Here is a 62,740-nt window from a genome sequence, read left to right on the forward strand (position 1 = left end):
CGGGGTTTTAAAGAATCAGTGAAATTGCTGCTGTTCTGCTTAATTACCCACTTCATTAGCAACTGGGGAAAGAAACGCTGAAACCTCCAGCGATTTCCAAATTTCCCAGTTGCTTGGGGGTGGAAAAGGGAAGAGCTTGATGGGGGCTGGTTCGCCAGGTTTGGGACGGACTCTGCGCTAAGACCCTGTAACAACTCAGCTGCATATATTTATACATTTTTATATATATAAATTCCCATATATCGCATCCTACTGGTTACAGCCCACGTGCAGAGTCCCAGGGCCCTTTCTCAGCGGGGAGCAATCCCAAGCCTGTCTCTCCTTAAACAACTGAGCAACAACCAGAAGAAAATGCTGCCGCAAAGAACAAACACCAAAAAAAAAAAAAATCAACCTATTTCCAGCTTGTAAGAGTCAGCACATTATTTCATTTCAAAACCGTATTAAGATCAGGGTGATTTCCCAGAGGGAAAAAACACATTTAAATGACTCGGGCTTGCTGTGGTTATTGGAAGGCAGGGAGGCGGCTCTGCCCCAGACACCCACCACACCCAAAAGCAACGAGAGGAGGAATATTTTTCATGCTAATTCCCTGCTGAGTCTCCTAAGGAGGCTGCATAGGCTGAGAATTTACAGCCTATTTACTTGGACACATTTAAATGAGGAACCTTTGCACCCCCGTGTATGTTTTGGGGGGGGGTTTCAAAAGCCTTCTGACTTCTAGGGTATTACTGAGCATTGCTAAAGAACTAGAAAATGATCAATTTAATTTGGATTTAAGCTCATCTGGAGGCATCATCTAGAAGAGCAGGTTTGTTTTTCCCTCCCCGCCCCGTTTTCCTTCCAAGACACAGGGTAGATGGCACCATCACGAATTACAGATTCATTTGAAGGCAAACCGCCTTTATCCACAGCGGGTGTCACCAGAAGATGCGGATTTGGGGCAAATTATCAAAAGCTCACATGGCAGCAGCAGGGAACGAAGGGTCCCAATTAGTATTTTAATTTATTTGCCTCCTTTTTTTGCACCAGGGCGCAGAATCAGGCCGTCAGACCTTCAATCCAGGCTGCCAAGAGCGACACAACCACGCTCTTTCCAGATGGAAGCAGACAAAAGGCGAGCGCTAAACTGCTCTTCATTAAACATTTGTCTCGCAATTACATACTTCTGAGTAATTATCGCCAGCAAGACAAACACCAACTGGATTACACAAGGAAGAGACAGACGGTAAAAGGTTAACGGGTCTTTTTCCTCCCTTTGCGGTTATTCCTGAGATCTTGCGGAGGGAAGGGCAGGACAAATGCAGAGCCGGAGCTGCTGCAAGGGAGGAACGAGCCCATTATTCATGGAAAAATTAGCCTGAACGAACAGACTTAGAAATTACAGGATTAAGAGGATGGGTGATGATTTCTTTGAGGTCTTGGCGCAATCCAGACCACAGCCAAAAGCCTCTTTCCACATTAAGTAACCCAAATTCCTCCCTTTTTCCTTTGCGTCAAACCTTTTTAGCCGTTCTCACGTCAGTCTTGTGCCTTCTCTTTAATTTCTCCTAAAATGCAACCAGAGAAAGCGGCCGAGCCGAGTCCTCACCTGTAGTTGGTAAAAATGGAAAGCAGTCGGTCAACCTAACACATGTTCCCACTTGATAAACCTAACTATGTATATTTTGGTTTATTTTTTTTAATTGGCTTGTTTTGCAATAGTCAGACCAATTGATTCCTACTTTAATCTGATCATCAGGTTTCTCCCAGCCCAGCCTGTCCCGATTTCTCCTTCCCATGGATATCTCTGTCTGTCATCGTCCCAAGGAGAGGGCGAGGCAGCGAGACGCGTGTTCGGGAAGCTGGATCGTCCGCAAATCAGATTTGACCCAAAACCCACCGCCTCAGCGCCTTGAACTTTGGGATCATTCACCCCATAAATAAGAAAAGCCTATTCCCTGCTAGGAACTAATCGTTTTTTTAAATTTGAAAATAAAGGCTGCACAGAAAAAAAAAAAAAAACACCACACAACCTCGGTGCGTTCCCAAAGGTTAATCTGATTTGCTGAGCCACAGCTGAATTATTAATGATTAGTACCGCTGTTTCTATTAAGGAACGAGCAGACAGGTAAGCAACAATTACGCCAGCGAATCCTTTAAACCAGTGCAGCTCACGTCTATGGAGAAGCTCATCTGACTCCCGGCCTGCTCAGGCCGTGGGGAAATTTAATTATTTAGGTTTCTCAGCTGCTGCATAAATATCAAACAGAAAACATGAGTTCATAATTGAAACGCTGCTGCATCAGCAGGGATGGGCGAGATGAGGCTGGTCAGTGCAAAACCAGACGTGGGAATAGAGGTTGAGCTTCTCCTACGAACAAATTCCCTCTGAAACTTGGGGAAAAACATTTAAAAAAAGGGAAAAAAAAAGCAAACTTCAGAATGGATCAGACTCCCAGGCTTCTACTGAGCATGAAACAACCGCAAAATATCGCCAGGAGAGTCCAAACAGCTCCAGTTCACAAAGTGATGTAAAGGCCTGGACTTATCATCACTTATTAATCTCACATCAATTAAAGGAGCAGCACTACCAAACTAGAATAATTAAAAAAAAAAAAAAAAAAAAAAGCCATTGTGTTGCACTAATTCCATTACTTTATTTGCATTCGGTAAATCCACTAAGAATTGAGGAAATAGAAAAAACGATTTTCCTAGTGCAATTTTCAATACGTGGAAGCAGAAGCTACAACCTAATGCGTCAAAGTACAAATACACTTAATTGGTTTCGATCGTGGCTTTCCAAAATACTCTTTTTTTTTTTTATTTAACAACACGTGTAGGAATAAACTCATTCCACGTTTCTGTCTGTACGTATAAAATGTGTAAGTACCTCTGCCTATAGATAAGCTCCAGCGTGTTTAAAGTGACTACATTTAAACAAGTTTTTCTACATTTTAATTGCATCTCAAATCCCAGGAAGTTCCCTGCGACACAAGTTAGATTTAAAAAAAAAAAAAAAAAAGAAAAATAATAAAGCATTTAATAAGCAAGCACCATTTAGTTTTTGTAGTTTACTGTGGAAAATGGTAAGCCGAATTACGAGGGATATTCAACTTCATCTTTAAATTGTTAATTTTCTTTAAATTAAGAGAATAATTCAAAGGGTCACCTGTACACGGGAGAGACACCTTTCTCAGAGACTTCTGTCAAAGTCCTCGATATCAATTATTAATGTCTTCTTTATTTTACAGGGTTCTGGACCAGCTTTGCTCAGGATTAACTCCCTGTAAGCGAAGATCCAGCATGAACGAGATGAAACGCGTGTTTCCGGCGCTCCTCGCGGACTCTCACAGACTGAAATCGCCGCCTCCCCAAATAACACCCGAATTAAATCCTCACGGGTACGAGCGCTTTGAGCATCAGTTTCAGATTATTTCCATCAGCACCTCTTCAAAATAGAAGTTAAAGAGAACAAAAAGTGCATTTTTTTAACCAACAAAACAAAGTGATAGGAACGAAGAGCATTAAATTCCATGTTTTGTCTAGACCAGCCCGAGGAGGGAACTTTGCTCACCAAATACAGAATCATCGACCGCTTCTCCTGTTCGTTACAGCTCCCAGGACATTTCCATTTTCCAGCTCGCAAGTCAGCGTGAACTTTTGGAAGAAAAAAGGTAAAAGTGACTACAATCCGCGGCTAAACTTCCTCGGGAGAAATAAAAGCAAAAAAACCCGCAATATTAGGATAGGGGATTAATCGGTGAAAATCCGCCCAAGGGAAAATAATTTAGAAAATTAAAAACTCTCCAGTAAAAGACTAAAAGCTGTTAACCAACATCTAATTAATCACAAACTGCAATCCCCACGACGAAACGTTAAAAGGAATTACAGGCAGGAGAAAGAAAATCCAATTCATGCAGCAACTGAGCTTGCCCAGACCAAAATAAGTACTAAGGAAAAAAAAAAACCCACAATTTTAATGAAAGAGCCTTTCATTTTTCCCCGGATTATAATAATAATTGAAACATTAGACCCCTCTCAGTCTGGTTTGCCCATCAATAAGGTATTTTTAAGCCTGTCCTAACTGTCCCGCATACTTAAACCACTTGGACACGGTCTTCTAGGTCCACCTGGGGCTCTTTTTGCTTCTTCCCCACACTTTTAAAATTAAAACCACGTAATTACAAAGTAAAGTGCAGAGGAAGGAAAGTCAACGTGCTATAAATACTGGAAAAAGAAAAGACCCAGTGATCCATGGGCCCAAACCTCTACAATTATTTAACATCAAATAAGCTTTACAATAAACAGAAGGACTCAAGTGACGCCTATGAAAACTGATTTTGCACATTCTCATATGCTGTGTGTTTATCTGAAAGCGAAAAATTATATATTCCAATACGATGCAGAGTAGAAACCTCAGCTTGGATCTCAACATCCCAGAGCAAAATACAAAAACACCCAAAAAAAAACCACAAAAAAGGGAATTTAGGTTTACACAGCACTCACCAAGATCTCTTTATTAAGAAAGTTCAATGTTCATTGAGGGTCTTTTGCTCATTATATTGTCATTTTAACACCGACAGGGTACAAGAGAAGGTATTTTAGATTAGTAGTTAGGATAACAGATACAGACTTACGGAAGAAAAAGTCACTTCTCTTATCAAAACAGGTTTAATTACTTGCAGAGTTGATATTTAGCACAATAATTCTACTCTGGAACTTAGTACACCAGTAGATCATTTGAAAGCAATCTTCTGTAATAAAAACCGTGACAAGTTAAACCAGTATTTTCAATGTGAAATTCAACATTTTCACTTAAAAAAACCCCACTGCTCTGTTTTAGTCTAATGAGTTGGTCTGAGGGAAAGAAATCTGGCTGCACGATGAAGAATGAAAACCACATGGGTAATAGAACTACCGATCATCAGTCTGGAAATGTTTAAACCACCTCAGATCTTCCTGTTCGAGCCACGCAGGAAACTCCAACACATACAATTAGGAGAAGAAGAAAAAGATTAAGGACATCTGGAAATTGGTTTGAGGGATTAAAAAATAATAATAATTAAATGCTTCCTTCGAGTAGCTTAAACACAGTCTCCAACTCAAACACAAAAGGATCATTATTAACATGCAGAGAATTTAAACCTCCAAGTGTTGACCTGAAAATGGGATTAAAACTGCCTGTGACCACAGGTGCACCGATTGCCTGTCTGGCTTGTGTGTCTAATCCACCAAAAAGACAGTAAATTCTCTCAAGTTCTCAAAACAAAACTCAAGATACTTCAAGGCCATCTGGTATTAATTTAGGAGAGAGGCCTGAAAACCACTTCTTGGTCCTCAGTTTTAGAAAAGATGAGACCTGCATAGGAACGTCTGCACAGAATCTCTGCTCGGACAATAAAACCTCCCTGCATCTCAAAATACTTCAGCCTCCCATATCTTGGGTAAAGCAGAACACGGAAAGCTCGTTAGCAGATGACGTAGCGGACAAGCCTGGAGCCACGAACTTCTCGCACTCGCTGGCAGTGGCGCAGGATGTTGAGGATGCTATGGAAGCGTTTATCCACTTTGAGTTGAGTGAACTCTTTGATATCGGCTTCCACGATAAAGAATTCACCTGGAAAACAAATAACGATGCTTAACACTTCATAAATCACAATTCTTAACAATTCCCCAAGCCGACGAAAATATAAAAATCGGCAGTAGGATGATCTCAAACTATCTGCAGTTCTGGAGTTGAGCCTTTGCGAATAAAAAGAAAGAAGCCTGCATACGTCAGAGTTACGCAGGCCACCGCTCCCTTGATTTCCGTCAGGTTTGGAACAGAATAATCGTTTGTTAATTAAAAAAAAAATGGAAGACGACTAACCACTTGGAGCAGCATCCTCCCCGTGTCTCTAAGAAAATGGCACCAGAGCTGCCAGCCCATCCCTTCCTGTCGTTGATTAACTGCTCCTAATAGGAAATGCTCGTTATCAAGCACTTGTAAGAACCCAAGGCCTCGACTGAAGTTAAAGCAATTAAAATACCTGCAACAGAACCCCCAAAATCCTCACAAACAGGCAGACACAAGGAGGGAGGGAGTTATTCTAAGCACTCCATAGCGATATTCACTTCTTGCGATTTAATATTCAGGCTTTATACACTGCTCAGATAGGAGATAATTACAGATCTAGTAAAACAACTATATATTTAATACTTCCTGTAACATACGGTTTTCACCGCGCATCTTCACAAAAGCGTAAGAAAAGCAGTCTGAAACAAGGAATGTGCTAATTAAGGTATAAGAAAGAAACGCCCAATTATCTTTAACGAGAATAAGGAGGAAATAACATTCTTCTGTAATATCACACTGATGAGGGAGAAATCCCTAGAGTAGGGATGTTTTAGCTTGGAAAAAAAAAAAAAAGGAGAGCGCTCTCCCTCTTCATTTTACCCTTAAATAAGGCAGAGGCAGCAGCATCTCAGATAAAAATGCAGCATCTTGTATTTCTATTCAGTTATTGAAGAGTCCTTCCAGTTTCACCGCAGAGAAAGTAGCTGCTGCCAGCTGGAAAGCCGAAGCTGCCAGGAAAGCTTTGATTTATTTATTAAGCAAACGCAATGTAGCTTTACACCGGCAAATCTGTGTTTTTCTGTAAACGTTTCATTTTTCAATTCTATCTTACGAGCGATTTAACTATACTGGGAACTATACTGGAACCTCAGAGCTTGCAGCACTGACAAATTCACGTACAGATGAGAAATGGAAAGTTTGTTTACTAGGAAAAGAAAAAAACTGCTTAAAATATACATACAGTTGGATAAAGCCCATTTGCAATTTCCAGTAACAGGGCAATACCCCAAAATGGTGTTAGGAACCCGGGGATAATCCACATTCCGATTTCAGTTACATCTCAGGGAGCGTCTGAATGTCCTGAATCTGTGTAGAATCTGAGGTTCTTTTCTTATATTTGCCCAGAATTCAGGACAGCGACATTCAGCGTCGCAGGATGTTGTTGCCGAAGAAACCAGAGCTGGCTACGGGGTGGTGGTTTAGCTGCAAAAAATAGGTCCATGCACTAACTAACTATCTAAACCAGCTGAACCACCTTATTGATAAGCCTTACCCTGATTAACCAGGCAGCATCTTTTCTCATCTTGAAATCAGAGCAAGAGTTCAGCTGGCAAACAGCCCGGGCTGAGAAACTGGGGGAATCCTAAGCCAAGAGACCTTCCCCACAGAAATTTCAGCGACCGAATCAATGAATGCACCACCTCATCCCGAAAAACACGATGGATAAAGACATTGAATCACTTCGGGCTGGCCAGATAAGAAGCGTCTGACAGCCTGGCAGGGCTTTTCTCTAGATTTTCTAGATGATTAGTCACGGTGAACAAAAACAAAATAAAATCTACCCCATACACACACGCTCTCAGATGCTGAACATCCTAGTTTATTTAAGTCCTTTACAACACTGACTTTCATATGACGTGTTTATCCTACAGGTCTCAAAAGAAAACGTCCAATGTCTCAGAATTCCTTCTCTACACAAAATCTGCATTGAGAATCTAGAAGTTCGTGATGTTATCACCACACTATAAATATTGAGAGGCTTGTTGTCAGGAAAAGAACTCTCTGTGAGACAGAAGAGCCTTTGCTCCATGTTTTATGTCTGAACTTGGAAACCTGAGGGCATTTTAAAGACATCGCCAAGCTTGATACATGCAGCACGTCCCTCCAGGAATAATTACATACTTGTTTTCCAAAGGAAAGGAATGTCAAAAAGGAGATTTTAATAGTAGAGATTTACTGTGCCACGTATCTTTGGGACAACTAGCCCAGAAGTCCAACTTGCTTTTAAATTAAGAGAAAGACATTTTGGTGCATTTTTGCTCTCTCTGTGCTTTTAAGAAGAGAAAACTTCTTAAGATTATGAGACAGCCCTGTCTCTTCCACAAACCCGCTGTGGCATGACTGATTACCCCGATTTCCCAACTTCAGAACACATTTTTAATAGCTCATGCCCATTCTAGCTTAAAAACTGAAACCACAGTTTGTACAGTTTGGTTATCAAACTGGGAGCTTCCAGAACTTGTAGCGATGCCAAATTCAATCTTTGTGCAAAGTTTTTTGCTACGACGCACCATGAAGTGACACATTTTCAGTGAAAACATTTAAAAAGTAACAAAATCAATTACGGGAAAAACTCTTCAGTCAAAACAATAATTGCTACAATACAAGACTTTATGCAGAAGAGGTGACTGGATGGACTATTTTGTGAGAATAAGATGCTCTAAGTTACATTCTAACACAAAAAGCATGTGCTGTCATTAGAAATTCAACGTTTTGCGCAGTATTTTTAGACTCGCGCTGCAATATCCAAGTGTTCCGAGCTTGGTACTAACAAAGGCAAAAGAAAAATACCTTTTGTATCCTTCGTTTCATCTTCCAGGAACCTGTGGTAGAGATTTCTGGCTGCTGCATTCATCGATTTCAAAGGTTGATGCACGATCTTGTACTTGCCCACCACGGCCTTGTTCACGTCTTGAACAACCGCATTAATCTGATCATATGTCAAACGACCTTTCATATACCTAAAAATAAAAATTATAATTCAGTAACCGGTAAGTAAAAAGCCAAGTACCACTTAAACTACAGATGCAGAAAAATGAAGCGACTTTGCACAAAACATAGCATGAGCCAAACCTGAAATTAAATGTTTCTGCCCAAGAATGCAATTTAGTTCATAACATAATAATAAGTAACCTATGCTTGATCTTACGGCCATTCCTTTGGGGTTTTCTTTGAAGAAAAAAGAGTTTTGTGTTGTTTTCTATATATTTTAGTATAGCTCAGCAGGCTGCACAATGAGTTCTGCACTAGCAACGGCCGCTTCTGAACTTTCCGAGCATTTCATAAAGCCAGGACTAAAATAATAAGATTAATAAGATAATAAGGGTTTTTTAGGTCAGCACATCAGGCAGCTAAAAGCTGGAGGCCAATAAGAGTGAAAAGATCAATGAACAGGAAATTCTTCTCTCGTTTTCATCTGAAGGGAAAAAACTCGGTTTTTGGCCAGCACACAAAGAATTTAAAGCACAAGTAGCTCATCCATTACAAATTCAATATTCCAAACCAGAACGTAGGCAGGCGTTCTACAATTGTCAACTAAAATTAAGTGCTTACTGTAAATTTTAAGAATAGCCAGTTGCTGCCGCGGAAACAGGTCTGCACGGGCTGTGTAAAAACTCCCAAATCCAAAGCAATTGTTCTAGTTTCAGACTGAGTTGCCATTATTTACAGCCAGTTTTCAACTTTATTGATATTGTTGATCAATCCAGATTCAAAGCTGGAGGCGCAGCCGTTTTTATATTAATAAAAAACGCTCTACTTGGCACACATAACCTCTCTTAAAATAAAAGCGGTGCTACCACCCCTGAGACACAGTTTTTGAGAGGCCCCTGGGCATCCAAGATGCCAAGTTGAGAAGTTCCAAATTAATCCATTTAATTCAGATTGAAAATAACCTTAAAACCTGCTTCACTACTCTAAAACTAAAAAACATTCATTTTTTTTTTTTTAAATTTTAAACTAATGACCTGGTTTCTTTTTGTAATCCATAGAAGCCTCTTTCAAAACACAACATGATTTTTTTTTTTCCTGCAGGTTTGAAAACCAAAGCACAGCACTGTGTTCTTCAAAGAAGAGAAGAACATCAATATATCACATATATACCACTGGGAATAAAAATAGAATAGATAAAGCTCCTAGTGGCCAGGCTCTGCTCGCTCAAAAATGCTTCGGGTAAAAGAAACGTATATTCCCTCAAGTTACCGTCTTCTGAGACTTCAGAGAGTTCTAATGAATGTACAGATTCTAAAAAGATCTTAAGCAAGAGGATTTTAGACATAGAATAAAGCACTTTCCTTTGCCTTGAATTCAATGTTAACCAAAACATCTACCGTGCAATTTCTTTTCTGTTCCTCCAAAAAATGCGCCTTTCTGCCACAGATTTGAAGGCGAAGAGAATTTCCACGTTTCTTACTGTGCGAGCGTATTTTGTTTGATCGAGGCGCTCCAAATCTGCGCCCTAACTCAGCATGTACCTTTGTGAAATACCTGCTGCAGGGTTCTGAAAATACGAAGCCGCTGTATATCCCTTTTAATTACATTAGGGAGAGATTTTCCTTCACGTTCAGCACAAAGGGGTTGAAAACCTCTTAGATTTTTCCTTTAGAGTAGGAAGAGAGGGGAATGATACTTTTGGCAGATGCAAAACCCATGATACTCAGCTGGTACAGGATTTAGACACATAAGCTGGGCTTTATTAAGTCCCCAGTCAGGCTTAGCATAGGCACAGTCCTGTGTTAGCACAGCAGCTGCATAAAAACACAGTATTAACCTGTATTTCCATTGCCAGCAGGAATAAACACATCCTAAAGCAGAACCAGTGCTGACCTGGAGAACTGGGATATGGACCTAATTCTCATTTTGCCAAGAGAGTATGTTAGATGTAAGGAAATTCGGCTCACAAACATTTGCTGCTTAGATTTGATTAAATAGTCTGTGAAATTACAAGTTTAGCGGACTCTCTCAATCTTGGATTCCAACATTGCCAGGCAACAGAAAAAAAAAAGGTAGATTAAGAGATCTATTTAAATTCCTGTAAATCTTCCTCCAAAGAACAAACGCGCCTTTCCCATCTCAATAAAAATCCTTCTATAGCTCCACAAGCACAAACTAAGACATGACCTTCCTATAAACCAGCGATAAACGGAAGAGGATCCGGCTGGTCTCTGTCCCTGTTCTCCCCCTACACCAACAGCAGTGAAAAACCTTCCATTTCCGAGGAAAATGAAACGCTTTGAGAGGTTATCCCGGAAGATCGCGGCTTGAACTGGAGGTTAACCCAACATTTAGCTGGAACGGTCTGTCTACTTCTCTTAAAGACCAAAAATTCCCATGCTACAGCTTTTACATTTCCAAAATGTTATCAGGAGAGAAGTACCCGAGGGAGTAAATCCATCCAAGACGATCTGCAGAAGAAAAATACCAGGTGTGCGCACTTTTAATAAGTAACCAAAAGAGTCCTTGATTATTCGGGTAACATTCAGGCTCTTTCATTTTTTTTTAGATTGAGCAATTTGGTGGAAGAAAACGGACATTGCTCACTTGAAAATGTTGAAAGCTGTAGGCAAAGATGATTCAAAAGCCTTGAGTAAAACAGGCTCAAAAAAAAAAATCATATGGAAATAAATGTTGTCAGGGAACACACTGCATCTAGAGTCTAGACAACAATTTAGCCCTTGGCATCAAGAGAATTGTCTCCTTTTTGCAGAAATATTGGTCATTGTCCCCAAAATGCCATTTAAGAAAAGTTATTCCTACATGACAGACTTCAGACAAAGATTTCCATCTATTAATCGGGGAAAAAAACCCACTGCTTTCTGTTCCAGATATTTGTTATATTTCAGTGGGAGGTGGTTTTGCTTATGACAAATCTCATTTCTTTTCCTGTCTCTGATAAGTCAAGTCTTGAAGTTTCCAGAAACCAACAGTGAGGTCAAATAAAAATAGTATTTATCATCATTCCTCCTTTTAAGCGTACCATACTTATGAGGTAATGAACTTTTTATTCTTAATGTCAGTTCTCAAAACAAGAAGAGAACCCAACTATTACCTAATGTATTTCTGTTCATACAAATTAAAGCGATTTTTGAGATAAGAGGTCTGGGGTTTAACTGATTAGTTCTGATCTTCCCAAAATATACACCAAAAAAACCGAACCTAGTTAGCTCTATTCATTTAATTTTCGGGTTTGCCAGCATTGCATTTAAACTATTTGGAGCTAATATTTCATCCTGTGGATCATGTAAAGTCTTAAAACATCTCTGCGAGTCTCAGTTCTGCAAGAGCTCACTTTCACAAACCTACATTTGCCACCCAAATTGGCATGATAAGGTTTAAGAAAAGCCAGGCTTACGTACGCAGGAACACTTTCAAATTCTTCTGCAGTTATTAAGGGCACTTCTTTAATAGGTCTTGGCTCTTTTGTAGGTTTCTTTGCACGTTCAGGTTCTACAACTTTCGTCTGCTCTTCACGTTTCACAGCCAGCCCAGTGACGCTGTAAAATGAATGAATATTAGGTGTATAAATAATAGAGAAGTAGTAAAAATACCATTAGTACGTCTGCTTAATCACAGACCGAAGTTCCAGCCCATCTGGTAGGCTGGATGAACACAATTCACCACCTTTGCGAGAAAAAGAAATAAAATCCAGCAAGCCTACTCCATTTCAGGTTGCATATTTTCACTGACTTTAAATTAGAGACGTTCCTTGCTCTGCTGGAGAGGCTGCGAGCAGGTGAATTGGAAGGAGCCCAAACGCAGCAGCAAGCGGTTAAGAATTCAACATACCATTACATTCCACAGAACATGAGGCCTTGTTTTCTATTTTTTTTTTTTTTTTTTTAATCAGATGAACCAGAGCACAGAGCTGCAGCCTAACGGGCAGATTTTGAAACACTTCACAGCTCTTTGAAAAGAGTTCAACTCTCGGGAAGCCTGACTCATCCATTGAGCTTTTGAAGCAGAGAACAAAAAAATCCCAGCCTGCTGGATGGTGTTGAATTTTATTTTTTTAAGATATATATATATACACATATATATATATATATTTAGGCAAGATCCCAAAAGCCAAGGAATTTCCTGTTTTGAGTGATTATTGGAGCATTATTTTTATAATAACCCTCAATTTAGAGCCTCAAACAGATGAAGGTTTGGGGGTGCTGCCCAATTTTGGTCTGGCAGAACAGTTGTAAGCTGACAGAGCATAATCTGTAGAAAAGTCTTCGAAAAACTTGCTTAGTTTTACATGTGTGGGTCTATCTAGAAAGGGAAGGACCAGCTAAACTTACATCACAATTATCTTGACCAAAAGCAGGACGAGATTGGAGGGAAACCAACATCCCAAAGAATCTTCTTGATATCAGAGGTGATACAATTGCTTAAGAAGCTTCATTTGCATCTAAACAATTCCCAGGAGTTGGGCAAAGAAGGCAGAACCCCAGTGATAAGTTCTGAAGAGCTTCTGTTCTTTCACACACAAAAAATAAATTCTACATCTAAATTGAAAAGGAACAACATCTCTAGAAGCATTTTTGGAGGTCATTTTCTATAACTGAGGGTTCACGTCTGAAGAGCAGCACTCAGAAAAAAAAGCTTCTGCACAAGTTCTCTCTTTACCAGCTAAGACCAGTCCAAGCTCCCACACAAGCAGTACCTCCACAAATGAAAATATTGCTACACATTATCAAAAATTACAGTTCATTTTTCTCTCCTGCGACCTTGTTTCCACATCCTTAACCTTTTACTTAGCTAGAATACGCCTGTAATGTTTTCAGCCTGAGGCTTGTCTGGCATCAGGAGCAAGAGCAGGTAAAGCTGAGAGATTCAGGGCACATGTTGGAAGCATTAAATTCAAATACTGATAAATTGCCTTCTGATGAGCTACAGGGGTGGAAACAAGGGCTGGGATCTCCAGATCTCAGAATCAAGACAAGACCCGGCCACCCAATCTGGCATAGACTAACATCACTCAAAAAATAAAAAGCAATTCCAACAGGCCAGCGAAAAAGCTGATCGCTCTGAGAAATTCAGTCTGGGTTCTGATGTCTTCGAAGCCTTTTAAATAATAATAGCTGTTGCTTCACAGATTCATGTCTCATTCTGAACAGCTGCTTCGTCCAGCCCTCTCAAGGCAGGTGGATGCCATTGCTAGATAAAATAAATGCCAAGCTGCTGCAGGGAAAGGAGAATAAAACTACCACAACCATAATTCAAATCGCCACAGAAAGATGATTGAATTATATGTTCGGGTTCTTTTTTAATATGATATTTGGAAGGGTGGTGTTGCATATCCGTTCTAGTGACCCACCCTTCAATCTTTAGGCACTGCAGCTATTAAATCAGCGCGTTTGCAATTCTACAGCAAGGAACGCTCAGGTTTATCAAAGAACTAGTTTTCTACTGTAACGTCGCACCTGCTACTAGAAGCTTCCGTCTGAACAACCTGGTATTTCACAGGTTCTACCCGAGGGATTTGTTCAGGTGCAAGCCTGGTAGTGGTTACTCGAGAGCAAACTCCAGAATCAACACATATAATGACACTAGCTCCCAAAATATAGAAGAAAAGGGGTATAACTGCACAGATGCTGCCACGAACAGCCCGATCTCTTCATGTTCCACGTACCAGCTCTGGGTCGGTTTGGGCAGATGGGGCGGAATGTTTTCACGGAGGTGCTGTGCTTCATTTTGATCTCTCTCAGCAGACTTCTGCAGCTCCTGAAATTAACATTAGACTTCATCAGAAATCTGAAACTTAATGCCAAGCAAGTAAAATTAGTTTGCTATTAGGGGGATGCTAAAATTTTTTTGAAGTTGAGAGGTGTTCTTTGCTCTCTCCACATCATCTTACCCCCAATTTCCCCAAGAGCAACTACCAGAGCTCAGAGCAAGAAAACATAAGCTTGTCTGTCAGAGAAATTTAAGTGGGTAATAAGTAAATATTTAACAAATACCCTGGAAGGTCTGGGTGGTGGTGATAAACAGAAACTACAGGCAACTCATCTACATTCCCCAAAAATACACCTTCACAAAAAGACTTAACACATGAAGGCACTGCAACCACACACTAAAACAGGTAAATATTCTAATTAAATCGTTGTCATAGCTGTTGCAAAGATGTCAAAATACAACTGCTCTTTAGATCGCAGTATCTATTCCTGAGCCCTTGTCACACGTAAGCACATGCATCGCAGAATCACAGAATGTTAGGGATTGGAAGGGACCTCGAAAGATCATCTAGTCCAATCCCCCTGCCGGAGCAGGAACACCCAGGTGAGGTTACACAGGAAGGCGTCCAGGCGGGTTTGGAATGTCTCCAGAGAAGGAGAATCCACAACCTCCCTGGGCAGCCTGTTCCAGTGTTCCGTCACCCTCACTGAGAAGAAGTTTCTTCTCAAATTTAAGTGGAACCTCTTGTGTTCCAGCTTGAACCCATTACCCCTTGTCTTACTGTTGGTTGTCACCGAGAAGAGCCTGGCTCCATCAAAACATACAACTTCGAAAAGAACTACTACACGCTTATCAATTCCTTGGAATTTTTCAGCATTTTATGAACAGGGAAAAAAAAAAAAGATTACTTTTAGCAAATTATTCAGTTTTTCTTGCTGTTGAACTTCGGCTTCCATTTTGTTCAGGAGATCGTGCAAAAGAGCCATCTCATTTCCTATTTTACAGAGCATAGATTTGAGGGATGGTTCTTGACCTACCAAAGAGAGAAAATGAAGCCAAAAACCTGAAACATTCAGAACAATTTCAGCAGCTCCGTTTAAATAAGTTTGCTCCCTGCCGTGTGGGTACATCACAACCAGGTACTCCTGGAATGCCAGGACAAGACATCTGTATAAACCTCCATTTGTGCCTTTGCACATTTCTGTAATTAGGTTTAACATACTTGCCAAGATTTTTTTTTTCTTCTCCCATCTTGAGCTTTCCTCACCAAGTATATAAAACATAGGGTGCATTAACCACCAGTTTCCAAGTTTCTCAAAGGAACGTACTTTTACTAAGCTCACGTTCTCTGCTCGGCACCTGGTTATCTGAAAATGCTCCTATTTTGCCATCCTTGCTCACTTTTTTTTAATAAATTGTTCTCTATATTTTACTTCATTCCCACTTCATGTTACATTCCTCGTCTAATGAGCGCATTCCCATTTTCTGTAAAGAAATAATCCACTTTTAATTTTTTTTACCTATGTTCCTTAGCTGAAGAGTCTTTTTAATAGCTGAAATCTTCGTGTTGATGTGAAAGCACAAATCTTCCAGGTCCGAGGATGCCATATTCCTCTATTATCATACCGAAGGGAAATTAAAAAAAAAAAAGAATATAATCATTTAAGAAAGGCCCAAGTCGCAAACACTAAGCACACAAGCAGAATTTTGAAACAGGCCCTGATGTGTCAAAGCAGCAAAGGGAATTTAAATGAAGCAGTAAATGTCATAACCACCTTTTATCCTCCTAAATTGGAAACAGGAGAGAAAGCACAAAGTGACTGACATTAGACAAGACAAAGCAATTCCCCCGAACTCTGGAGAGCAGCACGGTATAATATCAGTACAATTCCTCATGAAACTGGATAAGTATTATATTAAGCTCTTTGTTACTAAAGAAGATGGCAATTTACTGCAATAAAGAAGATACATCCCGTCTATATAAAGTGGTGCTATGAGACGCTCTCAGGGAGACTGCATCACATAATATTTAAAGAGGCTGGTTTGTGGTTTTCTTTAAGACCAATAATTAAACAAAAGAAAACGTGCACTTGCTTGCCAGCAGAGTAGAGGCACAAAAAGTGGCGCTATATATCGCTTGCTCTTGTGTGAGTAAGCTTATTAACTCTATCATGGCAAATAATTGATAAAAAACCGCTGCTGAAATGCATCTTCCCCAGTCTCAGTGTAACAAACCAGCCTTTAATCCTATTTCCTGGCGCCCCTTGTGTTTCCAGCGCTCACGCAGCTCCCTCTGGCGGTTACCTCACCCCCGAAAACGAAGCTGTCATTTCCCCTTCAGTTTTTAAAATATGACGAACCGGCGCGCTCGCTAAATTCGAGATTTACCGCTTTCCGCACCTTCTGTGGAAACAGACCCGGAGAAACCGTCACAAAGAACCGGAGAAACCGTTACAACCCCCGCCTCGTTTTACCTCATGTCCTGACCCGAGTCTTTCCCGCCCCTCAGCTCCCCCGCTCTCACCGAAGCCGGCTCGGTCGGGGCTGTGAGGGGTGGAAGAAGCCGTGAGGGGGGTGAAGAAGCCGGGAAGGGGGTTGAAGAAGCCGGGAAGGGGGTCGAAGAAGCTCCCCCAGGAGAGTCCCGGCCGCTCCCGCCGTTTCAAACCCGCCGCGCCCGGAGCGACCGTTGGGAAGGCGGGAAGCGCTGAGGGGACCCGCCCCGGGACCGCCCCACACGGCTCCTCCCCACACAAAACACCCCACCGCTTTTATTAATTACCCATATAAATGCAGTTTATTTCGGCATTCAAACAGAAGACAGAGCCCTCGATAAACATTAAGTCGCTTTTCGACATATACATACTCATAATGGTGCATCTCCTATAGAACGTCATCATCACCCATTGCTTTTTACTCTGGGGGGGGGAATATAAATAAACAGCCTAACTTACCCTAAACTCCTTTTTTTTCCCTAACTAACTACAAATATGAATGTCTATTGCTAAAGATTGACTGCTTATCTCTCCAAATAAAAAAAATAAGCAAAACTCTGCTGCTTTTCCACAATTCCCTAACAAGGAATAGCTCGTAGTTCTCTCCTTCCCCAACCCTAAAAACAAGCCCAAAACCCCTGAAGAACTGAGAAACAGATTAACACACAAATGTGTTAAAGAAAGACTATCTCTAAAGCAGTGATGCCAAGAAGTGACCTTCAGCAGAACTTCAAGGAGAAATTAAAAGAGCAAACAAGTAGGCGTGTGACTCCGCCAGACAGCAAGTTATTGCAATTCCTCGGTACAAAAATGCATCATCTTTACATTTTTGGGGGCGAAAAGCGGTGAAACCTTTGGCGAGGCAGGGACGGCAGCACTGAGCCCTCCAGCCATCCCGTCTACGCAACCACACGAACCAACGTGTCCTGTGACTCCCATCCTCTCAATAACCTTTGCAACTTGTACATTAAATGAAGAGACACAGCCTGTTGCCTAGACAAACCATTAAAGCATCAGTAAAAGGAAACAAAAAAAAAATCAAAAGCGCTGCTTCATAAGCAATTTTTAATGTCAAATAATAATAATTAAAAAGAAAAAAAAGACAAAAAAAAACCCCAAACAACGCCAAGAGAGATGTCCCGAGGCCAAATGCTCAGAACACACGTCCCCTCCTAGCCTGGGGTTGTTCACATTTGCTAACTGCTTTAAAAAACAACTCAAATGTCTTTTTCTAGACTTTTAACAAGGTTGTCTTGCGCTAACCTCCTCTGCAGTAAACTGAATTACAACGGGTGACCATAAGGAGGAAAAAAAAAAAAAAAAATAAACACCATCAGATATAGAGAGAATATATTCTAACTCCCCGTGCTTACGAACAATATTTGAACATGGCATTCAAAAGTTTCTTTTGCTGTTTAACCACAGCATGGGAATCATCTGATGTTTGTGCAGAAAAATGAAACCCTTCCTGTGGTTTCAGTTTAGCAATTAAAAATAACATTTCTTCTGGATGTTTTGAGGGTCACCCGCAAGAAACTTTCCCAAGTCAAGACACATTCTTTCCATTTCATGTACATAAAATAAAATACTTAGCAAGAAGGTAATAAATTGTCCTCTAGCCTTCCTCTTTACGAGTCTATTTCACCATCAGGAAGCAAAAAATGTGATCTTTGCGTTTTATTAGGCAAATACGCCCGAGTAAAGCGGCTGATATCCAGTGTCTTCTCTCTTGCATGTCAGCACGCAGACGCTCAGCATGGCGAAGAACTGAAAAAAAAAGACAGAGCGCGTAAGAGATTTAGTTTTGCTGTATTTTTTCTTTCAGTCGTCGGACTTAACATTATCTGAGATGGTATCTGGGCAGATTTTGGCTTCTGCACTGAGTTCAGGAATGGGATGTTAAATAGCGAGTGTTCTGCAACGGCTCACCTTAGAGCCACCCTTTTATAATCAAATAAAAACCACTTTGCTGTTATTAAAGGGTTTAAACCTCCGTCAACAAAGAACAGGTTACGAATCTTGGGGAGCAGGTGGAGGGAACAATGACAAACCACCAGGCTAAAATTTACGGGTCAAAATCTTCACAAAGCTGCGTCGGTGTTTCTTCGATGCGCCGACTGTGAGTTTTTCATCAGGGCTTTTCAAATCTAGTTTTCACCCACAAGATGATCCGGTTTCCCATTTTATTCCAATCAATCTTGCAAGTCATAAATAGGTTTCATATTTCCAGTCCATTTTGATTCCAGGTCTCCAAGCACAGGACTATTTTCGGATTATATCTACACCCAAGCTTCACTAAGCAACTTTTATAATCCCACTTAAATATAGCAAAGATGGTTGTTTTAATAAAAAAATTCATTTTTAATAAAAAATTCAATAAAAAATTTTAGCATACCCAGCCTTTTGTAGTTCCTCGACTTGCCATCCCAAATCCCCTACTACCTTTTTGGATCCCTTCCCTTATCGTCATACAGACAAAATGGACAAAGTTGGGAAAAAACCAAAAGAAGAACAGACGACCATGTCTAATTCAGAGCCAGAAAAAAAAGGCTGTAGGGCCAACAGGACATGGTAGAAGAAAAAGCCCTGAGAGCAAAAAATAAACAGGATTATTTTCCATGAGGGAAGAGATAATTTTTACCTTTACAATGGCAAAGCCCAGGATTACAAGCATAGCGTAGCTGATAACGCTCTGCAGCCCCGACTCCACCTCCGCTGCACAGCCCTGCCAGGAAAGATATGGGTGAAAACTGATCAAAAGATGTAATTCAGCTGGACGTTTTGGGGTTTTACCTCCCTCGTAAGATCTGTTTAACCCACCACTGCAGACTGGTCACCCTCTTTCATCATCTAGGAGGTTTTACAGAATAACATGAGAAGGACGTTAGCTAGAGGAAAACTATGAGGAGAAAAGAGTACGGGGGACAAATGGCTGGAAAGAATTGGATGAATTATCCTTAAGTGATCACGGCCCAACTGTGGAACCATGTCCTTTATCCTCACCTGCGTGTCAAGGTTCTGGGGCTGATCCAGACTCCCCGTGCAGTTCTTCGTGTCTTGCCTGCAGCAGCTCAGAGGGACGCTGTTGTTACGGGTGACGTTAAACCAGGTTGTGGTTGTCCAGTCGCTGTAGTTCTTCACGCCACAACAATGAAGCTGCCAAACACAGGACAGTTACAGGGATGTATGGATATATATGAACATGAATGCTAATTAATGTTAAACCTCTCTTTGGCGCACTGGGCAAGAGCTGCCGTCAGTATAAGGAGCAGTACTTCAAGAAAGCAGCTGTAAATACAGTAAATCACCTCCCTCCATACATTATTTACCTCCTTATTGGTTTATTCTTCGTGAAAGCTGACAGTGACAGGTTGCAGGATAAGCGTCTTCTGTCATCTTTCTATTCTAAGATACAGGATTCTCGGCAGAAATTATTAATATGTCCTCATTTGGTCTGACCCAAAGGCCACTCGTGTCAACAAGGATATTAATTTAGATGAACTTCACACCAAAAGCCTGGAAAGGCCAACCCGGCGGAGCGGGGAGCGCCTTCAATTGCTACGGAGAATCAGATGCTAAACGCTGCCGCAGAGCCGAATTCTGTGTTTCGGACACAATTATTCCTTTCTAAATAATTCTGAGAACAATTCAAATATTTTCTTACCTGTTCTTGCAAGTAATCCACAACAGTAGACTCCGGATTTTTCCCATCATATTTGTCGAAGACGGAGCGCATCGTGCCTTGCACATCACTTTTTACCTATTTGGAGAGGAGGAAAAAAAATACATATTGTTTTAATGTGATTGTAGGATAGGGGACAAAGCGCAAAAAACCTGGATATATTCGAATGCTCTAACAAGGCAAGATCTATTCTTTACTTGTAGGTTTCTACAGAGCTGCTAATTCTTTGCTTACCTTTTCCCTATAAACAAATCCCAGGACAAAAGCGGATATTTCTGCAATAAAGATAACCAGGATAATGGCCAAGAACTGAAATTAAAAGAAAAAGACTGTAAAGAAGAATGAATTAAATTGCACATTACCTATTACATCAACTTATAGCAGTAAGTTATCGTTATCTGTTGTTGCCTCTCCAATCAATATAGTTTTCAGGAAATAATTTAGGAGATGACTGTGGTTCCACAGGATAAAATAAATAAACCAGCAGCCAAATTAGGTACGTTAGGCACCGCTTGTTGAGCTCAAAGACAGGAGTTGGGGGCCCGAAGTTATCGAACCTTTTTAAAAATCATTCTAGAAGTTGAGATTCGGGTTTCGGAGAACTAAACAGGGCGAAGAAGGACGCGCAAGAACGCGCAACGCTCACCAGCCCCAGGCCAACGCGAGACTCCCGGAAAGTGGCACAACAGCCGATCAACCCGATGAAGAACATGACGACGGCGACGCAAAGGATGATGACGGCCGGCACCAGGGTGTACTTGTCCTGCAGAAAGTTGTCGTAGCTCTTGTAGGTGTTAATGACGTAGCCCCCAACATAGCTGAGACCGGCTGCTGCTGCCTGAAACGCAATCGAGAGAGTTATTAGCGGTTATTTATTAAGCATCTGCCTGGGAAAGTAAATACGGAGCTTTCTGGATCGGTGCAATTCATACTTCAGCTTTAGGAGTAATGACAATAGCACACGAAGATCTAGAAGGAAAAAAGAGGTGCATCTGAAACTAGCTACTCGTCCAAACTGTAACACAAAATTCACTTCTCATTAATCACTTTTCTACTAATGAAGCACCAATTTAGCAGAGCTGAAACACTGGAGTCACTGCAGAGGCCAAGTTCGTGCTGCGTGCCCAAGATCAGCAACATCCCACCCAACGCTGCATTTGCAGGAATCAGAAAAAAATCCCAGGGGTGGGTTGTTCATTTGGGGCTTTTTTTCCAGAAAAACTCACCCTTTCCACTCTTGCAACAGCATTAACCACTTAGACGGGTGCTAATGTTCCTAATCTCAGCAAAACACAGTCACTCCTTTTCCTGGAGGAAACAGATTTTCTGCATCGTCTGAAATAAACTCTCCTCCAAAAGGATGTTTTGCCAAATTGAGGCCAACACGAGCACCAGTGGCATCTGCCCAACAAGCAGACCTGGAGACCAAAGGTTTCTATCCATAGAACTGGGTACAGCCCTGGAAATAACACCGAAAAACTCAGCAATTCCCTGACAATGGCATTAAAAAAATCTTGCGAGTTACAACAGCTCATCCACCTTCTAGAATCCCGCAGCTCAAGAAGCACCGTCCGTACCCACGTTCCGGACAATCGAGGAAAACCAGCCTGTTTGTTTTCAATAGACTCCAGCTGGATTTCATCACGAAGCTTATGAGCAGTTCACAACATCCCCCAGTGCTGTAGGTTTTAATTAAATCCAACACTCCTCACTTCGGAGCTAAGATTTGCTAATTCCTTGACCTCGTTTGGCTCCAGGTCTGGTTCTTGCTCTTCAATGACCCCCAAGTGCAGGGACATTACTTCAATCACCTCTCATCCCACATCGCATTCCTGGACGCTGCCGGTACCTCAAAATTACTGGGATCGGATGCACCGAGTGATGAAACCAGGATCAAACTCACCCTTGGAGACATTGAAAACGCATCAGGCAAGATCCTTTGCTGCACAAAGTGAGATACCAGGAAAAATAAGAGGATCGCTGATTCCCTAGAGGTTTATTTGGAAAGCAGCTCATCCAGTTCCTAAAAGAATTCAGAAGTTGGCCCCTTGGAAATCATGGAAAACACCCAAGTGACCACAGTAAACGAGTCGTCTGCATCCAGCGGCAACGTCACGGCACAACGTGCACAACGCAGCAGCCTCGTGACTTAGTTAACGCGTAAAAGTTAACGTGCAAAGTTAGTAATTTCTCATCTTCGGAGAACAGAAAGCTTCGCTCTAACCCAAACTTTATTAAGGCAAATACAGACCGGCGATATCACAGCAGGTTTTATTGCAACATTGTGGATTATCTGGAAGTCTACTAGAATTTCCAAACTTCTGCTTCCAAGCAGAAAGAGGAAGCGTAATGAGGTAAAAATCAAATATTTCAGGTAAAGATCTGGCTAAAGGAAGTTCCCATTTTTCCCCACAAACAGCCACAACTTTGCCCATGTTTTTTCATGCAAAGTGAAGCCTCTGAAGCCCAAAGATCACTCAGGAGTGGAAGGTATTTCAGGTAACAACCTGTCCCCTGGTTTATTTTTGCAGATGAGTCCCAGAGCTCAACTTCCAAAGCGTCAAGAAAAATATTTCAGAACACAAATCCCTTGAGCTCTCCCCTTATGCCTTCCCAGTAAATAAAATAATGCGGCGAAGGGATCCAGCCTGTTCCTAGATCTAAGACGAAACTTGTGGAGAAGCACAACAAGAAATGTCCTTTGTGCTGCTGAAAATAGAGATGAGGTCAATGGAAATTTTGCAAGAAAACCCCTTTTCACAGCTGAGCGACGGAGCTGTCGCACCCACCATAACTTGCGTCGTTCAAGGACCCAACGCCGGAATTATTTGCTCTTCTCTATCCCGTGGCCCTGACGAAAGCAGAAATCTGGAATTATTTGAGCATGAACAACGAACTCCTTGTTGGGGTCGAGCGGAAGGAAAGCGAAGCCGTAACAACCGGGATTTACGGCCACGCAAATAATTCACGACACTTTTATCAGTGTCAGAGACGCAGAAGGGGCCCCTTAAACTTCCCTCTACGCAACTCCTCTGAAAAATAAAAAAAAAAATACATAAAATTTGCACCTATCAGTCAGGCAGAACAGATAATTTTCCGCCTTCCCTTCTTTCTTTTGATAAGTTGACCTTTTGTGGTGGCTGGGAGCAGAAATTTGTGTTCGTTGGCATTTATCAGCAGAGGCTTTTTTCCTCCTCCCACCAAACCTAAATACGAGATAGTAAAGGAGCAAAACTAGCTCGGAAATTAAAAGGTGGCATTTGTTGCTTTGAGATTTTTGGAGGGTTTTTTTTAAGATTTCTGCCAGAATCCTCCAATTTCAAAGTGTTGATTTGATCATTTGGATCGTTAATGTGGACCTATATATATATTTTATATATATATACATAAAAATACACACTGGAAGAATTATAAATATCCACACAAACACCTTCTGAACCATTCCCTTCTAGTTCTTCATTAGCCAATCAGCTCATGGAGGGGTTTTTAGTTAATTTTAAGGCTTGAAAACCACTTTTTTCACCAGTATTTTTGCACAGCAGTGATTTAATTCAGAGCACCCAATACAATACCTGATGTCGATGTTTCACCTACAGAAAATACTCCACGTATTTATTTTTTTGTGTACAAAAAAACCCATTTTTGATTTACCTTGATGGGTAAATCCTCTGCTCAGTAGGGTTTGCACAATGTTTCCCTCATAAATAATTTATTTTATTACCCAACAGCCAGCATGCAGGGCAAGGGGAATTAATCTTTCCGGCTCCTTCGCTGCTTTGCTGTTCTACGAGCTTCATTCTCATTCACCACCAGATTTTCAAGTCCGGCGTAGCTGCCGCGTTACTCTATTCCCGAGGAGTCGACAGGTTTTTTTGTGACTTCAAGAGGAAACGAAGATACTGAGCACTTCTGAAAAAGTTTGCTTCATTTTATGCTCATTTTAACGACTTTCCAACTCCTGTTTAAAATCCCATTTAGCCCATGAGGACCATGCAGGTCCCGGACCCAACTATGACCATCTCCCCAGGTTTTTCGCCCCAAAATTAGGACAACTCTCGCTCAGCGCTTCCCGTCCCACTTCCCACATTCCTTTTCCTGCTCTGGGTTTAAAACTTGGCCGGCTGGGAGGGACCTCCCGGCGTTGGCTTCATTTCCTACCCCATTTATGGTGTCCATTTCTCTGAACGATAAATCAATTAGCGCTGCATTTGTGTGATGTGGCTTCATCAGGGGCAGCAGGTGACCCTCCTGAACAGGGGCAGTATGAGGTCACCAAAGAACAGAAGGGTTGAGGTGGGAAGGAATCTCTGGACATCATCTGTTCAAACCACCAAGAGCACGTCCAGATGGCTTTTGAATGTCGACGTTTGAAAGGAACCTCCAGTGTTTCAATTTCATCAAATTGTAGCATCAGAGAATAATTTGGGTTGGAAGGGACCTCTAAAGGTCACCTAGTCCAACCCCCTGCCATGAGCAGGGATGCCTTCGCCCAGCTCAGGTTGCTCAGAGCCCTGGGATGTCTCCAGGGATGGAGCATCCACCACCGCTCTGGGCAACCTGTTCAAGTTGGTGCCCGTTGACTTTGGGCTTGGTGGCACTGGGTGCCACCAAGAAGAACCTGGTTCCATCCTCCCACCACCCTCCCCTCAGGTATTTACCTACATCCATGGCAGGTGCACTGGACCCCCCCCCAGCCAAACCAGAGCAGTTTGGTTCAGGCTCCAGAGGAGGGAAAGGCCTGAGCCGCAGCCAGGCCAGGAACTCCTGTTGGGAAACCCACAGGGACATGGAACAGGAACCGAACCCAAACAACTTGTGGGCGCGGGGAGTCTCGTGCAGACTTTTCCTACTGTCTGCAATTTGACTACGAGTCAATCACTTTATTCCATAAATCCCACAGCCTGGATGAGCCACTTTGAGCTCTCCCTGATAAATAAATGACTCGTATGGTGATGGTTTTACTACTCACAGGTCAGTGGATGAGCCCAATTCAAGGTCAGTATTAATCATTTAGCTTAAGTAGATGCACACTAGCTATAATTAATTATTTAGAGATATAAAGTTGTATGATTTTTAATATACTCTTTGCTTCATGTTACTTGGTAAGCTGGATTTGCTAAAATTTTAAGCTCGTATTTACCAAAAGCAACTACACTAAACGCCCGCAAGATAAAGTCTAGCTTGCATTTTGCTGGGAAAAATGGGACTGACTGGGAAAACAACGATCCAAGGCTAACGCAGAGACATCTGCAAAGCGGGACCTATTTTGCACTTCGCTAAGAAAGTGTTTATCCAGACAAAACGGCACCTTCAAGGATCTGGACCCAAAATAATGTCTGCAACTGAACAAAACAGAGGCGCACGTGGAGTCAGGGAAAAAGGGTCTTGCCTCCTGAAAGTCTGCTCAGACTCTCAAGTCGTGAAAACGGTGATTTGCGAAATAATAACAAGTACCGAACTCAGCAAATTTGCTTTGGAGCTGAGAGCCCCTACCAAGCTGTTCTCCAAGAGCCTCACGAGGGACTTTACCACCCATCTCATCAGCCACAATCGCAAAATCTTTAAACCACAGTCTCCTCGTGGGAAGTACAGAGGTGGGACACGACTCTACTGAGTCTCCAGAGCCATGGGAGACTCTTCAAAGTAGATTATATCAAAATACGGGGCACGTTCCAGCTTGTCTTCAAGTCTTGTTAAAGAAATGTTTTATTTAGTTGCCTAAGCGTGTCCTCAAATAAAGGCACAGACTGTTAGAGCTTGCGGCAAACTTCAGCCGAGCACGGATGGATTTACCAGCCGCCGCCAAGCTGGTTTTGATCTGAACAGTCGGTTCAGCCTCTAGTTCAATATTTGCCTTCAGAACCACCCCAGTTTATCACTAAGCCGTTCCTGGCTCGGCCACCACATCCTGCGACTTCCACCTCATGACCTGCAAACCAAACAGCGCAAAGTTCACTTAGCGGGGCTGGTTTGTGCCTCTTGCCGTAAGGAAAAGCACAGGTTGGGATTCTCCTGCCGCGAAGGGATCCCTCCAGCTCCACGGCGAAGCAGACGCAAAGCTTTTGGGAAAAATAAAGGAAATGCCATCAGCTACAAGAAAAAGCCACTTTTTTTTTTTATTTCCCCTGGATAAAGTGCCCTCAAGCTCTGGACTTCTTGCAGAGCGGTAACAGAACAGGACGTTTCGAGCAGTTGTAATTACCAGAGGCATTTCTACAACGTCAGACCTCTCGTTTGGGAGACCTGAGAGACTCATGAAGAGACCAAAGTCCATAACCCGGCCACCCAACAGGTCTTTTCCCAGCCTTGGGGACACCCAGACTAAGGTTGTTCCCCAGAAACGAGCCGCAAAGGGTCAAGTTTCTCACCCCGTATCTGCATCACCATCTGAGCGCTTCCCCTTTCCCGACCACGCGGCGCTGACATCTTCGTTTTATTTTTATCCGTGCGACCGCTACACATGCAGCAAAGTGCATTTTCCTGAAAGGCAGTTGAGTTCTGCTTCCTGATTTTGGGCAGAATAGCGCAAAATCGGGAGGAGCTTTGTCCTTTCAAGGCACGCTCAAAGTTGATCACATCTAAGTGCCCAAATCCAGTACCAAGCCCCGTCTGGCGACCACTCCGGCTGGTTTTTTCCAGCAACAAGTTCACGGCAGAGCTAGAAATGAACCCAAAGTTTTCCACTTCCCACCCAACCCTCCTCACATCGGGGCAAAATATCTCCCAACCCTCCCCAGCTCATCACTGGCGTCAGCGATTTCGAACCACTTGCAAATGCAGGAGCTTCTTTTTACAGATACATTTATCCCGCCTAATTATTAAAAATTATTTAAAAGTGATACCGCAGCAACATTGTGACTGCTTGAGCTTCCAGAACACCCAGGAAACCACTATTAAGCTTGAAAAGGTTTTGGTCTTGGATGCACCAAGGGCACAGGAGACAGATTAAGCATCGACCAAATAGACAAATAGTCCAGGAGGTGACAATCTGTTTAATGACAAGTCACTTCACAAGACATTACCAAGAATATTGGTGTCTCCTCCAATCCTTCCACTCCTTTTTTTAGGTTAATTGAATTAAACCACCATCCCATCGTCATCCAGACCAGACCAACACCCATTTACCAAAATAACCACACACTTGGGCCTAATTAGTAGGTGCTAAAAAGCAAAATTGGAGGTGGGCAGATCTCCCACAGCTGGAAGCACCACCCAGGATACCTGTGTAATTAAACCAGCTTCAATCAACTTGTTTGTGGGGGTTTTGGACAGTCACAGCTGCTCAATTTCACCCCCTGTAGCAGAACAACCCACAAATATGACACTGAACCTGGTGGGTAAAAGACAATTTGCTTTTTCACCTCTATTTGTCATTCTGGTAAATCTTTCCTCACTCCTGCACAATGATAACAAAGATCCAACAGCGGATTTATTGCCTTTTTAGGACATTTCTAAGCAATAACTTCTGTCAAAGCACCAAAACTGCACTGGATGCTGAATACACAGGTGGTGAATTATTTTCCATAACCATTTCCAAGCTGGGCAAGATTCACAGCATGCAATGCCTGAGCACAAATTACTCCTTAAAGAAGAAATCTAATGTTTTTTGTAAGTCTGACGGTTTGATAATGATCTGGAGCCTTGTACTTGCAGAGCCCCAACTGTTAGAAATGATCTGAAAGAAAATAAAAGCCATTTCCTCCTTCCCCACCCTCCTAAAACCTGAATTCCAGGTTCCGCGGTTCTACTGCAGGAATGCGATTACTGCACGTAATGGTGGCGGCAGCGTCTAAACGCCATGGGCTTCGGGGCTGAATTGCTCTTCCTGGGGTAACAAAACAAAGGGTTAGTCTGGGTCACCCCAATTTTCGAGGTTATAGATGTGTGGAAGGATAATTACTGATAGTCCATAGATCCAGAGGACCTCATGGCTTCAATCATGATTAGCGAGTTTCCCCACAGCAGAAGAAAAGGTCCCAGAAACAATTCCAGGAGGATATAAAGTTGTTGAGGTTTTTAAAAGCCAAGCGATGATGCTGATCTGAAGCACTATGAGCTAAAGCTCAGAGGATTTCCACATGCAAATAGTGGGATGCTCCAAAGGCTCTCTGCGAGTATTTAAGTCAAAAAGCCACCGCGTAACAAAAATACACGGGGAGAACGCATTACTCGACATGCAGCAGCAAACGCGGCCTCCCACGCTTGCTTGGGCCAGCGATACAAGTCACCTCGGATACACCCAGAAATAAATTCAGCAATAAATTGTGCCGTAAAGAAACATGGGACCGGAACAGGGTGAGCTCCTCGCTCCAACCAGCAGCACCGCCCTTATTTACAAAGCAGGGCACAACACCCCACGAGACCTCAGGGTTTAATTTAAGCAATATTATACTTTTTTTTTTTTCCATGTAGCTTCTCTGTGGGAAACCTGTTTTCTTCCTCGCTTCAGGAAGGTTCTCTCCCTTCCCCACGGCGAGGTGAGGCGACGAGCAGAACGCAGGGTTCTCAACCTTCATTCTCAGGCTGTCACCGGCACGTCGAAAACGTCCCGTGTCGAAACACCATTTTGAAAACACTCAAAGCAAACGCGAACAACTTGGTCCCTTCTCCGGGAGCAGCAGCCGGGTGCTGACGGGGGGGATTAAGCTCATTTCCCCATGCAGGGGAAAAACCCCCCAAAATTAGGGAATACCAGAATAATCGCATCCTTTTCCAAGCCGCCACCTGTCCCCGCTGTCACCGTCACGACACGGCCATATCACGAGCTTCCCATCCCAAACCCCTCAAACGGAAGGCTAAAAAGTACACAACTCCACCCTCTTCTTTTTTTTTTTTTAATGGTCTTACTGAGGAAGTGATTTGGAAAGGCGTATTTATCGCTAAATATAGTTGGAACAAAATTCTCAGCCATTTTCCTGCCCCCAAATACGCCTCACCCCAAAGCGGGAGGGCGGCCCCTCAGAAACTTTAAAAACCCCACAACTTTTTGTTCTTTAAACACGCACATGCAGGGTTTCCCCACAGAAGTAAGTTCCCTAAGAACCTGTAGATTAAATAAATCGATTAACTACGCGCTTGTAGGTGAAATAAATCGATTAACTCTGGCAATGTTGGTTAAGAACACGGTCGCGTCCCACAGAACCGTCCCCTCACACCCAACACCCGGGACCCCCCTCAAACCCCCCCCCCCAAGTCTCGGTACCCAGAACGAGAGGCTGAGCAGCAGCAACACGGTCTTGGAGGTGATCACGCCACAGTCCATATCGTGACAGAAAAGCGGCGATTCTGCGACAAAACGAGCAGAGACCGACCGTGAGGCCCGTGTGGAGCCGCCCCCGGGCCCGCCCGCCCCGGCCCTTCCCGCCCACGGGGCGGCGGCCATGAGGGAACTTCCCCTGTCAGCAAATTATTGTTCACTTCAGGGTGGGTTTTTTTTTTGCTTTGTTTGGTTAGTTTTTGTTTGTTTGTTTGTTTTTTCCTCTGTCTCCCATCACCCAGCACTTCTCAGCCGCGTAGTGCCCGTTTTGCCACAGCTACAAGGAGGGTTTGGACACCCCAAAATACGTCCTGACCCCCAAAATATCACGCTGAGCTGAAACGGAGGAATAAATTTAACAGCAGAGTCAATTATACTGTTAAGCGGCATTCTTTATTTTATCAGCGCTGGGGATCATCCTCCATAAGTGCTCCAAAGACTGGCCACTCTTGCGTTGCTTAAATTCACATAATTATTACATATGCATTACAATCTTTGAAAATTTTGACATACATCTATACTAAGAAATAATTGATGATATTAGTTATAATTGTTTCGTTTCTTACTTGCGATACATCTATTAATTATTAGTTAAATATAAACTAAGCACTCTGCTTCTAAACAATGTGTTACTTGATCTTCTGTCTCCTTCTTGTCACACAGAAGGATCTAAAACTTGAAAAATATCCCCTCATTTTGCGTTTATCTTATGCAGAAAGCATTTATCTCATGTCGACTGGTTAATGGCCTTTTATAACTTAATCACAGTACACATTAATTTGGCAGCTTCTCTTCAGAGCAGCCAAAAAGAGAAGGATTTGAATTTGGGGAGCTGCAAAAGTCTCTTTATTTCCACTCGCCGAGCCTCGTGCTTTTCAAATCAAGCCGAAGGTGTAGAGTTAATTTTGCAAAAAATTGTCTCTTGCAGCTTTTGCTGAACCCAAATCCCCGTTCGGATGCGGCAATAACAAGTTTCCCGTCTTTGCACCCTCTCAGCAAAAATAGACGTGAGCCGGTTTTCTTCGGGAGACACGGACTTCAGATTTTCTCAGCCCACGAATTTAAGCCGCCGATGCTTTAAAAAGGCAGCGAAATGGTCTGCGTCGGCGGCCAAAATCACAGAAATCCTCACGCAGAACGTTGGGTGAAGCCGATCACCAGAATTAAATTCCTTTAAGAATAAAAATCAACATAAAGTCCGATCTTGCTGGCTGCCGACCGAGCTCCTCCTGCCAGCAAACCTGGCTTTGCCAGGGTAATTTCTACAACAGCAACAAATATTAGCAGAGTGTCTGATTGTGGAGTATTTTTTCATTTAAAAAAATATTATAAATCGGCATTTTCACTTTTCCTTGCAGCATGGCAGGCGGAGGTGTTAATAAAGAAAGGAAATAGCCTGGAAACCATTTATCTTCATAATTTTGTAGGAATGACTGGTATTCCGGGGGAAATACTTTGAATAAGAATGAAACAGCAAATTCTGAAGTTTCATTTAAAATGAAAGGTAAAGGAATAAAAGAAAAACATCAAAGAAACCACCCTGCCAACCAAACCCCATCTTGCTTTAATATCAAAACTTTGCTTCCATTTTTGCCGCTTCTTAGTTCTCTATTTTAGTTAAAAATAAAATAATTTCACAATGAGAATGAAATAGCGTTGTTCATCAAAGTGTTACCAGCTGCATGCTGCTTCTTTCAAAGCAAAATGTTATTAAAATCAACGGCGGGTGATTTTTTATTAAAGGCGGCCTAGAAAGTAACTTCCCAGAACAAGGATGTGCCTTGTGGAGACGTATCCAACCATCGCAGACAGCCCTGGTTTTAATACTCTGCACCATTCTCCACCTAATTAGCCTTAAAATCAAGAGATTCCCGTTGAACGTGGGATTTTAAAAAAGCAGCAAGCTGGAGATTTCACAGTCAACTTCTCAAATGCGTGTGGAAAAAAAGGAAATTAAAAGCATCTAACGTGAGAGCAGAAAGGAGGCTCAGTTTCCGGAGCCGCTCTCTGCCTTGGGACCTTTTATCCCTCGATGAATTGGGTGGGTTTGGCGGATTTAAATCTGAAATTGGTTTAGAAAACACGTTGGGAAAACAACAGCTTTCCCAGCGATTTATTTATTGTGTGGTTTGCAACATGTCAGCTCAACAGTTTGCACTGGAAGCTGAAATGTTTGGTAGGAAAAGGAGCTTTATTTACTTTTTCCCTTATCCACCAGACATCAGTGATGTGAAGATAAAAATTTGCTTTTCCACAGCAGACCGTTCTTCTCAAAATACCTTTTTTTTTTTCAGTTTTCTTCCCGCTCGGGTATTTTCCAGATCTGATTCTCTCCTATTGAGCCCTATTTTTCTTGAAGTGCTTAAAAATGGGTTTAAACAGGACGTCGCTGACTCACTTCCAGCTCGTGACCATCTCTCGCTCCAGATCTATTTGTGCCGCTTCCGAGCCAGCTCGTCCCTATCTGCTTCTCCCCGTTACTCCCGCGTCCTTTCCGCGCCGCGTCCCGTTTTTCAGCCTTTTCCTCCAAATCCTCCACATTTAAATTCTCTATTTTTTCCCTTTGGTTTATTACCGAATTAAAACCCGGGAGAGTTTGGTGACACAGAATCATGAGTGACCGTCCCCGCAGCCACAGGATGTGGGGCGGCGTTAAAACCTTTATCACATGGTATTTCTTGCTTCTTTCCCCACAAGGCCTGGCACTCGTCACACAAGGAAATGAGATTAAAATGAAACCACTTGTCCTTGAAAAATCCACGTCGGCTGGTATTCACCCCCTGTTTTCTTCTTACTTGCTTACGACTGATTTCCCAATTATTCCATGGCCTCTTTGATGTTGTTTTTCAGGAACTGAAGTTAATTGGCTTGTAATTTCCAAGCCTTTCCTTTTTCTTTTTTCTTATATTTCCTGATCCTCAGCTTGCCAGCACCTCACGTCCCTCCCAAAAAACTCACCGTGAACAGCTCTGAGATGGCCGAAAACATTTTTAAAGTTATTTAGGATAAAGCCCGTCGTTTGAGAACCATCAATTTGTAAAAAAACACTGTGTAACCTTCCCTTTCCTCACCTTCCCCTTGATTCTAACCCTTTATTCCTGCTTTCCTGCCGAATTTGCCGGATGTTTCGGTGACCCGTGGTGCAACGGGGACAGAAAATCAGTCTCCTGTGGTTGGCATGTGGGGATGACGCAGAAGCACTTTTCACGGTACATGATCTTATTTCTCAGAATTGTTTGGATCTCTTGCGAAGCCGCATGTGAAAATAACAGGAAGGGAAGTTTACAGCCAGCAGAGACAGCTTTTTAGCCAAAAATATCGAAAGAATCTTTTATGGAGATCACGAAATTAGCAAAAAGTATGAAAAACTTAAAACTCAAATCCTTTCGGTTCCTCTTTAAATATTAGCAGAGTTACACAGTTCTTGCCGCAGTTGTGAAAAAATGTGTTGCCCAGCAACAAATATCGATATTTTCTCATTTTTACCGTGGGGAAATTGTTCCTGCGTGTAGTTTAATTCGGAAGCTTTGACCGCAGCGATTTCAGCTCCATCGACTCCGATGTCCTGGGAGGGGAATTTTGATGTCACCCCACGTGGTGACGTGGTGACCGAGGACATCCCGGTAGGACGGCGGCGATGAAACGCTTTTTATCTTCTGCGTTCCCTTTTTTTTTGTGGTTACTCTTTGAAGGTTGAGAGAAAGAAAGGAGATTAATTTCTCTACTTGCCCGTGGGCGCGGAGAGAGGAGAGCAGCTGATTTTCTCTCCCGTTCCCTTCTGCTCAGCGGGTCGGGAGTAAAAAAGAGCATTTGTCTGGCTGCCCCACGGTCGGGAAAGGTCTCTGATCTTTGCGCTTCTACATTTAAACCACAACGACTGAGCAGGAGCCGCGCTGATCCCACCAGCCGAGGCCAAACGGTGCCCTGTCCCATCAGCCACCTCCTTTATTCACTCAGAAAGTTCAGAGTTATCTTTTCGGCTCCTAATATATGAATGCTGACCGGCTCCAACTGAACATTTCCCTCACACGAAGCTCAAGGTTGATTAAACATTAAGAATTACCCACCTCCAAATGACGCACCAACACTAGAAGCTTGCGTCTCGCTGCCACGCGATTCCACGGGGGGGACACGCGGCCGCTACAAAACACGTGTTTTATCCCAGATAAATCCACAGAATGCCGATCATCCACGCCGCACGGTGAAAAACCTGCAGGACTCGGCTGCAGAACTTACAATCAGCGTAAATTAAAATTAATCGCGAAGGTGAGAGATGGGAGCCGAGATGCAACGCTGCTTTTTTTGGGGGAAACCACACGTTCTTGCCGTGGTTGGGGCTCTGGATCCAAGACACACGGAGCCGGCTGAAGGACACATGGCTGAAGGAAAGGCTTTATTTTTAATTTGTATTTTTTATGTACGTTAGAGAAAGTTCTGAGCTCTGCTACTCATGCAAAGCATGTAAATGAGGCATGTTTGTGTGACGCTCTGATTCCTGAGTCAGCCCGTCATGTGGTTCTGAGCAAATGGTAAATCCTTAAAAAAAAATATAATAAAAGTACCTGAAGGACATAAAAACCAGATGTAATGATTTCCCTAAGTATTTTGAAGATTACCTGAAGGCGCTGGAAGGATTAGAAGGGAGCGTGACCAGAGGAAACCTTGGGGAATTTGGAACCGGAGAGGAACCGGTGACGTCTCAAAGGTGCACCCTGGAAAGCTGTACGGAAAGTTTTGTCTTATTCTGAGGGGTCGGGATGACTGTGGTTCCCTTAAAAGCACTTAATTTTTCTTCTGGAAGAAGAAGTAAAATGTTTCTTTTGTACGAAGAAAAGGGGGAATTGTTTGTCGGTTGATAACAATCAACTTACGCTTCTGCAAAGAGCGGAAAGGCCCAACTGTCCTTGGTGGACTTTCCCACCGCACATTTTGCTCTGGAAAAACATCTCGGGTTTCCCAAATTGTTTAACTCATCACGAGGTGCTGTTCGTCCCCCCTCTCATCCACAGTCCTTCCCTCACGCCGACGTTCGTGTTCTTGCAGCTGGGCCAAGGCAGATCGAGCCCGAGGAGCCACGTCACCCCGTCATTAGGGTTTAGCCACGTGAGCTGGATCGTTGTGCCGATCTGTCCGAATAGGGAGAGGAGAGGCGGCTCCAGCCCTTTTTGTGACTGGCTGGACTCGTTTCAAGCGGTTTAAAACCTCAGCCCACATCAAAAACTCTGACTTTTGTGCAATTCTTGACACCTGAGTGTAAAATAGTGTTTTTATCCTCGCAAGTTCCTTGGAGAGAGGTTTCAGGAAGGAGAATCTGAGCCAGCAAACCCAAGACACACCATATATATCCCACATATATCTCCCCAGCGAGGAAACCCTGGAGAAAAACGCAGCGACCAGGATCCCCTTTGGTGTGTGAGTTAAGAATCTGTCTCTTTACCTAAAGTTAACGTCACAAGACATCCACGATACCTTTAGACTAAAATTAGCACTTCCAGGAGTAAATCTTTTCAAAGCTGGTGGTGTGACATGACAAAAAACATTAATAGGGGGATTGGAAGATCCACACACCCCACGTTTTTTTAAATACGAGATTTTTCAGGGGGAAAAGCCACAGTTCCCTGCCGTGAAGTCGTTTTCCTTTCTCAAACACATCAAAGAATGAGTCACAACAGGATGGTATCCTAAATCTCTGCTGAAATAAACTCAAAAGATTCCAGCTCAAGTGCTACCGTGGTGGTATAGCACATACTCCAGTGTGTAAACACCGTATCATAGAGATTTATTTGATCGCGCGAGGATCCCGTCACTGATAACTGAAGTAATTACACTGCAAATTGCGATGGAATGAGAACAAGCTTTCATTGACCTTTCTTCCTTCCAATAATTTTTTTCAACTTCTTATCAGCCAAGTCCTGGCTGTCTGCCAGAATGCAAAGTTCTTGTCAGCTTCCAAACTTCAGCGACATCTTTTTCCCGTGACTTCTTGGCGGGCAATGAACTTGACGCCATCACGGATCCACAGCTAATGTTTTATTTCCTATTTATCCACAGGGTGAGCAGCCCCGGATCGTGTCTGCCGGCAGGACACGGACCACAGGAGGTTCTTACCAGGGCTTGTCCTGAGCTGTGGGGTTCACACAGTGACCACCAACCTGCCGGGGAACCCATTTTGGCCATTCAGCTCAGATCTTCCTTTTATGTGCTTATTAACTCAAAATTATGTCACTCTTGTATCCATCTGTGCCGGGCTCTGCTCCCACTAGATGTCACCAGTACCTCACAGCGAGGTGATGTTACATTAACGAGGGATGTCAGGAGTGATGTATCACACTGGGAGGACCAGGTGGTCAAGAGGCCACCAGCATCTCGGCCGGTACCAGCGCTGGTGTGGCCAGCAGGCCCAGGGCAGTGACCGGCCTGTGCTGGGCACTGGGGAGGCCAAACCGCGAATCCTGGGGGCAGTTTTGGGCCCCTCACCTCAGGGCTCAAAATGACGGCACCAGAATCACCTCAGGGCTCAAAGTGGTGGTACCAGGGGCACCAGAATCACCTCAGGGCTCCAAATGGCAGCCAGAGGGGTGGCGGGATCACCTCACAGCAAGAAAGGCCTTGAGGTGCTGGAGCGAGTTGAGAGAAGGGAACGGAGCTGGGGAAGGGGCTGGAGCACAAGTGTGATGGGAGCGGCTGAGGGAGCTGGGGGTTCAGCTGGAGAACAGGAGCTGAGGGGAGACAGGGACACAAAGAAACGGCCTCAAGTTGCGCCAGGGGAGGTTGAGGTTGGATCTGGGGAACAATTTCTTCCCCAAAGGGCTGTGGGGCATTGGAACAGGCTGCCCAGGGCAGTGGTGGAGTCACCGTCCCTGGAGGGGTTGAAAATACACACAGATGAGGTTCTCAGGGACGTGGGCCAGTGCCAGGGGTGGGTTAATGGTTGGACTCGATGATCTTGAGGGTCTTTTCCACCCAAAACGCCTCACGGTTCTGTGATTCTATAACCTGCAGCGCCCTCGGCCGCCATGACACCCGCACCTCCCTCAGCCCACCCGCCGCTGCTTCCCCGGCGTCATGAGGTCACTTCCGGCGCGGCGCTTTGCCATGGCAACGGGCGACGCGTCCCGCCTACCCCGGCCATGGACGCGCGGAGCTGGCGGCGGCCGCCCCGGTGCCGGGAGGTGCCCGGGCCCTTCCCGCACTCCACGGCGCTGGTGAGGGGTCGATCCGGTCCTTGGCGGGGAGCTCCAGCCCGGTGCCGGTTGGGGCTGGGCCCTGTGAGAGGAGCCGGGAGCGGCGGGGGGTTCCCGGCGGAGGCTGAGGCCTTGGGAGGGGGACAAGGGGATGGACCAGACTCTGCTCAGTGGTGCCCAACGATAGGATGAGGGGCGACGGGCACGGACTGGAGCACAAGAGGTTCCATCAGAATATGAGGAGAAACTTTTTTCCTTTGAGGTTCCAGAGCCTGGAACAGGCTGCCCAGAGAGCTTGTGGAAGTGGCTGGAGGGTACCTGTGGTGGGAATGTTTGTTTGGTAGGTGTAAAACAGACCATAAAGACTCTCTTGGATGAAGAGGGTGAGATATAAGCCATAGCCTGGGCAACAGACCAGTGCTTGTTCCTGAAGCCATTTCATGCTCTTAGGCGTTGTGCTCTTGTCTGGAATTACCCCTAATTACCCTGAACTCTCGTCATTGGGTGTTATGTGCTTAGAATCATAGAATAATTTAGGTTGGAAAAAACCTTTAAGATCATCGAGTCCAACCGTTAATCCAACCCCGGCACTAACCCACGTCACTGAGAACGTCATCTCCGTGTATTTTCAACCCCTCCAGGGATGGTGACTCCACCACTGCCCTGGGTAGCCTGTTCCAATGCCCCACAGCCCTTTGGGGAAGAAATTGTTCCCCAGATCCAACCTCAACCTCCCCTGGCGCAACTTGAGGCCGTTTCTTTGTGTCCCTGTCTCCCCTCAGCTCCTGTTCTCCAGCTGAACCCCCAGCTCCCTCAGCCGCTCCCATCACCCTTGTGCTCCAGCCCCTTCCCCAGCTCCGTTCCCTTCTCTCAACTCGCTCCAGCACCCCAAGGCCTTTCTTGGCGTGAGGGGCCCAAAACTGACCCAGGATTTGAGGTGCGGCCTCACCTTATTTGATCATGAATTCGTCCAAAACAAAACACAGAATAACTGATTATATTTTCACCACTGATAATGCTTTCTCGTACAGAGAGCCAAGCCTTCCAAAGAGCAAACCAGTGAAAATTTTGCCTCCGCCCAAAGACAGGAAGAAAAAGAACTTGAATATGCCAATCTCTTAAAGCTCTACGCCCAGTATCGCCACGTCAACGAGTGGCAGAAACACAACGAACAGAAATGGCTGCGTAGCGCTGTGCAGAGAAAGGTGGACGCGACCATGCGGGAATATCTGCCTGCAGCTGATGAGAGAAGAGAGAGGTAGCAACCGAGTAGCTAATACCGATATCTCCCCTAACATTTTCTATTTAACTGCGCGCTTAGAGAAATGACGATGGGAAAAACATTCAGTAGAGCTCAGCTCTTTGTTACGCTGTGCGTTGAGGCATAATATTAATTATTCATGGTAAATGAAAGCGTAGGCGTGTTTACTTGTTGGTTAAGCGGCAACGTAGAGCAAACATTAGTTAATTGGGCTACTAGTCACTGAGCCAATCGCTAGAGATACTTATTTAAACACAGTAACTAGTACGGTTTGGGTTTGCAAGATAAAGAACTTAATCTGTACCAGGACATGATTTTTTGTGCACTCAGAGGGGATCTTGCAGCAATCCCTGAGTTAAAATGTGATGTTCCCTTGGACATTCCCTCCTTTGGCATTTTCAAGAAGTGTTGGAAAGAGCCCAGTGCCCGTTTTGCGCCCGTAACAAATAAACTAGAACTTTATCATTCAGCAGAACGATTGTTCTAGCTTTTGTTTAAATGTTTTCAATACAGGCTTCGCGAGCTTCTGGAGGCAGAGGAAAATAAGTACTTTGCTGAGATGGACGCACTTGAAGAAACGGTACAGGAGAAACACGACAAAATGCGGGAGCAAGCAAAATTACTGAGAGAGAAGAGAGAAAAAGAAAGACAACAACTGGTGGCTGAGAAACGGGAGCAGCAATTCAGGTATCGCCAGAAAACTATCTTAGAATTTGCCCGAAATAAATACCAAGAGGCAACTGAGCAAGAAGGCGACAATAATAAACTGAGGAAGGAAAGATGAATGTGGTTGAAATTGTAAAAAAAATAAGGTGGTTTGGATAGAGGTGTATGAACTTTGCTAGAAATTCAAAGACCTCGGCGATGTTGTGCTCAGTTTTTTCCTGAATTTTGGGATCTGACTTGTTCAGTCCTTGGAAATGTGGTTTTCTAAGGAAGGGCTGAAAATAATATTAACGTAATTTAATTGTAAGTTGTCTTCTCCCAGTCTCCCAGAGCGCTAAACCCGCAACACGGAGCTAAGAATCAATACTTGTGCGTAATTAACTAATTTCACAGATAAATATTGTTTTTTCAAATGTGGGGTTTATTGCCTGAGACGGGTGTTAAGGCAGTGAACGTGCTTCTAAATTCACCTATTGGTTTTAAAATACCACCCTCACGATTTACAATTCCCAGTTTGTTCCCTACCCACACGCAAAGTGGTTGAAATTCACTTGGAAAATTGTTTAGATATTAATACTTGGATTTTCGTGCCACAGTTGCCTGTCCTAACATCTCAGATTCTCTTTTTTTCCCAGTACAACCCGACTGATAAACGGTTCACTCGCTCTCGGGGGATCATCCCATCAGTAAAATAAAATTTTAGAGCGCTTACCCCAATAGTTTTACTCATTTATAAACTACCTACTTGTATGTTATGTACATTATAAAACACGTGCAAAAATAGAAATTAAAAGAGGACGAGGTAAAGATGAAATGAGCACCCTGAGGAGCCCCGGGAGGTTATTTCAGTAACTCATAGATATACACACGATTTTCTCTTTCTCTTTGCAAACTTCCCACTATTTGGAATATCTTTCTGAAGCCTCATACAGCCTTATTTATATATTTTTTGAAACTTTAAGCAAGGCGCTCCCCTCTTTTGCAGCTATAGATTCTCAAACCTGAGCACCTATAGTGTATAGTATAAATTATTATAATATAAATTATTCCAGAGTACTAAAAAGCAGATTTTTTTATCAGCTGTATGGGCTGGGTATGTTCATCAGTGGTACCTTTAAAGAAAATTGCAATGTCTTAAAAAACGTATTGCATCCTCTTTTTTTTTGCGATAACATCAGAAGGATCCATATAGAAAATGTTGTTATCGCAGCGACTTTGTTCCGCAGCCGTGAAATGAAGAAATAACTGGGGAGGAGGGAAATAAATGCAGTTTTTGTCTTTGGGAAGTGGCAAATACAGACACAATTTTAATGTTAAGAAGCTTAGGACAGCAAAGAGAGGAAGAAAACCAACCATCTGGGGGAGCAGATGCTTCGAAGTTGCTGTAAAAGCTGCTTTAAATGAATTATTTTGATGAAATCAAGCAATTACAGGGGTATTTTCTATTAAAATTCTACCCACACTGAACTTTTATTTAAGTTCTCTCCCCCTCTGAGAATGCAATTAAATTCAGATTAGTTTGTAAGCATGAAAAAGAATAAATAATTCTTTATTCCTGCACCGCTGAGGGAACTTTGAACCCATTGTGTTAAGGTAAGACAGTTATTTCTAACAGTGTAAGATTGAAAATCTTAATATTTCCCTCAGAACAATTGAGAAATCTGGTTTTTATTACTACTAATTAGTGCTGGAGTCTGTAATCACCACAAATTTCTGGAAGATGGATCCAGTGTCCTGGGATTGGGGGAGAAAATGCTAAATGTGGCAGAACCAAATATAAATTTGCCAGCGCTAAAGGGGGAATTTTGCTTTAATGTAAAAAAGAAAATTAAAAAGCTCAGGCAGTGGAATGAATTCAGATCTCGTTTCATTGCTGTAGTTCTGAAAATTATTTAAAAAAAAAAATTAAAAATTTGATGTGGAGAATGATAGTACTATGAGATAATTCCTTGAGGAATATTTAATATTTTTTGCTACGCAGGATTATCAGCTAAACATTGTCTAAAATAATAATATTTTGCATTTTACAGGTAACTACTGTGGTCATGCGGTGGTTCCAGATTCAGTCAATGATATTTGATGACGTTTGCTATAAATTCCTAAATAGTGTTGCAATAATCTATAAAAGATGGTTTAATTCAGCGTGAAATTTTGCGATTTATTTTACTTTACAGCATTCTTGTGTGTCTATCACACTTGTAGATCTTCACCCTTGTCTGCTCATTGATGAGAATTTATATCCCGGTTATAAAACAGAATTAAAATACTCGTATATTGTCCAAATTAAATAATGGCTGACAGCATATATTGGTCTCCGTAGCGCTTTTTTTGTAAGAATAAAAGCAAAATATCAAAATAGTCGCGTGTTCTTCAGCTGAAGATAAATATCTGTTCATTCGCAAGTCAATTGCAGCAAATAAATGAAAATTGAAAGCTGCATTTCTTGTTTGACTTCGTAGCTTTTTTGACTTTTATTGCGACTTTTCTGAATTATCCCACAAAACTTTATTTAAAAAGAAATTCTAGTGGTTCCTGTTCAACAGCGTAACCTAAATTTCCGCGCTCAGAGTATTTTCTGAATAGGAATGAGCTTTCAAGTGACCAGGAAACTTACATTAAGTCTCCATTTGAATGAAGAGCAACTGACGTGTTTGAACAAGCGTATTGTGCTTGTGTTTTATATGTGAAAAAAAAGGTGGATGTACACAAACCCCACACAACGCATGTTCCAACTACATATATACCTTTTATATAAAATACACATTCTACATCTAAAATATGTATACAGTGGGGTTTTTTTTGGGGGGGGTTGTTTCGTTTGGTGGGGGGTTTTTTAATATTTTTTCCTTTTTCCTCTTTTCTTTTTTTCCTCTTTTCCTTTTTTCCTCTTTTCTTCCTCTTTTCTTCCTCTTTTCTTCCTCTTTTCTTCCTCTTTTCTTCCTCTTTTCTTCCTCTTTTCTTCCTCTTTTCTTCCTCTTTTCTTTTTTCCTCTTTTCTTTTTCTCTTATTTTTTCCTCCCCCTTTTTTCCTCCCCCTTTTTTCCTCCCCCTTTTTTCCTCCCCCTTTTTTCCTCCCCCTTTTTTCTCCCCCTTTTCCCCCTTTTTTCTCCTGTTTCTACAAATGAAAATACAGGAGCTGCTCTTCAACAGATTAAGGTCCAAACCTCCCTCCAATCGGTCTCTCTTTGATTTCACAGATCTCACAAAGAGCCAGTGCCAGACCAGGTGCAGAATTTGGCATCCTGAGCATTAGTCCTCTGTGTATTTACGACCTGGGATGCTCCATCCTCCTCACCCCTCCAGACTTGCGCATTATTTGGAGACCGTTGTTTCATTTTTACCCTTTCACGTTGCCTTTCCAGACAACAGTGCGAGGAGCTCCGTGCGGAGCTGGCGAAGAAGCATCGGCGAGAAGTGTGCGCGGACCGGCTGGCCCAGCTGGCTCTGAAGCAAGAGCTGGAAAAGCAGCGGCAGGAGGAGGAGCAGATGTTTGCGGAGCTCTGGAAGCAGGACAGGCTGGCCAAGGAGCAGCGAGACGCCGCCGAGATGCAGAAATCAGCAGAACAGCGCCGGGAAACGCTGAAAGTGCTCGGCGCCCAGGTCGCGGCGCTCAGCGCTCACAAAGAGGAGGAGAAGCGGCTGAAGGAAGAAGAGGCTCAGTTGCTGGTAATTTCTATACCATTCTCGATGCAGAGTTGTCTATAAGGCCCTCCTGGTGCTAGGCTTACTAAACATTTAGATTAATCCGTACCTTCTTTGTGTCTTCACTGATTCCATTAGGATCTGAGACTGTCCTATTACGCTAAGCCTCTTTTCCAGAGATGCGGCAAACGCGTTCCTGTTTACTGAGGGAAATACAGCTTTTGAAACTCGGCGTGTAAAGGATTTGGGCGTTTCAAGCCTCTCAGAGCCTTTGTGGGAAATCAGAATGTTTTTAAGCTTTTAGAATTATAGAATTATTAATCGTTTTGGTTGGAAGAGACCCTCAAGATCATAGGGTCCAACTGTTACCCCACCCCTGGCACTGACCCATGTCCCTGAGAACCTCATCTCTGTCTGTTCAACCCCTGCAGGGATGGTGGCTCCACCACTGCCCTGGGCAGCCTGTTCCAATGCCCCACAGCCCTTTGGGGAAGAAATTGTTCCCCAGATCCAACCTCAACCTCCCCTGGCGCAACTTGAGGCCGTTTCTTTGTGTCCCTGTCTCCCCTCAGCTCCTGTTCTCCAGCTGAACCCCCAGCTCCCTCAGCCGCTCCCATCACACTTGTGCTCCAGCCCCTTCCCCAGCTCCGTTCCCTTCTCTCAACTCGCTCCAGCACCTCAAGCCCTTTCTTGGTGTGAGGTGATCCCGCCACCCCTCTGGCCGCCATTTTGAGCCCTGAGGTGATTCTGGTGCCCCCGGTACCACCATTTTGAGCCCTGAGGTGATTCTGGTGCCCCTGGTACCACCATTTTGAGCCCTGAGGTGATTCTGGTGCCACCATTTGGAGCCCTGAGGTGATTCTGGTGCCCCTGGTACCACCATTTTGAGCCCTGAGCTGAGGGGCCCAAAACTGCTGCCAGGATTTGCGGTTTGGCCTCCCCAGTACCCAGCACAGGACGGTCACTGCCCTGGGCCCGCTGGCCACACCAGCGCTGGTACCAGCCGGGATGCTGGTGGCCTTCGTGGCCTTTTTGGCCACCTGGGCACATTTGCCGTACAGCTTTGCAGTTTTCTGATTTCTAGTTTTCTCGTGTCCCAGCTGGGACGCACAACGCCAGATGTCAGACCACGATATGCGTGTTTATTCACCATGGAGAGGACCCTGGCACAAACACGAGGAGCCACACTTACGTAAAAAATCCCAACTGCTTATCCCTCAGCTGATGGAATTTCAGAATATACACCCATTATATATATTTTTTAAACAAATTAGCAATCGGTGCCTAAGTGCTCTCACCCATTAGTGCTGGCTGCTCTTGGGCGTCATGTCGTGGGAGGCGTTTGGCTGCCTTGGCCCCACCGTTCTGGCCAATACGCTGTTGGTTTTTTTTCTATCCCTTTCCAGTATAGGCTTGTCGTAGTTGTGCTGGTTTTACTGGTGCTTGCTAGCTCCCAGCGTCGACTTTGTGAGTTATAGACACAATAAAATTCAGACTCTGTCTTCATTTGACAGCTATTTACACCTAGCAATTGAACGATCGCTCAGGGTACTCTGTCAGGCACTGAAAGCTGATGTGGGCAAGATATACACCCCACTACTTTTTAAAAATAATGACGATAGTGAATCTAAAGCTCTGAAAACCCTGGCTGTAAAACTGTGGAGTCCTTATTTCTAGCTAGTCTCACTTATTTAAAAACATGCGGAATAAAATTATTTTATTGGAACAACTGCCAAACCGCCCAGGCAAAGAACAATTTTACTTACCTCTCAGAAAAACGCTATTAGAATAGAAGACTTTGGACCTTCTGCCTTGGGCTCTGTCAAAAAAGAAAAATCAGGATATTCCGGCTGTAGCCTCACAAATGTCGGACGAGTTTCCGCCGTAGCGCTTTTGCCCTGGCTTGCAGACGGCTGGTTGGTAACAATTTCTGTGTACATTTGCAATGTCGTGTTACTCCGTCGTACAAAATCCCACAGAATAAGCACCACGGATCCCACCCTCAGCTACTCTGAAATTCGCCGCCGTCAGAATTCAGCCCGAGACACGTGCCAACTTGCCCAGGAGACTGCTAACTCCTTCCACTTCCTTTTCTTCTTTATTCTTCAGAGTATTTTGGTTGATTTAGTGGTTCAAAGGGTATATACTGAGTTTCAAAGCTGTTTTACCAGCTTCTGAAAGTGAATTTGGCCGTTCGGGCTGACAGCAAATTCGGCTTTGGCTTTGAAACGCTGCAAGAGTCAGTGGGTGCTTCATGTCCAGGCTTAAATGTGTGAGTGCATATAAACTTATTCAAATGCAGGATGTTCGGGAATTGCGCTAAATTACTTTATTGATGCTGGTTTGGGATATTTTTTTTTCTTTTGACTAAATAATCTTGAATTATACATGTGCCTGTTAGCTCTTTTCATTGTTTCTTTGTTAAGAACTCAACTTTACTGTCCCTTTTTTCTGTTCTTTCCAGTATAAAGTGGAAATGGAAATTCAGTAACTGCCCATCAGAATATAAGGATGCAATTACTTTATGCAACCGTATGTTCACTAGAGATGCAGAACATCCAGCACAGACACAGGACAGATAATAGGTGCAGAAACACGTAGCTCTGTTATCATTTAGTGGTGATGTGTGAAGACTTGCCTATAGATCATACGTGCTATAATTATATCAATTTCTCTAAAGAGGTGACTCTGTTTATCCGCTTGAAATATTTGGAGTACACCAGCGTTTTGGTATTGAAGTGCGTGTGATAATTAAAGAGAAAAACCCTGAGTTCTAATTTACAACGTGCTAAAATGTTGGTGCTTTAACAGGTCTGATGGATGACACTAATTCTCTCCTGTTAGCAAGAAAATCTTAAACTATCTTTGCTCTTTGATGTTCCGATCAAACTAATTTTAGCCATCGCTTAGTTGGAAGTAATGCAAGGATTTTACAAGCTGGTTATTTTTACCGTTGTAGGAAGAACAGCAGAAACTGCTTAAGCAAGAAAATGAACAACGTCAGATGGAGAAACTACAGAAACAGAAGGAGCTCAGGGACATGTTGCTCAGTGCAGCCGAGGACAAGAGGCAGCATCTTAATGAGGAAAAACAAAGTGAACTTGCCCTCGAGATGAAGATCTTAGAAAAAGCTCTTCGGGAACCCCAGGAAGACACTGAGGAGAAAACAAAAAGAAAAGTAAGAGCTGAGGTGTTCACCGTGAAATTGCGGGGCTGGACCTCGTCTAGACTGATTTTGTGGCCCTTGGTGAGCTGCGTGGTGTAAATGAGATCAGACACGTGCCCTTTTCTCTGAACAAGTTCATTTTTTTCTGTTGCTTCTCTGAAGAAAAGCCCATTACCTGTTAAAACCATAGCGAGTACTTTACAGGTTTACAATCAGCAAGGCTACCAGGCTGGAGAAAAGAAAGGAAATCCTGGACTCTTGTCCTTCCATGCTGATTTTACTGGGTATAAATCATTTTTCATCCTTATACTACATGGATGTAATGGAGGTTAGAAAAATATTTTTGTTTCGTGGACCCAAATTTATTAAATATTTGTAACTGCGGAGGAAAGCAAATATTTAACTTATTCCAACTCATTAATACTAAGAAAAGGTTTTAAATCTTTAATAGCTGGATACATAGATGCAAAACCTCATGTTAAAAATCTTGGAGATGCCACGAATGGTGGATGTGTCTGTCGCTTCCGAAATTTAAAATAGGTCGATTGTCCAACTTTGGGGTGAAAATGGATCTCAAGGTAACTTTGAGAGGGCAGGGAGCTGAATTCTTTACTCTGCTCAAGGTATTTAGAAGCTCACATACGTTAGGAAAATGTATAAACTCACTGTTAGACCTTGGCCCAAAATTAGGGGAGCTGAAATTTATTATTGTGTCTTAATATTATTTCTCAATCCCGAGGTTTCTAATGCAGGTGAGGGTGAAGCGGCTTCGTCAGCTGGGGAAATTCTGTGGAAAATGTCGGCGTTGTCGGCAGCTGCCTGCTGTGGGGAAGGGATTGCTCTATATTTATATATGTTTATATATGTTTATATATATTTATATACATCTGTATCACTCTACGTTCTTACCCTGTTGTCCAAGCACTGTGGACGGGTGAGGAAGAAGATTCCGCACAGGTTTTCCCCATGACCGGGTTTGGGATGGAGGTCTAAGCTCCCAGTTCCCACATTGCCTGCAAACCCCCGCTTTTCACGTTGAAAGCTTTTTTTCGAACTTGTTCACTCAGATCTGCAAACGTCTGTGTGTTTGCAGCATGAGCTGTTCAAGGAGCAACAGAGCTACCTGGCGCACCTGGCTCAACAGCTGGAGGAGGAGAAACGGCGTGAAAAAGAAGACGAGCAGCTCCTGGATGAAGAGATGGCGAAGATTTGGGCCAAGAAGGCTGAACAGCTGCGGTTAGAAAGGGAGGCGAGAAAGCAGCTGCTGAAAAATGTCCTAGATACAAGACAAGTGCAGGTTGAGGAGAAGTGTAAGTGATAACGGCTCGTTTTCCGTGCCCCGAACCAAAGCAAAGCCCAGATTACATGAGCAAGCAATCTTTATTATTTATTATATTATTATGGCGTTCTGAACGCGAAATCTTTTGTATTCTGAGCGGATGAAAACCAAATAAGCTGAGGATACACTTGATATTGTTCATATGCCTCTGTAGAAGCAACAAAACTTAGTCTTGCTCTTTAGGCTTGAACTCAGGCTCACTGTCCCTTCAAGCTTAGCTTCTGTTATCTTCTAAAAGTTCGTTTGTTTTTTCAGTGCAAAGAAATGCAAAGGAGCAGGAAGAACTCGCTCAAGACAGGATGTTATTGGCCGAAGCAATCGCAGAACTCAGACATATAGAAGAAGAAAAATATGCAAGGTATTTTTCTTTTTTTCTTTTATCCCATCAGTTCATTTCATTGCAGATCGATCTTTTAAATTTGTGAGCGGGCTAATTCTTATTTTCCGATAACTCTAAGAGCGCCGGGTGGGTTTTCTTCTGTTCAGAGCTGCTCAATAGCAGCCGTTTTATTGCAATCGGTGTGAGATCAGAATTAGCGATCTAATCATACAAATAACGGCGTTTCCTTACATCTCCTTGTTTTGGTCTTTTTTTGACCTATCGTGTGACTTCCATCCTTGTTTATTAAATATACCCCCTCGTACTCTGAGCTGTTATTAGGGAGGAAGGTTAATGAGAGGGTAGTTCGTTACTTACCTGGGAGAACTAGTGCGTTCAGGCTAATTGCTGAACTCCACCCACATGCATCCCTTAAACCATCATTTAATCACCCACTGCTGCACGTAAGCACGGGGTTCTTACCTTAGGGTGAAAACAGAGTTACCCGCAGTAGCTGAAACGTTCCTCTGGGTGTCATGCAAAGGACATTATTTCACTTATTCCCTTTATCTTTTGTGCTCCTGCCCTTTCTCTGCACTGGGGAGGTGACCAAGTTACTGGGAGGTAACTGGGCAGCTCCTACCAGAGCCAGAATGTCGCGTTCTCCGGTTTTAATCTCCCCCTTTGGAAGGAAACACGCTGGGCTCCGTTTGAAATAAGCTTCGCTCAGCAAAGCCGGCGTTTAGTCCTGTCACTAAGTGCTTGTGGTTCATCCCAGTTGCGTTTACGCACAAATCTTGACTCAACTGTTGGCATTTGAGGCGTCTCTGTGACTCCTGCTCCAACAATGAGCCCGAACTGGGACAGGACTGAGACCTGACACACTCATTTTCAGTCCTCCCACCACCACTCTGACATAAAGGAGGTTTTTTTGAAATTAGTTCTCTGAAGAACGTCAGCTTCGTGTGTAGAATTTGGTTAACGTCGTTATTCTGAACGAGTTTTGAATTGTTCTTTAGTCTAAAGGTGAATGCTAACAGATTAAATAATAATAATTCTTGATTTTTTTTTTACCCACGCTTCATAAATAAGCCATTCGTATGTTATTTCCAGAAAAGTCAAGGAAGTAAAAGAGTATCAAGAGCAACTCAGGGCTCAAATTGCCCATCGACAACAGGCCCGCGATGCTGAGGAAGAAGAGAAGCAGCGAGAACGCGAGGCGGGTTTAGCGGCGGAGCGAGCTTACCAAGAGAGGATCCAGGATGTTCTATCGAAGCCTTATGATAAAATAGCAAAAATCCACCCTTTGAGAAGAAAACTCACGTCTAACTCTCAAGAAGTTCACTTATGATACTTTAGCTCATTCGGTTGCCTTTAAAAACATCTTCTGAGGGTGTTTATAACTAAACTCGAGTTAGTGGCCCCCTCTCCACTGTGATGCTCAAAATATTTAACTGGAAAAGACAAGAAACGTGGTATTTTAAAGGATATTTCTTACCTAGGATTTTTTGGGGGGACAAAACGGCTGATTGAAACAAAGCGGTTGGCATTTTAATACAAGAATGCTGTATGTTCTCTGCAGTATGATGATTATTATGGCACAAATGATACGTTGGCGTTTTTTAAAAATCCGCACAAAGAAAATTTGTAGAAGAGTTTCAGCAAACTGATTAAAACGCCTTTCAAACTGCAAATATTTGCAAAATTTTTTTTTTATTATTTAGGCAGAAAGTACTTGGAGACTCATCTTCATTTTCCTTGTTCAACATAAAACTATGAATCCATTTTCCTATGGGATGGACAGTAAAGAGCTGCTGTTGCTTTGCGTCTATTCCGATAGGTGTTGAGCGAGTATTTGGAAATATTTCATTTTCTTTCTCGCATTTTTCCATTTGAGCTTTTGCTGCTGCTTCTCTGCAGATGTATTTTTTTCTCTCCTTTTCAGCTTCTACTGTCTTTCCTCCGGCTCCTGCTTTTCCACCCCTTTCTCCAGCAACTTCCATCCCTCGCTAAGCGATTCCTCTGCCTTTTTCCTCCTCCCTTTGCAGCGTTTGGCTCCCCATGGAATCGCGAACGGGCGCACAGAGAAGCTGATAAAACAACACGAAACTTCCGCGAGGCAGCAGATGGAAAAGGGACGAGCTCCCACCGTCCAGCTGGGTGAGTAGACGGAGTGGAACCTCTTCACGTCTCGTTCCTTGTATCCAAATGGCTCCTGCAGACATGGAGAAAAGACTCAGAAATGTGAAAATGTTGCGAACGGGAGAGATGGGTTGTTAGTCGGGATGTCTAGCGATCTCCAAAGCTGGGTGGAGGACTTCAGGGCTCCTCCTCCTATTTTGCAGGTGGGAAAGGCCACCCCAGAAAATAGAAATATTAATAGTTTCATCAGTCCAGAGAGCTCAGGTAGTCCGGGGTCTCTGCTCTCATTGCTGGGTCAAATCAGCAAAATTATTAAGAAATTAATTTCCTGGTCTGCCGCAGACTTCTGGCGTGGTCCTGCGCAAGAAACGGAGATTTTTCTTTGCTACTGTGACCTCTCTTGGAAAAATGAACATAACAACACCTTCAGAATTCCAGGATTAATTAAAGTGTGTTATTAAAGGCTGTGATACTGTCGTTGAGTACACCCAATATGAGAGACAAAAAAATACCGCGTTTGAATTCGAGCCATGCAGAACCATACTAAATCTTTGTAAAAATAAAATAATAACTCTAAAGAGGTGCTCAGAGCTATCAAGCAATTAGAAACTGCAGGAGCTTCTGCTCCTGCAGGCAAAACTTTGCAATGCATGTGAAGTCTGCACAAAAAGAAAAGATCTTCTTGCAGTTCCTTTGATGTCCTGGCAGTAAACTGGGCAAAAAAACCAGGGTGAGGAGCAGCGTGTGCTTCAAAGTGCGGCCGTTCCTTTGCCTCTTTCCAACCCACACTCACGTTAAATCTGTGAATCGCAGCCCCGACCAGCAACAACTTGCAAAACGGATCCGCAATTGTGGCTCACAAGTCCTGAGAACTTACACGTGGTATTTTCCTCGGGCGTTTGAGGGATCCTGGAGCCAAAGCATTTATTAAACCCAAAGCGCCGGGGCAGCGCTGAGAAGTGAAGCCCGGTGAGCAATAAAAGACAAAACCGCTTGTCATTTAAAAACCAGGCGCTTACAGCCTCTTCATTTATACAGGTACTAGAGCTTTGCAAAATATGCTTTCCTATATATTTTTATTCCACTTTTCCACCTCGATGGGGTGGGTGGTTTGTCTGTGGCAGAGCCAGAAACGCCTGTCCCCGGTCACATCATCCCAGATTTACTCCAAAACTTAAAATCCTGGCACTTGCCGATATCATAAAATGTTTAATAGGCCAGTGCTTGTTAAATATTATGATCAGCACAAGTTTTGATTCCCAAAGGAACAGAAGCCTTTACCTTCCAAACGAGAGAATTTCCAGCAACTCAGCGCTTAGGACACACTTCAGGGATTTTCTCAGTGTTTTGAGGGTTTTAGTTTCCCTTTAATTAAAGTCTTACATTAATGGAAAATCAGACCAGCTGGTATTTCACGGGGATGGCAGCGCTTTCCTCTGGGCTGTCGCTGCTACCCCGTCTTCACCGAAATCTTTACTGCTCATGCATTTTATTTCTACAGTTCAATTAATAAAAGCAGAGGAACGAGTTTTGTTTGCCCGGCAAAACTATTTTGCAGGCTTTGCAGAGATTACGTCGGCAAATATGTTACCCAGGGTAATTTCTAAATGGTGCAGTTTTTTTTCTTTGCTCCTTCCCAAACTTCCCCCGGCGCCACCTGCGATTTATTTGGATTCGCCAAGGACGTTAGAGTGGGAAAATAAAAGAGATATTTGCGCTCTTTGTTGTCCTCCCACCGAATCCGTGGTGCTCTGGGGGGGCTAAGGGAAGAGGTGACAAATGGGGGGGACAGTTTCACCCCCAAGGAACAAGGAGCAGAGGGGGAGATGCCACCAGCGATGGCTTTAAAGGAAAACTCTGGGTGCCCAGCGAACAACACAGCCCAAAACTACGGGAGGAGGCGGTGGAGCAAACAAAGAATAGACGCATTTTCTGCCTGCTTAGTTAATAAGCAAAATACCTTGAATGCTAATGAACAGCAAGAGTGATTCATGACGAATATTTTGCATTTGCATCGGGCTCAGAAAGCGCCTCGTAAGCAGGAATGGAAGCACCGGCTGCTCCCGGGGGATGGAGGGAAGCGGCGTGGCCACGGATTGACAAGCTGGGGACGATTTTTGGCCCTTTCTGCCCCAAAACCAACACTCGACGTGGCTGTAGGATGCAATGACGCACCACAAGCACAGTGCTGGTGGTGGGAATCCACCTCCAGACTGGAGAAGATGGAGAAAAACCCGTCCCTGGCGCTTTCCTCGAATGTATTTCCAGCGGGCTCGTCGGGGTGATGCTGCTGGTCGCGGACACCCCATTAAAGCTGTTCCTGCACCCCAATAAACGGGGCATCCCCTCATGGCAATGCCTCAAACCACCCAGAGGAACCTGCTTGGGGTTTCGTTACTCTTTTTCCATGGGAAAGGGAAAAAAAAAAGGTTAAAAAAGCCCAAACCCAACGAGAAATTTGGGTGCGTTTGAGTGAAGGAGCGAGGCTTTGCCCTGCTGCCCAGGGTACCCTGCCTGGGGATGAGGGCAGAAAGCAGCTGGGACCGGGGAGGTGAAGGAGAAATATGTATAAAAAAGGGCTTTTCTTCAAATATATATGTAAACCGACGCAAGGGGTGAGGCGAAGTGCTGCTGCTCTACCCTCCGAGCCCGGGGAAAGCCGAGCACAGCCGAGCCGAACCGAACTCAGCCGAACCGAGCCCAGCTGAGGCGAGCGGAGCCGAACTTAGCCGAGCCGAACCGAGTCGAACCGAGCCTAGCCGAGCGGAGCCGAAGTCAGCCGAGCCGAACCGAACCCAGCCGAACCAAAGTCAGCCGAGGACGGAGCCGAGCCCAGCCGAGTGGAGCCGAACGCAGCCGAGCCGTGCCCGGCCGCACCGCCCCATACCTGCGCGGGGCGCGGCGGGGGCGGTTCTTCCTCCTCCTCCTCCTCCTCCCGCGCCCCCGCCGCGCCGCTCCCTTCCCTTCCCCGCGCCCCGGCCGGCGGCGGCGGGTCTAAAGGTCGGTGCGTCTGCCCGGCGGTCGGTCCGGCGGCGCCGCTCGCTGCCTGCCGGCCCCATGCCCCGCGCTTAGCGCCGCCCGCCCCGGCCATGTCCGCCGCGCAGCTCTACACCAAGGTGAGCGGGGGGCGTTTTGACCGGGGGGGGGGGGGGGGTAGTTTTCCACTCGTGAACCGGCAACTTTCCCCGTGTCCCCCCGCGACGGTGCCGCGGGACCCCGCGCGTCGCCTCCCCGGCGGTACCGGGACGGGTTCCCCCCCCAGCCCGGCCCCTCACGGGGTTTTCCCCGCCCGGGTGAGCGGGGCGGCCGGTTCCGTGTAGCGAAGGGTGAACTTGGCCCGTGGGTCGCGGTTGTGTCAGCGTTAAACTCGGTCCGTCACCTCAGCGCGCTTTAAAACACCCTCAGCTTCCCCAAATCCTCACGGAATAATTATTTTTACCTCACGTTTCCTCCGCCGGGGTGCAGGGCGAGGAGAAAACACTCCCGTAAAGAACCGAAATGGTCTGCAAGTGCCCAATTTCCAGTTTATTTTTCCTTCTGCGCCTCCTAAATCCGACCCCCCAGCGCACCCGCTTCCTCATGGCAGCGGGAGAGGGAACATGGCTGGTGGCCTGGCACTTTTATTTGGACTTTATTTTGTTTTATTATTTGACGGCTGTGGGATACTCAGCCAGGGTGCCAGGGTGTTCTTGCTCCTTGGCCAAAGCGGGCTGGGGGTGATTTGGGGGGTGTTTTGCCCCCTTTAAAGCAAAGACTTTGGCGTCTGGGGGGGGTTTATTTCCTCACTGACTTTCCCTGATGAAAGAACTCGGGCACGGAGAGAGCGTCTCCCTGCATCTTCAAACCATCGATAACATCAGGCAGGGGGTGATGGAGAAAAGTGTTCGGCTTCAGAACGGCTTTTGCTGAAAGACCCTGAAGCGCCAGCGTCATCTCTTGTAACAATGAGAATTTTACTGTTTGAAATTCTTCCTGTGGGCAGCGTGGCGATGTTGCCAGCTTGACGCCAGCCCTCTCAAGGAACCGCTTTTTGGCTCCTGGGCTGAACTTTGCTGCAGATTTCTGCCTCTGTAACTTGTTTTTTTTTTTTTTTTACGAATGGCTTTTATGTAATATTGGGGGTTGCCGCTTGGTTTGTTGTTGGTTTTTTAATTTGGGCTGTCGCTATCAAACGGACGCAGGACGAATTGCGAATCTGGCAGCTCCTCCTTTTGAACCTGTGGGAATTTAAGCAGCGGGGCTGCCCTCTGTCTTTCTCGCTTCAAAAGCAAAGTCTCAGGTTTGGAAAACCTTTTTTTTTTTTTTTAAATTTTTCTCTTGGAAAATCTCAAGTCAAGCTGTGGTTAAACTGCTCCGACGTGCAGCATCTCGTGGGATGAGCGTGTGGATGCGATGGGGAGCATCCCTGGGGAGATGCGAGGCTGGTTGCCGTGTTATCCGTATCTATGGGCTGGTTAATTGATTCTTAGCTTGATGATCAGGTAATTAACCCATGTGCTGTTTTTATGCTGACTTGATTAGGTTTTTACTCCTGCTCAATGGGTATAAGATGCCCGCGGGGGCATCGCTTGTGATCCTGGTGCTGGAAGTGATGGGGGTTTGGTGACAATACGTTCACGTCACTAATTTTTAATTTATTTTGAATAACAGCAAAGATTCCTGATGAGAGCTGGTGCTTCAGCACTGACCTTTCTGCTGGTGTCCGTCTGTCTTGCGGGGACATTTTGGGGACACGGCTGGTGCGGCGCCGCCACGGATGGTGCCTTGAACCTATGTGGGTCATTTGTGGGGCTGAGCGTTGGCCTTGTGGTGAAACTTAGGACTATCCTGCTGGGTTGTCTTCTGTGTGGAGACTCAGTGCTGGCTCTGGGCTTTGAAGCCCAGAAAATGTTTCCTGTGACTTTGAGTACATAAGAAAAAAAAAAAAAATCGAAAAATTAAAAAAATCTCAGCAACCTTTGGATGCTGAACCCGATGGTGCCAGTTGCTGATGAAAGTCCCCAAGACGGAGCGGAGGGAGATGTTCAGGAGGTGACTTTCCAAGCACGGAGGTGGGGTCTCCTGGATAACCTTGTGGGCAGGGTGGGGATGAGGCTTTTTGAGGGAAGGCGGACGATCTGGTTCGCTGGAATCAATATAACTGTCTTGCTAAAAGCTTATCGATCTGAAGTGCGGTGTTGCATTAGCGCGGCCACAACAGCACCTCCCTTGGAGTTGTTCCTCCTCCTGGTTGAACCAGGTTGAACCAGGAGGAAAGAAACTGTTGAGGAGAAGTTTGGAGCAGCTCAGTGGGACTTGTCAGGTCTTCCCACCTCTCCATCCAGCTGGGCTGCGATGAGGAGCTACTACAGGTTGTGTAGAGAGCCTGTAACTTCTACTTGATGTTTGCAGAAGATCTCCTGGGACCTTGTAGTATGTGGAGTATTTTCTTGGTGCTTAAGCTCATGCTTGTTAAACCTTGCTGCTGGCTTGGCTGTGTTAGACTTGGCAGTAGCCTGAGGAGCACTTAAACTGCAGAAGAACCTGTCCTGGGAACGCCAGCAGCTGGAGACCCTCTCCATGGGATGTCTCATCCATTCCCCTTTAAGAGCAGCAATGACTGGTGTTTAATAACCCCCATCAAACGAGATAATTAACAGCTGTGCCTAATTATGAGCATGTGGATAGTTCCAAAACTGCATCAACCTTCAAGCACATAGGACTCCACTTGGGTAAATAGTTACGGGGACACTATTATAATGTTCTTTGTGCGGCACCTGGCGACTTCGACATCTTTCTGGGGCTGGTCCTGCTCCTACCACATCCCCAGGGCTCCTGCTGGCGTGTCGCACTGGTGGGACGTGCCCATCCAAACTGGTTGCAACTGGGCAAGGGGGTTTCTTCAACCCTGTTTAGCAAAGGCAGCTCCTCACGTGCAAAGTTCGTTCCTCTCCAGCCGGAGCCCTCCAAAGAAACCTGTTGCTGACGCAGCTGAACTTGAGCCAAGGTGACCGCGGCGCGATCCCCGTAAGCCCGTGCAGATGCCAGCAGCTCTGTTAAGGAGATAACGGGGACAATCTGGGCAGGCCAGAGGGAGGACGTCGCTCCTGGGAGATGCCACCTCCAGTAACGGTTTGATTTGCAAAATTAAACCAGAGATTAGATGCGTTTGCATGGCTGGCTTTTGTTATTGTATGGCGAAGCTCTTCATCTTATTAAAACAAATATAATTGCTTTTGCTGTTGAATGTTCTGCTCTCTTAAAGGTACTTCTTAAAATATGTTAATTGTTAATTTAAGCGTAGCCACTGAACCTAATGCAAAATAGTTCTTCTGCCAGGCTGGAGAATAAGCTGTGCCTTTCTGCTCCTGTTGTGCAGCTCAGGGTATGTTCTTCAGAAGGTTTGTAAGCTCTGGAGAAGAAACCAGGGTATTTACTTCTTTTTTAATTTTTTTTCCCCTCTCGTTCTGCCAAACGACTGTTACTTGCCAAGTATTTTTTTAATAGATGATAGAACTTAATGCATGAAAATCCTCTTCTAATGGCTAGTGTTGGGTGTAGAAAACTTCCCGGTTTTCACTTTGAGTTGTATTAAATAAAGTAGCTGGAATGAATTGGTAGTTTCTGACCCTGGGGAGAAACTTTTCAGAAGTGAATAAATACACCCAGTGTGATCACACACTGATTGAGCCGATGAATTGGCATAAGACCTTCTGGCCTAAAACCTTTCTGAAAATGTTTTATCCTTCGGGGCTCAGGCAGGATTCATCCTTAGCGGGTCGTGTGCTGGTTTGGGCTTGAGGAGCAGCTGGGAAGGAGAGAGATTTTCTGTGTATTGTGGAGTAATAGAAAAATTTTGGGGGAATAAATGAAGGGGGGATTTCATTTTGCTCTCTCCTGGCACCATGCGGATGGATGTCCCGCCACAGGGTTTAATTAACTTGATTCCTGCTTTATACCCTTGTGCTGCTTGGGATCAGTCAACTTGCCTTTTTAAAAATTATTTTTAAGAATTTGTGCCCTGGTAGTATTTTAAGGATGTGAATTTGGGGGAGATCCCAATGCACACAAGCCCAAATTGCAGCGATTTGCTGGGTTAACTCCCGTGATGCAGGATGGAAACCTGAGGACTGCAGGGATGAGTTGTTCCTACCCTTTTTTTACCCTAAAGAAGGAGTTTAACCGAGAATATTTGTCGCAGGCAGCCTGGCTGCTGTTGAATAGATTTGTAAAGCAGGATTTTTGCTTTTTTGTTCTTCTCTGCGGCCAATAACCAGGGGTGGGAAATACTGACCCTGAACATCGACACGCGCGTCCCTTCTGCTGACCAAGAAAGAAGGCTATGTGTTTGTATCTGTAGTTTTATATATGTTTGAAGCTGATCTCAGTTTGCTGTAGCGCAACGCAGCTCTCGGCACGTTGGACTTATAATTTACACAGCAATTAGTTTGTAGTTCTGGCCGAAAAAAGGAGTAGAATACCCTTTATGTGATGGTTTTCCGGGCAGGAAAGCACCGGAGTAACGTAACTTCAGCGTAAAACTGGACTTTGGACCTTCTGAGTCAGTCGTTGGTGTAATAAATAGCAGGTAGCGTAGGTGAAGCCCTAAGTTGTTTTTTTTTTTTTTGTAGTGTTATTATCTGCTCTTTGACCTGTTCTGCAAACAGAGGCATTTTGTGGCAGTTAAAGGAATATCAGCATGAACTATAATTCAGGTCAGGAAAATGCTTTTATTGCAGCTTTGGCAGACACCTGAAATGTTTGCAAAAAAAAAAAAGGCATTTCAGCGAGGAATTTGCTATTTAGCAAAACTGAAAAAAACCAATTTAACGTGAGCTTTTTGTGTCTTGAGTTGGTTGTGCAAAGCAGTTGCCCTCAAATGGCTCTGGCTCAATGCAAGATGCGTTTTGTGGGGTTGGGTTGGGCTTTGGTTTAGCCTGGTCCTCCAGAAATGAGCAGAGACTTGTCCTGAGATGGTGACAAGGGACCAGGGCCCAGCGTGTGGTGGGTTTCACGTGGCCTTTGTCATTTGACTGCTCTTTAACGTGAGGGTGAACTCATTAGTTTTACTAACGAGGCTGTTAAAGAGTTGGTAGTTCTGCTCGTTGCCTTTCCTGCTGTATCCAGAGGGTTTGGAGAGGAACGTCCCTCCAGGGAAGAACCTTCAGCCTGGAAGTGTGACATTTTCTCCAGCTTTTGTCCTTGCTTTGTCTGTACCTGGTCTCCTCCAGCTCTCTGAAACTTGTGAGTCATGAGAATGCAGAACTATAAGCAACACAGGTCTATAAATCCTTCCTATAAGTAAGATAAGCCCTTAATTGCTGGGTATGGCCCCAAACCCGCGTCTTGGTGCAGGCTGGTGAGATAATGGTGCAGCTCCTCCAGCTATGTGTGTTCCTGACCCGCTTCACCACCGTCCTTCACCACTTTTAACCAAATCCCATTCGATGTTTTAAAAAAAGCTATTTATTTTCTTCTCGTCCTTAATGCGCGGCCATTGCCTCCTCCTTTGGCTCATGTTTCATGGGCATTGGTGGTGGTACCAGTGGGGTGGTTTTGTGTTGTCTGGGTGTGCTCCAGGTGTTTGGTGCTAATGTGATGTGGCTCCCCAACAGATGTGAGCTGTGTCCACCCGTCCGTCCTGCCGTTTGGATGTTTCGTTGATCCATCCTTTTGTTTGCCAGATCCTTCCAGCTTAGCTTTTCCTTGAGAACAAATCTTCTTCGTGCTTGAGGTTGACCAACCCTTTTGGCTCGTGATCTCTTCCCATCCCATGGGCAGCCCTGATGGGCTCCACGAAGGGTCACGTTTCCCTCGGTGGCCCCACCGAGGTGTAAAGCCAGCTCTTAAACCCAGCTTATCCAAACCTTCACCCTTCCCGTGAGTCACCGATGGTCCTGCCGAGCCGTGAGGTGCCCGTAGGACGCGTGAACCACCATTTCCAGGGCTGTGGAGAGCAGGATGTGTTGTGGGTGAGTCACAGCCGCTACTTATCAAAATGACACGTTACATCTTGGGGATGTGTCCTGCCGAGTCACTGCTCTTGAAATTAAAAAAGGCCCTTAATATATTTAAAGGTGGCTTTTAAAAATCTTGGAGGACAGTGATGGGAACGTCCAGTTTTTTTATGAAAGCCCCACAGGCGGCTCGGCAGGCTGGACATGAGCAGGCAGCTGGTGCTGCTGACATGTGTCTTAGCAGATGAGTGTCGAAAACGGCTTTTTTTAAAAAAAAAAAAAAAAAATCTGATCCTTGTGCCGACTGTGAAGTTGGTCCTTGGTGCTGTGCCCCAAGTGAGCAGAAAGTCGGCGTAAGCATCTCTCAAGGCAGCGAGTGAATGAAAAAATACTGGCGTGATGTAAGCTGTAATTTTTCAATCTAATTAAGCTGAGTAACTCCCTCGTGGATTTATGCTTCTTAATTACTTTGAGTTCTGATAACACGGGTATTGCTGTTTTTTGGACAGCGAGTGCGACGTCCAGCCGGGGCGGAGGAGCGGTACCCACCGAGCGCTTTGGGGATGCTGAAGGTCTCAATCAAGGACGCTTCATCTCCTGGTGGGGATGGAGAGCTGGGTACATGTTTTGGCCAAAAAAAGACCTTCAACACCACCAGAAAGCTCTTCTGGAGGTGACATCTGCACAGAGGGTGAACATCTCACCTTGGGTGAGGGACTCTTGACTCTCCTGCCACATGTGTTTTATGGCCCTGGGCGTTATAAAGACCCTGGCCAGAGAGATAGGAAGGCCTTGGCTTGCTCTGTAGAGCCTAAAAATACCAGGGTTTAAATCTCTTGATCTGCGTTCCTTCTCATTTTATTTATTTTTTTTTAATTTTTCCTTTTTATACCTTCGTTTTCGTTTGGACTGTGCCCCAGTGAGGCGAGAACTCGTTCCTCCCCGTGCAGAGTGGCAAGATGAATCCTTACACTTCATTTACTCTGCCGTGGAGGATGGAGGCAGGGCTCTAAATCAAATACTTCCTTTGAAAAAAACAAAAGGAAGGAGAAAGCAAAAGAAAAACCCGGGTGTCTTAAGCATGCAAATCTGAATTCTAGAAAATGTTGAATAAAGGTTGAATAAAGGGCTGGTGCTTTTGGGTGCAGCTGGTGGTTGTGGGTTTCCCCGCCCTCTCTGGGAGATACTTTAAAGCCTCCTGTGCTCTCGCCGTGCCAAAATAAACTCGGAGCTGAGGCTGTCGGAACGAATCTTCATCTTTTTGTGCTTTTTTGGCTGGTTCGGTGAGCGATGGCTGCTCTTGCACCCACTTATTTTAGGGAAACCTCTCCTCGAGCGTGGGGACCATCCCTGTGATGCCGTATGGACGCGAGCAGCTTTGAGAAACCTGAAATATCCATTTGCTTGGCTGTCAAGGTGGGTCGAAATCATTTTTAGGGACAAAACTTGCTTGAATTTGACTTTCAGCACCTGACGCTTCATTCTGGAGAAGATGGGATGGACGAGGTGGAATCTCTCGCTGTCCCCAAAGAGCGAACCGTGAGCAGGATTCTCCTCCCCAAGTGCTTCCGCACCAGCATTTGCATCCCAAAGTCTGGCATCAGACACAAAACCCCCTGATCTCACCCCAAATATTATTTTTATTTATTTTTAATTTTTTTTTTTGGACTGAAAAAGCTGCCGTCTCCTGGCGTTCTTTGCTCAGTACAAAGTTTCGGCGCTCGAAGGTCGCGTGAAGTAAATCGGCGGAACGCAAACTCTGCTGGTACTCGCTAAACTTTGCCCGGATCTCATCTAATCACCAAACTACTAAATGCTTCGGAGCTCCAACTCTTTTTCCTGCGAAAAGGGAGCTCAGATCCAGTCTCCGTCTGACTCTATAATTTTATGATTTTTGAACCTTTTGCATATAAATCATCTCGGAGCTTTCAGTGTTATATCTCCATTTAAAATATTTTTTTAAATAGCAAAATTTTTTTCCTCCTTTTTCTTTTTAGTCTCCGATGAGTCTGCTTTAATATCCTCTCATTTACAAGTTACCACCCAAATTTTGGCTTTCACCAATCGCCAACATGATCGTTTTTTGTGTCCTGGATGTTGTGGCCGATAGAAAATCCCGCGGACTTTATCGCTCACATTTGTTTTTAACCGTCAGATCATGCAGCTCATAAGTTGAAATTTCATCCTTTTACCAACTCTGAAAGCGTTTTCTTGTCTCTTGGTGTGAATGTTTCTAAAGGAAAAGCCTTCCAATAAAATAATTTAATTTTTCCTCAGTAATATTTTGAGGACAATCTGTTGGCGACTGTTTTATCCGGCTCACGACCCTCTTTGATGTGGCTCATTCAGGGGAAAAATGGCATTACACACGGCCTCAATCACTCACATGTCAGAGGGGATATCGCCTTTGACTAATCGGGGGAAATTTGGGAAGATTTAGTAATGCCAGGAGACATGACCCACTTTCAGACCAACGCTTTTCAGACAATAGAGGTTGTGCTACGTGGTGGAGGAGGGGAAAACATTCATAGGGTAGAAATAATGAAGAAGTATTCCTAATTTTGGAATCTTATATTATCGTGCTGACCTTCTCCTGGGTTCAGGATGGGTTTTTTTTTTTTTCTTTTTCTGATTTATAGTTTTGTTTTTTGGGACGGATGGTGTGAGAATTTACCTTGACCGTTTGGCTCAGGAAGGTGTCCACCCCACGAAGTGCATCTTAATATTATCTTTTTTTAAAATTTATTTAATCCATACAACCAGATTTCTGTGTTTTCTTCATATCACAAGCCTTACGTGCAGTTCATCCCTATGTTATTGGGGTTTTCTGGCCAAAACAGCAAGAGAAATTACAGAACTGTAGCACTATGATGTTGCGAAACTCGGAGAAAGCCAAACCTGATGCTTAAATATGTCATATACAAACTTCTTCTTCAAAGCCGACAAAAGAGAGTGTTCTTCAAGTGGTAACTACTTAATTTTCAGCGCTGCAAGTTCGGTCAAGCGACTTGTTGCGGCTATTTCTTCGGGCGAGGTTTTATCTTTGTGGCCATGTGAGCTGAGCAAAAAAACTCCTTGAAACTTCTTGTAACCCCTTATTAAAAATAGCTTTGTAATCTTTCCGGAGTATAGCAACAACACTTCTGTCTTGATTTCATATTGTAGCTAATTTGTGGTGTACGTTGCGATTTGTGGTGATGGGGCGATGTTGGAGCCCCCCCGAAAATGGGGCGACGCGCTGTGACAGGCAGAGTTTTGGGTGGAAAACAGTTCCTGGGAGGGGGTCCATGTTTTCAACCTTCGATTGTTATTTTTCAAAACAACCTTTGGGATGATCATTCGGCTCTAGGTGTTTGTTTCATGCTCTATTTTTGCCTGCGGCCGTGAACTTCATTGCTGGATCTTCCACAGGAAAAGAAAAAACCCTCAACGCTCTTATTTTCTAAGTAGTTCCCCGGATATTGTGATTTTAAGAGCCACGTTACAAGCTTCAAGCTTCTCTGCCAAGCAGGTTCACACTTTCCCCAGGTTAAAGACTTATTTTTTCTGCCTTAAAGCTTTGGTACCAGTAGACTGGCAGTTTTTTGGGTGCATCTTTGCTGCTTTCACATGCAGTGATAGCTGGAAGAGATGTAGATGAGGTTCTTAGGGACGCGGTTTAATGCCAGGGTTGGCCTCGATGATCTTGAGGGTCTTTTCCAACCAAAATAATTCTATGAGTCTACACGCAGTGCTGATGCTCGTCTAGATAAATTCATTTCCTTCGCATGTATTTTTGAGTCTTTGGTGAATTCACTTGGGATATTTATGGGGGTTCCCAGCTCCAAATTGTGAGAAGTTGGGAAGAGCTAAAAAATATCTGGGATCTGGACAAACCCGCCCTGCAGTCGGGCTAAAAACTTCAAATAGTGAATTATTCTGGGAAAGAAGAGGCTGTTTTGGAAGGACTTGGCTCACACAAAAGCTGTGTAATTTAGCAAGTCGAGACAGAGCAAAATACGGCGGCCAAGGGTGGAAGGAGCTGAACGCGCTGGATCTGAACTCATCGTTTGGAAGCTGAATAGCTTTTGAAACACCCCAAGAGATGGAAGAGGCTCTGACTGCGTCTGCTTTACCTGCTTCAACCCCGTGAATATCACTGACCTCTTGTCTTTTACGGGTTTTGTACGTAATTTATTTCTGCTTTAAAAATTGGCTGCTGTGTTGACACAGTTGTGGCTTCAGCCACTAAACCAGCCTTAAATATTTGTGGGGTGGAGCAACACGGGAGATCTCGCTGGGTCTCTTTGTGAGTCGCATCACACAACTTCCCACAGTGGGGGATTTAAACAGGGGGATGTCTCTTGCATTTGATTTTCTGCAGATGAGCGCACGACGCCGGGGTTAATTACTGTAG

The 62,740-nt window shown here is 44.2% G+C and overlaps 3 protein-coding genes across 4 annotated transcripts; 1 reads left to right on the forward strand and 2 right to left on the reverse strand.

Annotated features, from left to right (window-relative positions):
* Positions 1 to 3,281: 3,281 nt before the first annotated feature.
* Positions 3,282 to 15,877, reverse strand: SKA1 (spindle and kinetochore associated complex subunit 1). 2 transcript variants are annotated; one of them, XR_010607882.1, is made up of 8 exons: positions 15,781 to 15,877; positions 15,169 to 15,293; positions 14,217 to 14,308; positions 11,953 to 12,090; positions 8,390 to 8,559; positions 4,620 to 5,599; positions 3,557 to 3,639; positions 3,282 to 3,430 (listed from the first exon to the last, which is right to left on the reverse strand). XR_010607882.1 is itself a non-coding variant. In XM_065657008.1 (6 exons), exons 1-6 carry the CDS (start codon positions 15,866 to 15,868, stop codon positions 5,451 to 5,453), a joined length of 762 nt encoding a protein of 253 aa, XP_065513080.1. In that variant the 5' UTR covers positions 15,869 to 15,877; the 3' UTR covers positions 4,484 to 5,450. The 2 variants fall into 2 exon arrangements, 1 of the variants encoding a protein (XP_065513080.1); XM_065657008.1 differs by lacking the exons at positions 3,282 to 3,430; positions 3,557 to 3,639 and having other exon boundaries at positions 4,484 to 5,599.
* A 1,041-nt stretch (positions 15,878 to 16,918) lies between these two features.
* On the reverse strand, positions 16,919 to 29,768 carry LOC136001854 (tetraspanin-36-like). Its single transcript, XM_065656555.1, has 7 exons — positions 29,637 to 29,768; positions 21,081 to 21,272; positions 20,669 to 20,743; positions 20,417 to 20,512; positions 19,756 to 19,908; positions 19,394 to 19,477; positions 16,919 to 18,519 (listed from the first exon to the last, which is right to left on the reverse strand). Exons 1-7 carry the CDS (start codon positions 29,694 to 29,696, stop codon positions 18,433 to 18,435), a joined length of 747 nt encoding a protein of 248 aa, XP_065512627.1. The 5' UTR covers positions 29,697 to 29,768; the 3' UTR covers positions 16,919 to 18,432.
* Positions 29,769 to 36,706: 6,938 nt separating this feature from the next.
* On the forward strand, positions 36,707 to 48,869 carry CFAP53 (cilia and flagella associated protein 53). The gene is made up of 8 exons (XM_065657232.1): positions 36,707 to 36,895; positions 37,906 to 38,132; positions 38,649 to 38,822; positions 42,163 to 42,466; positions 45,402 to 45,620; positions 46,702 to 46,918; positions 47,203 to 47,305; positions 48,380 to 48,869. Exons 1-8 carry the CDS (start codon positions 36,707 to 36,709, stop codon positions 48,615 to 48,617), a joined length of 1,671 nt encoding a protein of 556 aa, XP_065513304.1. The 3' UTR covers positions 48,618 to 48,869.
* Positions 48,870 to 62,740: the final 13,871 nt, after the last annotated feature.

The sequence above is a fragment of the Caloenas nicobarica genome, chromosome Z, assembly GCF_036013445.1.
Source record: "Caloenas nicobarica isolate bCalNic1 chromosome Z, bCalNic1.hap1, whole genome shotgun sequence".
Lineage (NCBI taxonomy): Eukaryota > Metazoa > Chordata > Aves > Columbiformes > Columbidae > Caloenas > Caloenas nicobarica.

Excerpts from the sequence above, each read along its gene's own strand:
- CFAP53 (XM_065657232.1), top strand. The coding sequence starts at position 36,707 with ATGACACCCGCACCTCCCTCAGCCCACCCGCCGCTGCTTCCCCGGCGT. Across the intron at positions 42,467-45,401 it reads AAGAAGAGGCTCAGTTGCTG|GAAGAACAGCAGAAACTGCT; the intron begins GTAATTTCTATA and ends TTACCGTTGTAG. Across the intron at positions 46,919-47,202 it reads AGTGCAGGTTGAGGAGAAGT|TGCAAAGAAATGCAAAGGAG; the intron begins GTAAGTGATAAC and ends TTGTTTTTTCAG.
- SKA1 (XM_065657008.1), bottom strand. The coding sequence starts at position 15,868 with ATGGCATCCTCGGACCTGGAAGATTTGTGCTTTCACATCAACACGAAG. Across the intron at positions 15,294-15,780 it reads TCTTCAGCTAAGGAACATAG|GTCAAGAACCATCCCTCAAA; the intron begins GTAAAAAAAATT and ends TCTCTTTGGTAG. Across the intron at positions 8,560-11,952 it reads GAATTTGAAAGTGTTCCTGC|GTATATGAAAGGTCGTTTGA; the intron begins GTACGTAAGCCT and ends TTTTATTTTTAG.
- LOC136001854 (XM_065656555.1), bottom strand. The coding sequence starts at position 29,696 with ATGGACTGTGGCGTGATCACCTCCAAGACCGTGTTGCTGCTGCTCAGC. Across the intron at positions 20,513-20,668 it reads GATTTGTTTATAGGGAAAAG|GTAAAAAGTGATGTGCAAGG; the intron begins GTAAGCAAAGAA and ends CTCTCCAAATAG. Across the intron at positions 18,520-19,393 it reads TGGGCTTTGCCATTGTAAAG|TTCTTCGCCATGCTGAGCGT; the intron begins GTAAAAATTATC and ends TTTTTTTTTCAG.